The sequence below is a fragment of the Pinus tabuliformis genome, chromosome 4_1 (assembly GCF_031772625.1).
Source record: "Pinus tabuliformis cultivar Carrire ecotype Pingquan chromosome 4_1, CPIR1, whole genome shotgun sequence".
In the NCBI taxonomy this organism is placed as follows: domain Eukaryota; kingdom Viridiplantae; phylum Streptophyta; class Pinopsida; order Pinales; family Pinaceae; genus Pinus; species Pinus tabuliformis.
In genome coordinates, this window is record NC_142303.1 from 842,784,865 (window position 1) to 842,856,953 (window position 72,089).

The following is a 72,089-nucleotide window of genomic DNA, read 5'->3' on the forward strand; positions in this document are numbered from 1 at the left end:
TTGATCATAAAATTGGGTGTTAACCCATAGGACAGAGATGAAATTAAAGCCTTAAAACAAGGAACAAAGGTTTAAGTTCAGTTGTTAACACATAAGCTAAAGATGACTACAACAGAGCCCATGCACACTACTGAAGTAACTTATGTGGAGAAAGAAAAGGAAAAAATAACCCTCTAGCTGATTGATAGGAACAAAGAGGTAGCATTCTTGAAGGAGAAGGTTCACGACCTAGAACGCACTATTAGATATCATGTTTGCACAATTGTAGTTCCTACTGAATCAGGTGATCCTTCAAAAAAGGTAAAAAATGTGATGACCAAGCTTAACATTTCTAAGGAATAAATGAAAACACTTCAAGATTAAAGTACCTTGCTTCAATCCACTTCAAGCAGAGCTAGCTACTAAGGCAAAGAAATTAAAATCATCCAAATTGCAAGCAAAACAAACTTTTTAAAACTACAAGAAAACTTAGGAGGAGGTAAAGGAGTTAAAAAATAGGTTGAAAGGGAATATGTCCTTAATTGATGCTAGAAAGGTCATTTGGGAAAATGTCATCCAAAATGTATGGGCTACATGGAAATTTTTCCAAGTTGTTGCAATAGAAAGGGAAGAAGTTGATACTGTTATTGAAGTTTTGGCTGCATATAAGAAAGAAACTCAAAAAGAAGCACAAAGAGGCAGAAAAATTATCAAATTCTTAAATGAAAAATCTCCAACATACTTGAAGGAAATGCACATTGTTTACAAGGTTGTGGTAATTATAGAGATAAATAAGGCTATTGAGAAAAATTAGTTCCATGTTCAGGTTGAGAATGAACTAGAGGTACTGAATAATTTTGTAACCACTTTTGTCTCGAAGTTTGATCAGAAGAAAAGAGTTGGATTACCAACCTGTTGGGGTATAGATGGAAGTTTATTTTACTGGGAAGATTATGAGCAGGATTTAATAGAAGCAAACTATAGATTGGACACCTGTTTGTAGGAGAAGATTGTGGTATTGAAAGGCAAGGCAATAGTTAACTTCTTGCAGAGGGATTTCCAATTATTTTTGTTAATATAAACTTTGTTTGAATCCACTCCAAACTACACCATGCTATCAGAGTTATAGGTGACTTTTCACAGAATGTCTCAATGTCCAACTCTGGATAAAAATTTGTGGGACAGATGTGAAACTCTCCTTTAGCAATCTACATTTGAGCCTGAAGACCCAAGTTTTGCGCCCTGAGGGCCAAGGTCCTCTTCCCATGCGAATGTTTAAGCATGTGGCCTTTAATTTTTTTATGATGTATTTGTCTTAATTAAGAGATAGTTAGAACGGTTGGATAATAGGACAATTGGATAAACAAACAGTTGTATCTTCTAATGTGTGTTTGTAAATCTTCTTGAACATGATTATTTTCTTTAAAAATGTTATAGGAGAACTCATTGGGGGTTCAAATTTTTGGCTCCAAAGACGAGTTCTAACTAATTTTTCTTTGTAATGTGTTCAAACTCTTTTTGGAAGTTAATGGAGAAGTTTCAAATGATTCATGGTATCTGATGCTTACAATATGTGTTCTTTTCTTTGTAACTTTACATTTGTGTTATTCTTCTTCTAAAACTTGTGTAATGAAGTTGTTGGTTTCTTTCATTAACGAATTTATCAATGTTGTGCTAATAGCTGAGATACCTGTAATTTTTATCTAAGAAACCTTAATGAAGTGCTCCATGGTTTTTGCATCTCATTTTCTTTCATTTCATGTTCTCTGTTGAAGATCTAATGCATAGGATTTTGTTTAGCCCTGTGTTTTAAATCTCAAATTCCTTAATGTTCTTCTACCTATACTACCATGTCAATTTTAAGGCTGTAATCACAAATAAGTAGGCCAATTGAACTTATTTGTTAATTTCCCAAGAACTAGCTCACATTACATGTAGAGGTTCTTATATGGGAAAATATATCATCCAAATGTATAAATATCGGTTTAATTTTGATTAGAGTGTTGGCATTATGAGATAAGTGTTGTCCTTGATGGCAAACCTCACTGATGACAAATCATAGTACAGAAGGTCAGCAGCAAGGAATTGATGATCAGACTATAAGAAGAAGAGAAAGTTCATACACGCAGGTTCGTTAAGCCCAAGTCGCGTGTACACGCAGGTTGGCTTCAGCAAAAGCGCCTGTATGTGGAAAAGTACCTTTGGTCCATGGCGGTTAGTCCTTGGAAGTTGTGCCTATGGTTTCGGACCATTGTGTCTCGACGGGCGTGTCGATCCCTAGTTTTGAAGTTGATGGTATTGTGTTACTATGGTTTTGGCTCTTGGTATTGAGCAAGGCCTAAGGCTATATAAGGAGAAGGAAATCATTAGGCAAGTGCATCTGAAATGTCTTGAATATCTGATGAAGCATTAGATCCAGTATGCAGGTTATGGGTTGATGATGCATTGCTTGATCTGAGCTAAGGAGAGATCTCATCGGTTGATGGAGAACAAGATCTAAGGAGAGATCGGGATCAAATGGTTTGAAATGAACTATCTTTATGATGCTTATTCTAGATCTACATACTGACGCATGTATTGTTCTATAAGTATTATGAGTATGATTGATGTCTGGTACAGCTGCAAGTTATGAGAAATTATTTTTAGATCTGTACGCGGGTTGTCTTTGGAAAAAACGCGTATACACGCGGGTTTGATTCATCGAAGTAGCGTATACATTGTAAAGCTTGATATTTGAAGTTGCAGATGGGTCAGATGGTTATTACAGAGTTCTGTGTCTGCTCTGTGTTCTGGTGACAGTGTTGTTAACAGGGTTTCAGTGATTCAGAGTTTGATGATTGTTTTTATCTTCAATGATAGTTATGGGTCCAGTATGAAAATTGGATGAAATGTGGCCTTACAGATTATGTGTTGTGCTTCAGTGTATCCAGTCTGAAAATTGATGAAACGTGGTACCTGGAGGTGAGAAGATTGTAGGCAAGCACCTACGTACTAGTATCTAAGCTAGTACAAAAGCTAAAGGAGATCTTTGGAGCATTGTAGCAGGTAGCAGCCTGCGTACTAGTAAATGGATCGGCTAGTACAAGAGCAAAGGGGGTTGTAGCTCCCGTACTGGTATAAGACTGCACCAGTACAAATATTGTAAAAGGATTTTCTTATTAAGAAGAAGATTGAGATGACTTGCAGCAGGTGGTTTTCACCCACATTGGGTTTCCACCTTATATCTTTGTGTTCATGTGTGTGGCTCTTGTGTGATGTTCTGTTCTGTTATTCTGCACCTGTTTACTGTTAATATGCTTAATAATGATCTGATGCATTTACTGAAGATTAAGCTAACTGAATTATAAGATCTCTGGATATACGCGAGTTTCATTAGACACAGTAGCGTGTACACGCGGGTTCACTTAATTGAAGTAGCGTATATGTTTCTGAGTATGAAATTGAAAAGTTTGATTGATCTGATAATACTGATTCACCCCCCCCTCTCAGTATTATTTCCAACAATTGGTATCGGAGCAGGTCCTTTGGTAGAAGCTTGATCGCTTGAAGGAGATCCGTGGAACAATGGGAAAGAAGCTTAAGAAGAAAGCTCATAAGAAGAAGAAGACATCTCAGAAGGACTATGACAGTGGGAGAGCCGATTGGGGATTAGGTATAAGAAGTTCTTCAGATTCAGAATCAGATTCAGAATCATTATCAAGTATGAATGTGTTATCCTCTGATGTTCCTGCTATATTTCCTTGTGAAAGTGATGGAAGTGATAGTGAAACTACTGAACATGCTTTTATGGGTGAGCAAGAAAAGTGTCAAATAGAGGCAGTATTTAGAAGGCTTGCAGACAAAGTTAAAGATCAACAAGATCTATTGAACAAAAGGGAATGTGCTTTCAAAGAAGAAGTTACCAAACTAAAGGCCCAACTAGAAGAAGGAAACAAGGTAAGAAAGCTTCTCAAGGACAAGGAAGACCAATGTCAAAAATTGCAGCATGAAGTGACATCATTAGGAAAAGAAGTCAACGAAAGAAGCACAATCATCAAGAAACTCAAAGATAGATCCAGCTACTATGAAAATCTTGAAGCTACAATCCTCGCACTAAAAGGAGATCTTGAAGAATCCAAGAAGCAGAATGAAGATCTACACCAAGCAATTGAAAAACAAGACAACGAAGTCATCAGCTTAAAATCACAGTTGGAATGTGCCTTCAGAGTTCGTCAAATGCAGCAGGATCTGAATGAAAAGCAAGAAAAGGAGATACTCAATCTAAGGAAACAAATGGAAGAAGGAAGAAAAGTTGAAGAAGACATGAAGAAGCAATGTCTAGAAAAGGAAGAACAACTTCAGGTTGAGGTAAATATCTTGAAAGGTAAATTAGAAGAAAAGGATAAACTGTTGAGATTTCAAGATAGTACTAAAGCCTTGGATGATATTCTTAGTAGCCAAAGGTCTCCTGCTATCAAGACTGGTCTTGGTTTTCATGAATCTGTTGAAGGTGAATCTAGTTCACAAGGTGAGGCAAGGAACTCTAAAGAGAAATCTAAAATGATCAACAAGGAGATGAAAGGTCAACCCCATCAACAATCAAGGAAAGAGACTCCTCAAAGAAAATCTTTTACTCCTCCTATGAATAATGTTGAATGTTATGGACATGTTGCAGCTAGATGTAGAAGAAGAAGGGTTCAAGACCATCATGCAGAAAGATCATCACACTCAAGGTACTTTAATGGATATTGCTTTGCTTGCAATATGTTTGGTCACAAAGCTGCTGATTGCTACAGGAGGAATATGAAACATGTAAGATGTTATGCATGTAACAAGTTTGGACATATAGCAAAGGAATGCAGGAACAAAGGATGGACATCACACCAAAAGGAGAAAACCTCATCACACTTGAAGATATGGAGGAAGAAGGAAGTACAGTCAGCACAATGTACTGAGACACAGCACAGCACAGACATATCAGACTCAGGGGGAGCTGAAAGTGTAAAACTCCAGCGTTTTGAATCTCATACGCAAGTTCCTTAAAGGGAAGCCGCGTATATACGCGCGTTAGACACTGCAAAGTCGCGTATATGTCAGTCTGAGGAAAAGCAGTGGGGACAGGATCAGAAAAAGGATCTGATATGATTCAGTCTATTATTTGCTCTATTGGCTACAGTCTGCTGAGGATGTGTGGAAATGTTTTGTTACTTGTATGATGTCTAGAAGTGTTTTGATCCTAACTTGAGGATGATGATGTTTTGATGCTTATTGTTGATATATGCATGATCAGATCTAACAGATGGCACTGGTTGAGGGGGAGCATATGCCTTTAGTAATTCATTGTTGGCATTATGGTTAATAATCCTTGGTGATGATTCTTATATGGCTAAATGATATATCTTACTGTGATATGGTTGTGAGTTGTCTATGATAAACTCTCATATGATTCTTGAAGTTACATAGAAGATGTTCAGGTCAGATTTATGGTTGATTCTTTGATGATGCATATATAGTGCTTACATGGTGATCTTCATAAGGACAAGGAGAAGTACAAAGCTTGAATACAGATCTTCCTCACTTGATGATGAGTCACTTTTATACTGTTGTTGTCATATGCATAAAGATCATTCAGTTATGATGCAGGCACTCATGTGGATAACGATTGTTGCTGATGATGATATCAAGAAGCTTTGTCAAAAGAGTTGAGCTCAAGAAACATAGTGTTGATACATGGATGACTCCTCAAAGTCACTGTGTTGGAGACATGATGATGAGTTCATATCTATATGATGATAGGTTGATACTTACATATGTTGGTTGATGCAGATGTTCCCAAGTAATGATACTTGGATCATGTAGAGCTTGATGAAATGGCTATGGTGGTTTCACACATGATACAATGTGAATGACTCTGAATTCTGTTCAAAGGGATGAATTGATGCAGACATACCTTGTTATAGGTTGATGACCTATTCTCTTCAGGATATTTACAGGTTGCTGATATGGAAATTTGTGTACGCGTGTTGTTTAAAGGATATCCGCGTGCATACGCCGTTTTACAAGGGGATAGTCGCGTATATGGTGTACGCGTGTTGCGTAAGGGATATCTGCGTATATACGCTTGTTTATGTGGATGAATACGCGTATATGGAGTTTTGAAGGAAATCAGCAGGGACAGATGTTGGTTGCAGAAAGTCTGATATGGGTCTGACAGAGATCATCTGGCACAGGTTCAGGGGGAGCAGATAATCTTCCAATGATGCATTGTTGGCATTATCTTAAAGCCTTTGGTTCTAGTTCACATTTGTTGTTGATTCAGGTGGAACAAAGGCGAAAGGAGAACAGAAGGATCTCTTGGTTGCTGATCTGAATGGTGATTATCAGATGCTATTGGTGACATTCATAAGTCTTACTTTAGATATTTCGTCTCTATGTCATATATCTCTTTTATGGTATCTCTTTCATGGTGTCAAGGTCATGTAACGGCCTATTTTGGTTTCCCCACTATGCCTGGGATGATTGATGCAATATGATTGGTTGTCATATGTAAACTTTTGATGTATCCCCACTTGGTTGGGTGGATGAGTCAATTTTTGTATATCCTCACTTAGTTGAGAGATGGATGTATGTATGAGTCTTTGGTGATAGGAAGGTCTTTTATGATGTATAGAGTCATGTTCTTCTTGAAGAACATCTTTTGCAGATCTTGCCTACAGTCAGGAAGAGCATGTACAACACACTTCAGCGGTACAGAGATTCAGCATGTACTCAGGGGGAGCATGGACAGATTGGTACACCTTGGCATATACAAAGGGGGAGACTATTCAGAGATTTCAGCAGGTACTCAAGGGGAGTATGGACAGTGGAATGATTCAGCAAAGGAAGAGAATATCTTGGTCCACCCTTTTCCCTTGATGTCAAAGGGGGAGAGTGATTTGGTGTTGTTGCCATCAAGTCCAAAGGGGGAGATTGTTGGCATTATGATGCATGTGTTGTACTTGATGGCAACCCTCTCATAGAAGAATATCTCACTTATGTATAACTGGGTGAATCTTCAGAAGAGATATCAGATGTGACCGATGGAGGACGGCTCAAAGGAATCAGATGATGAATCTTCAGAAGAGACATCAGATGTGACTGATGGAGGACAGCTCAAAGGAATCAGATGATAGTTCTAAGTGTGACAAGTTAGCTTTGCCATCAAGTCCAAAGGGGGAGATTGTTGGCATTATGAGATAAGTGTTGTCCTTGATGGCAAACCTCACTGATGACAAATCATAGTACAGAAGGTCAGCAGCAAGGAATTGATGATCAGACTATAAGAAGAAGAGAAAGTTCTTACACGCAGGTTCGTTAAGCCCAAGTCGCGTGTACACGCAGGTTGGCTTCAGCAAAAGCGCATGTATGTGGAAAAGTACCTTTGGTCCATGGCGGTTAGTCCTTGGAAGTTGTGCCTATGGTTTCGGACCATTGTGTCTCGACGGGCGTGTCGATCCCTAGTTTTGAAGTTGATGGTATTGTGTTACTATGGTTTTGGCTCTTGGTATTGAGCAAGGCCTAAGGCTATATAAGGAGAAGGAAATCATTAGGCAAGTGCATCTGAAATGTCTTGAATATCTGATGAAGCATTAGATCCAGTATGCAGGTTATGGGTTGATGATGCATTGCTTGATCTGAGCTAAGGAGAGATCTCATCGGTTGATGGAGAACAAGATCTAAGGAGAGATCGGGATCAAATGGTTTGAAATGAACTATCTTTATGATGCTTATTCTAGATCTACATACTGACGCATGTATTGTTCTATAAGTATTATGAGTATGATTGATGTCTGGTACAGCTGCAAGTTATGAGAAATTATTTTTAGATCTGTACGCGGGTTGTCTTTGGAAAAAGCGCGTATACACGCGGGTTTGATTCATCGAAGTAGCGTATACATTGTAAAGCTTGATATTTGAAGTTGCAGATGGGTCAGATGGTTATTACAGAGTTCTGTGTCTGCTCTGTGTTCTGGTGACAATGTTGTTAACAGGGTTTCAGTGATTCAGAGTTTGATGATTGTTTTTATCTTCAATGATAGTTATGGGTCCAGTATGAAAATTGGATGAAATGTGGCCTTACAGATTATGTGTTGTGCTTCAGTGTATCCAGTCTGAAAATTGATGAAACGTGGTACCTGGAGGTGAGAAGATTGTAGGCAAGCACCTACGTACTAGTATCTAAGCTAGTACAAAAGCTAAAGGAGATCTTTGGAGCATTGTAGCAGGTAGCAGCCTGCGTACTAGTAAATGGATCGGCTAGTACAAGAGCAAAGGGGGTTGTAGCTCCCGTACTGGTATAAGACTGCACCAGTACAAATATTGTAAAAGGATTTTCTTATTAAGAAGAAGATTGAGATGACTTGCAGCAGGTGGTTTTCACCCACATTGGGTTTCCACCTTATATCTTTGTGTTCATGTGTGTGGCTCTTGTGTGATGTTCTGTTCTGTTATTCTGCACCTGTTTACTGTTAATATGCTTAATAATGATTTGATGCATTTACTGAAGATTAAGCTAACTGAATTATAAGATCTCTGGATATACGCGAGTTTCATTAGACACAGTAGCGTGTACACGCGGGTTCACTTAATTGAAGTAGCGTATATGTTTCTGAGTATGAAATTGAAAAGTTTGATTGATCTGATAATACTGATTCACCCCCCCCTCTCAGTATTATTTCCAACATAGAGTGTTCAAATATTTCAAGAAATTATATGGATGTCCTAGGCACTGACCTTTTTCAGCCAAAAAGTTGTCTCTAGGAGCTACAACATATTACATGGTCTTGCACCTCTCCTTTGGCATACGGTTTTTGGCAAAGGACTTGATCATAGTGAAAGGTTGGTGATTTATAAGGGTGTTATGACTGATGGGAGCACAAAAGAACTCAAGCTACACATAAATAAACAACTAAACACAAGAAATGAAAAATTACATATTAACATAACAATATCCAACTAAGTTATGGAAATTCAACTAATGATACCTTATTCTCCATTCAAATAACAAAGTTGGACAACTTTTTGTCTTGTATCATATCGAAATCCAATTGTGATGGATAATGGCCATATTGTTGCTCCTATCAAAACATGGAAGATGGACAAGTTAAAGTAATTAATATCCAATCATTTACCTTTTTGTACAAATATATATATATATATATATCTATATATATATATATATATATATATATATATATATATATATATATATATATATATATATATATATATATATATATAATTTCAAATATTAAATATACTTACAAATTTTCATGCTAAGGCTTCTAAACCTGTTTGGCCATTGTGATGTGTAGCACGATATTTTGCAAGCCTAGCCTTCAAGGCCCTGTCCTAAAACATACACTAATTCAATTTAATTATGCACCAGTAAAATATAAAAATCGTTTAATTAATATGAAATAATCTTATGACCAAATTTAAATACATGTGTGCTCTCCTCATCGGACTTCCTCCGTGCATCTTCTCTATCATATGCTTTCACGATCTCTTTCCATAATTTCACGCTTACATCAATTGGCCTTATTTTGACCCTTAGCTCAGGAGGAATTTTTTTTATATTTTTATTTTGGTTGCAACGGAATCTCTTACATTTTTTATTCATTTGTTTTTTTACTTGCTTTACTGACCAACATGCCCCAAGTTCATTTTGCATGTCATGGATGACTACCTTTTGAAGATGCATGGGTATCTTTGATAATGGAAGATGTAGATGATCTTTGAGGCATGATTCCTGCAACCTATGATTGAACATTTTTCTTGCATCTATCATTATGATATCCCTAGAGATAGCATCATATTCTACCTTGCTTTCATATGTACCAATGCAAGATGCACAATATGTACTGGTGGTGGATGAAATTTGTGTCCTAGAAGTGATTGGGACATTGGATGTCTTTGTTCCCTATTCCACATTCTTAGAGGTTATTATTATTGATTTTTTCCTATATCTTTTGCTTGATCCAGGAGTTGATGGGGAATCAAACGATTCCCTATGACAGGGTTGATTTGGTTGGTTTGATTTAGTGCCTTTAGTACATTCTTCCACGTATTTGGAAAGAATGGGCAAGTCCATACCTTCTATTTTTTTCACTTCTTCTACCCTCAATATAGAATCCATTGCGTCTTTCAGTTTCTCACTGCCATGTCCCTATCTATGTACAATAAAAAATTTATTTGAAATTTAGAAATAAAAAATAAACCCTAATTTCTTCTTTTATAATTTTGAAACTAAAAAGTTAAAAAATTAATTCAAACAAGCAATGGAAACATGTACAAATCTATAAATTGAGTATGAATACCTCATTTCGCAAGAATTAGATCTCTTTACTCATTTCCCTCTATTGTTTCTTGACATTTTTTGGCATCCTATGACGAATTGTTTTCCTCTAGACTGTGGAAAATCCCTTCTCTTTGCTCCCTACATTTTCCTCCCTTCCCTCGAAGTATTTTAAACAGCACAGTGTAAAATGGATGGACAAGGCTTTGGTTTTTGTCTCTGGTAGGGAGTGAATGAGATGCACAAATTGATTTCATGACTACTAGAGGTTGAATCACACCACAAAACCTTTTTTTTTACTGTATTCCACAAAAGGGGAGGAGAGGTCTATCAATATCTTTTCCCACCATCAACATAGATCCAATCGATTAGTTATTTTCTTTCATAGCCTCAACTCATTACTCCAACCATGGTCCACTACAACTCTGCACATAAATTCAAAGCTCCCTCGATTAATTAGTGAGTATGAGAATGGAAATATGGTGAATGTATTACATTGTTTTGGTTTAATAGTCACGATACACAACAGGTTTATCCATGCGTGCGCAGATTATAGATGGGTAGGATTTTTCTGTTTCGATTTGGTTGAATAGTTAATGGTAATTTGTGCACCATTAGCATCGAATTTAATGTTGACTATTGGTTAAAAAAGGTAGTCGGTTTGGGGTGCTAATTGCACCTAATTTAATGCCTATAATATTGCATTTTTTCCTTCCTTCTAATTTGTATTCACTGTCATCTTTGAACTTTGTAATGTCGATGTGGGAGGCTTCCATGTTATGAAGGGTTTGAATTAAGTTAAATGAAAATATGAAAAAAAAAAAAAAAAAAAAAACTAGACCATTATTTTTCATAATCCTCATCTAAGATTTATGTGTTGTGTCATCTCACCATATTGGGAGTATAAATTAACAAAAAGGGTATGTATTGAAAATAGGGGCATTTTAGTTAGAAAGGTGCATTGAAAGCTAGTTGAGCTTAAATCGATTATGTGTTTAGCCAATTGGATGAAGAAACAATGAAGTGAATATATGTTAAGTGACTAATGTCATTGTAGTGTATTAGAAGATCTAGAGGAGGCCATGGATAGAGGATGTGAACGATGTAGACCTACTAAATCAACAAGAGGAAAGTGTGTGTCCATAGAATTGGATACAGAATCTGCAAATACAATAAAGGTAAGAAGACAAAGAAACCTCAACCAAAGGAGGATGGTGTTTATCAATTCACAAACTCTACAACATAAATGAGATAAAGTTATATAAACTATGTTGTTGTTTTTTTCAAATCCAAAACATGATATCAATATGTCAAATATATGAGTAAAGTGAGCTTTTGTGTTAGATAGCATATTGGTTGAAATGATATAATTGGTGTACTAAATGCCATTAACTATGTTATGTTTTATAGGGGCAAGATGTGGCCATGGAAACAGATTGTGTCATATTAAATAAGGATATAATGGATGTCACAGGACATCCAGTAATCAAATTTTGGCTTAATTTAGGAAGAATTATGTGATACGTCCATCCTATTTCACAGTATTATTAGAATCTATAGTGTATTATCCAATATTGAAATAGATTAATGCATGGTGTTGATATTTCAAATGGAGATTGGAACAAGTACACAACCTAAGCATTCAACTAGCAAAAGAAAAAAAAACATATGTACATGGGTGTGGACCTAAAACTGTTAAATCACAAAGAACACAGTGGGTGGAAGAGAATATGACAATGGATCCTCTAGACACAACAAATAATTTCATTGAAGAAGAGGTTGGTCAAGACTATAATACATGGGATGGGATTTGTTAAGCGATATTTGATTATATTTATTTGAAATTGATACATTTATGATTTATCCAATTCTTGCCAAACATTAAATAATGGTTGCATTTGTCGATAGGTAGAAGATGATGATGAAAGAATGGCTACTAATACCCAAGCTGATCCAACTAGGCTATTAATATTTGGATGGGATGATCCAAACCATACCAGGGAAAAAAGAGCATATTTAAAGAGAACTCTACCACCTGATAAATTTGAACAGCTAATGAGATTAGTAGACACTGATGGCATGCTACCTAGCCTTAATGATGATGATAATGATAGTGAAGATGTAGTGCATTAAGAAGGATTAAATGAAATATTTACAAGTTTATTTGGGGATGGAAACGATGATGACAATAATGATCATATGGTTCACAATAACAATGATAGCAGGGGTAATTACCACCAACATAATGTTGATGATAACAACATGATTAAAGACTCTATCAAACAAGTAGCAAAGACAACCATGTTTGAATCAAGTGCAAGTAGAACCTCAAAATCGACATGCACATTAATATTATTAGAAATCAAGTCACTATTTGGTTGGTCAGACAAAGGATTCACCACCTTACTGAAGTGAGTTGAAATCTATTTCTTACAATGCAATGTCAATTGGTGTACGTAATTCATAAACATTCATCAACTTCATTTATATTTATTTAATGGGATTTTAAAACCATATATTGTATATGAATATTCATAATATAGATTGACATATCAAACATGTTCATCGTAAGTAAAACATTCAATTGATCTAATCTCTGATAATATTACACGACACTAATACCTAAAATATTTCCCGAATAGAATGTGTTGCCATCAACTTGAAGAGACATGCGTCAGTTGTTGGTTGAGTTGGGGACTGAATATAAGCAAATTAATTCATGCAAAAATGATTGAATTTTATACAAATGTGAATATCAACACAAGGTAGAATTCTCTGTATGCAAAGAGAAGAGATATCATACAGTTGTACAAGGTCCTACAACTCTAAAGAAAGTTTTACGTCACATTCCAATAATACCTAGACTTCAATGAATGTTTTGTTGCAATTCACTAGCACAATTGATGGAATAACATGCAAGGAATAGGAGTAAATATGGATTCATGTGAATTTTGACTGATTCCAAAGCATTGAAACACATAGAGGAAAAATGGCTAAGAAAATTCAAAGATGAACCTCGTAGTATCAGGTTTGGTCTTGCAATTGATGGAGTGTGCCCATTCTCTTTCATGAGCTCAAATCATAGTGTTTGTCCAGTTGGATTGATAGTATACAATATTACCCCATGGATGAGTGATAGAAAGGAGAAACGTATGCTAACTCTCGTTGTTCCAGGAAAACATCAAGTTAAAAACATGGATGTTTATCTTGCATTTTTTATTGATGAGATGTAAATGCTATGGAAAGGAATAAGAATGTATGACAAATCACATCCTCCATAAAATAGGTCCTTCATGTTGTATGGTGTGCTATGTTGGACTATTCATGATTTCCCATGACTTGGTGTTTGTTCTAGCAAGCTAAAAAACTTTACGTATTTACTCTCATAATTTATTGTCATCCCAACTTTCATGCTTAGTTTTATACTATTATTTTGATGTTATTAACCTTACTTATTGAATTGAAAGGCTTCAAACAAAGGGGATATTTGCATGTCCAAGATGTGAAGAACATTTTCAAGGGTGGTATTTTAAGGATCTACTTAAATTTATTTTCACAAATAATAGGGATTTTCTACCACCAAATCATAGGTTTATAAATCGCCATAAGAATCAATTTAATGAAAAAGTTGAAAATAGAGTCCCTCCCATGATTATGGGTCCAGTTGATTGGCTTAAGAAGTATGAAGATGCTAAATTGAAAGCTTGGCATGATTTTTTTGATGGGGGTGATTCTATTGAAGAACCAAAACAAGTTGTAATTAAGATGCCAGAAGGGATGAAAAGGAAATCCATATTTTATGAGCTCCCATACTAGAAGGATATATTAATATCTCACCTATTAGATCCTATGCACATATTAAAAAATGTCCCAGATTCAATATTTCGACATATAGTAGGCAAAGAGAAGGACACCTTGTTTTCGAGGAGAGATATTGCTCTTTCGTGTACCAAATTGGATAGAAAAAATTTGTGGCCAAACAAGGAAAATGAAAAATATGCAGAATCTCCATGGATTTTGAAAAAGAAAGAGCTAAACCAACTAAAAAATGCCATACATTCAATAAGGACACCTACTGGCTATGGGTCATCATTAGATAAAGCTTTTACAGTTGATGGACATATCACAGGATTTAAAACACATGATTTTCATATTTTTATGAAGGTAACATGACATAGCATCATTTAACATTTATTGGTAAAATTGATTAGGTATTAAATATATTATGGTATTCTATTGTGTTACAAAAATAACTAATGACCTTTGATAAATGTGTTTGAAAACATATCATGCCATTGGCAATTAGGGGGGATTCATGTCTTACCATTGACTTGAGGAATGCCATAAGTCGATTGTTAGCATTTGCAAGGTATGTGGTATGGAATGTTCATGTGTGAGAGACATAGAGATATTGTATTGCATTTTAATTTTTTCCTAAAGGTTCATACTAATTTACTATTCTTATATTAGGTGGGTGACATCCAAGGAGATCCATGAATGTGAAGTGCCAAAATGGAAGAAGGAAATTGCAGAAATTGTATGTGTATTTGAGAAGGAGCTCCATACAAGTTTCATGGACCTACAAGTCAATTTACTTATACACCTAGTCGATGACATTGAATTTGTGGGTGTCATATTGACGAGGTGGATGTTTTTCTTTGAGTGATATATGTAAACTATAAAAATATATGTCCGAAAAAAGGAACATCCAAAGGGTTGCATGGTTGAAAGGTATGTATTGAATGAAGTATTTTCTTATTATGTGAATTCCTTGGTAAGGATTTCGAAGATGGGTCGCGCTTTTGGGATGAAGAATGGGCATCATCTATTATTGATGGAGAAAAACCACAATCTAATGGTGTTGAAGTAGAAATTAATAAGTAAATTCATGATCAATGTGGTAGTTGTTTTCCTTACAATCATTAATTTGCTTTGTAATTTATTTGTGAAATTAACAATATGGCCTTTGGAGTTTGAAATAAACATGTTGACATGTAATAATTGTAGACGAAAGTGATATAATCGACAAGTTCATTTTGTACAACATGGACTTTATGAACAAATGGATTCATTTATATGATAAAAAGAGATAAGAAGTGTTAGAAGCAAGGAGACATTTTAAGAGATTGAACCCAAGGAATACCCCATTTTATATTGATTTGAAAGGGGAAGAGGCCAAAGATTGCACACTAGAATGGGTTACTAAACAAATGAAAAATCAAATAGAAGATGTATGTATAGATTCAAACATAACAGAAGATGAAATCAACATGTCTAGAAGATGTGAAAGAAAGGTACAGTTGGAATTTTACAGAATGTTGTTTCCTTATAGCTTTGACAGTATTAACTATTTTAATATTCGTCATTATATTTGTTTAAACGAAAATAAATGGTCTTTCACGGGTAAGGAAATATCCAACAATGTGGGCATATGGTTGACATTATCGTGTAGAACGTGTAGATGTAAAGAGACAATCATTTGATTGTGGCATCATGGTTGAATTCAAGCAATCTAGTTGATCAAGCTCAAAAGATAAGAATATTATTGAAGGTAATCTACAATATGTTGGGAAACTACAAGAAATTTTGAGTTAGATTAATGCTCTTTTAAATGTTGTATTTTTAAATGTAGATGGTATGAAGCTTTTGAGAGGACACAAAGATATGATACCCATAGTGGATTTTTTTCTATAGATTCCTCAAATTTCCTACCGAAGGACAAGGAGCCTTATGTTCTACCAATTCATTATGAGCAGGGATATCTTTGACTCAAAGAACAAGCAGTAGTGATCAATAATCTATTAATACATTGTTTATTGTGAATATATACATGTGTTTATTAATCATTAAAATTGTTATAATATACGTCTAATATATGTATATACTCGTTCATGTGCAGGTATTTTTTTATGAAGATATTCTGGAACCGAAATGGATATTTGTCAGACATTATGATCCAAGATTAAGGAAAGTATTTGATGATGCATTAGTGGATACTGGACAAAACAATGATGGCCAAAAGATGAGAGAGAGGGATTAGAGAACATCAAATAAATTGACATCCATGATGATGTTGAAGATGGTTATGTTTAGGCACAAGAAGAGAACAATACATAGTTAGACATATCATGGAAGACAACAATATGGATGGTATAGAAAATGATTAGCCAAACACATCCGTTAACAATATGGATGCTCTACAGTCAGATTTCAATGATGATGAAGATGATGCAAGTTAAGTTGAGGATTATGATAATATTAAAACCTTGAAAGATCATATGAGCATTGATAATGATACACTGGATGACATTGTTGTAGACAATGATGTTAATGACCAAGACTTCTAAATTTTCAGAATTATTTGTAATCCATGTTTAAAAAATGATTATTCTTATGGCCCAAACTTCGAAATGCTTTAGTATTATTTGTGTCAATACAAATTAGCTATTGCAATATCATTAAAATATTCAAGATATGGTATGAATTGTTGGAAAAAAAATTAGGATTACTTGAATTCTTCTTCCATTCATTTTGTATCAACATAGATTGTGATGGAAACAAAGCATCAAAGATGAATTCTGAATCCTTTGACTACATTCAAAGATAACTCATCAAATTAAATACTGAAAGGAAACATTCACTAAGCAACACAGACTGGAAAATACCAACACGTGAATATTTGGTTTCAATTACTCACGTGCTTCTGATCTTGATAAACTTTAATTAATTTTAGTAAAGATAGCCCCCAATATTAGAAACAAAATAAGATAAATCTACAATATGTTGCAGAAATCTTGGGATTGTCTATGAATCATGATCAGTTGAAGTAGAAGATTCCTCCAATGCAATCCATTTCTCACTTAATGAAGTTATCCTCTGTCATATGGTTGTTTATGGCAATGATTTTGCCATCATCTCTCTATACATAATATCCAATTCTGTGTGAAAAGCATAAGAGATTGGTGGTAATCATTTATGAATCTTCTTGTTCGATTAAGAAGATTAAAATCTTTCTCTAAAAGGTCAATTTTTTTTTACCAATTAGATTAGAAGTAGTATGATTGAATTTTGATGTGTCATTCCTCTTTTCTTGAAACTTGACCTGATACTCTTCATTTGGGTAAGCACTCCTTGATCATTCCATAAGCTTGGTAGACCCTGCACAAAAAGATCTTGGAAGATATCTTTAAAATATGATACTCTTCCTAACATATAATTTTCTTTTCCTATCATGTCCTTTATTAAGTCATATTTCACAATATACTTTCTAGCTTGAAAGACAAGGTTGGTCATGTCCTGTATTCCTGAAAAAACCAATTGAGATTTGTTCCTTGTGTTAAGAAATCTTACAGCATTTATGGCTTTCATAGGTTTTTCTCCTAGATACTTCTAGAAAATGGAAGCCTGAGTCAAACAAGAATTTGCCAATTCTTTTTCATCTTCAACCTGTGAAAAATAATCCTTCAACCTTTTAAGTTCCAGAGAAAGATGGTTCCAAATAACATATTTAGTATCAATGAAACTGAGCTTCATTGAATTTAATCATGCCTTTAATTCTTTTTGTTTATCTAGAGCTTCCTTAAGGGCCTTTGTTTTTTGTTCATTATATTGCTCTAATTTAGTAATCTCCTCTTTTAATTTTCTACACTCCAAATCTTTAATTATCAAGTTTTCAAATTCTTTAGATAATGCAATATCAAGATTAGCCCCTGAGAGATGTTCAGACTCTGATTTTGAAAGTGTTTTAACTTATTGATTTAACTCTTCAATTTGATTTCTTAATACTCCAATGGTTCCTTTATCATCTTGTAATTCTCTTTCCAGGTTTTCCTTTTCCTGAAGTACTATAAGAAGATTTAGAGTTTGAGAACAAGCATCATGTGGCATTTTGAGATTTTTCTTTGGGGCTTGGATTGTTGTATCTTTTTCTTCTGGTAAATTTGAAACTTCAATCTTACTTGCAGCATCATCATCAAGTTCCATAGTCATTCTTTCTAATTCATCTTTTCATAGTCGTAAAGATTTGTTTTGAGTTTTCTGTGACTTCATTTGATTCTCCAATTTCTTCACAATTGATTGTAATTTTTATTTTGTAGTGGACTCATTAACCAAATATGTACAAATGAGTTGACCTGGTTGTTTGAAAAAATTCAATTTTATCAACAATGTTAAACTGATTCATATTCAATTTGAATTGGGTGGTCTTAAATCTTTCATGAGATTTACTTCCTTTAGGAATGGGCTCTATCACTGCAATATTTAAAAACATGTCTTTGTTATCTACCATAGTAAGTAGATGAGGAGAATATTTTATTTTAAGTTGTTCAACTTTATTCTATCTATCCTAGTAACCTCTCCATGTGATAAGATTTTCAACTGATACAGGTCCACTATCTATTGACCGAACAACCTTAAATTTTGTTGAATAATCCTCATGAATCTGAATAATAGGTTCTCTTACAAAAGATTTTTCCTTTGACTTATCAGTTACAAGCATCAAATCTTTTTCCTGGGAACGTTTTGACATCTTTCTCCTTTCTTCCTCAGTGACATATTCTTCATCTATCTGCATCATATCCTCGGTAAATGGATTTTTAGCTCCACTGTTGAGATTGGTTGGGGTAACTATTTTTTCTCTGCTTATCCTTTCTTTGAAACTCCTTCTGATTGCTTGGAGAAATTTTCTTCATTTCCCAATTTATTTTGATCAACATTTTCAACAGTTGACCATTCCAACTTGTTTTCTAGCCTTTCCATTTCTGAACTACCCTGATGTTTATATTCAACCCTTTTTAGCTTCTTTCTTTTGGTTGAAATGATATGATGAGGATCATAGTGACATGCTTCATCATATTAAAAATTGAAACAAGTTAGAAATCGATCAATTATCTGTGAAGTTTCTCTATTCTTAACAATAAAAGGTCCCACTGTTATTGGAAATTTGAAAGACATTGCTAAATTCTTGCTTGAAAAATGTATAAAATATGAATCTAATATTTGCCTTAAGATATCCAAATCATAAACCTTAGGAGTTAAAAATGAAGGTAGTTTATAGGGTTGAACCTCTGCTCCATAAATCCTTATCATTGTATATTCCTTATATAAGAACCAATCTCATATGCTAGATCTTAAACTTAGTTGGAGATATTTCTTCAGCTCTAGGCATATTCTTGTAAATTCTTATTCATGAATCAATACACACACCTTACATATGAAATTATTAACAAAATTGAAGAAAACCTTTGATTTGTTTCTAAGACACAATGTTATGTGAATCATCGAACTAACTTCAAAAGAAGTAATTCCTTCTGGTTCCAAAACATGTTGAAACTGATCAGTGAATTTATCCAAAATTAAGTTGAAGAGATGGTCTTGATATCTGAAGCTATGAAGGGTGTTGAAATTGCTCAACTATGCATGCATTGCTTCTGCTATAAATTTAGGATAATAAAACTTTACCAACAATGACAAAGACCATAGAAAACCTAGGAAACATTCACTCCCGGCCTGATCATGACTGAAACCCAAGATTTGACTAATCATGGAGAAAATGAGTTGAATTGGTTTAACAAACCACTTATATTTCAGAGGGTAGATTAAATATTGTAGAGAAGTCTCATAATTTAGAACACTTTGGAAAAATGTAAGTTGTACTTGTGGGGCTAATGATCTGAAGGTTTGAATGAGAGTTTCTTCATTTAATTCTACGGTGTTTTCATTCATAATATTGGAATACTATAACCCTAGCATCTTGAGAACTAATTCGATAGTTAAGGAAATGAGGATATTTGAAGTTTTATTTGTCACTATTGATCTAACAGAAGCAGAATAATTCTTAGAGCACCATATGACCAATTCAGGGAAATGAAAGACCTGAGGAACTATACACAATGGCAGATGTGACTCCCAAACTTTATACCTCTTACTAATTTCATCATCCTGCTGAAAGAACAATTGAGGGATCTACTCTTGATTAGTACATGACAAAATTGGGTCATAAACATCCCAGTCTTGATCCACTAGGTTATTTTGGTTTAGGTCAAAGATTTTGTGGATGGAGACAATTTTATTAAAGGATTCCATTCTTTCGACTACTAAAACACTAAGACGAAATAGGAAACCAACCTTGAAAGTTGAATTCTTACTGACTTAGACATTTTAACAATCTTCATTGTTGCCCGTAATAAAGCCCTTTTCACTCGTAAGCAATTGCAGAACACTTTATTTTTACCGAGTGAAAAGAAATATTTATAAATAAAGTTCTTAATAAAAAGTTAGAAGATAACACATTATTGTATCCATTGATTTGATCTAATTTCTAGATCAATGGTGGGAATTGAGTGCAGAGATGAGAAATGAATGATCTTTAACACCATAAGAGAATCATGCACCGAATTTGTTAAGGGACACGTGTTGCTTCTCAGTGAGTGCAGGATTTGAATGGTGTTTTATACTTCAAGCTGGTTCAAAATCCGCAACACATATTCATTGTTGATCTCCAACTTCCCACGATCTGGACCTTTGAACCATGTAATACAATATGGTACTTTGGCCTTTGGTGCTTTGAACTATCCCACATGCAATAGAGTAAAATACTTGTTGTTATTTAAATATCCCAGCTCTTGGATGTTATCTTGGTGCATAGTGCACACACACACACACACACACACACTCCAATGTTGGGCGCCTTGTGTTGGTTTCTATTCACATCCAATATGTGATGCTTCATATGTGTTGGAGTAAAATTGTTTTGACTTGGAGATTGAGTCTAGGAACCCAATATTTTTTATAAAAATAAACTACAACGATGTATATGAACCCAATGTATAAAAATAACCTTCAAGGTTTCTAACCCCAATATAATTTTTGTGCAAAAAATTACAAAAAAATTAATATGTGATAACATACCCTTAAACCCTTAATCCCTAATCCCTAAACCCTTAAGCCATAAAACCTTAATCAGTAACCCATTAATACCAAAGCATTAAATACCCTACATCACGTGGGAATTCCCTATAACTATTATCACTCTTAATTCATAATCTTAAATCCATAACCATTATAATTACTAACCCCATGATGTCCAATAACACATAACAACTATAATCCTAAGCCCCTATAACCCTTAATACCTACCAATTTTGACCCCTAATCTCTATTATCTAATATAGCTTGTAACCATAACCAATATATCCCAAAAAGTGTAACCCTATCACCCTTAACTCTTGAAATGTAACCATTATCACTAATAAACTCTCAATCATAACAACTATACATGTTAACTAGTAACATATATGATCCATAACCTAATCCCATATACAAACATATTCTCTAACTCATGTATGCCCTAGATGGGAATGAGGAATGATGACAATGAGACTGCATGATGAATGTTGATGTAAATGTTGACGATCTCAAATATTATGCGGGATGTTAGGTATACTTGAGTCTTGAAACCCTCGCATACCGTCAAGGCATGTTCCTAGTCTAACCATGTCAAATTTTGACGCATACATGAATAGTTTGAAGAAATTTTGGCATTGGTCCCATTCACTGCTCATTGTGTAGTGTCGGTGGATGAAATTGGTGATGTGTGCATTGGAATACATTCCTTGAAATTTCAAGAGAGTTTCGACAAAGATTCCTTAGATGGGAGTGAGAAATGGCAACAATGTGACTACATGATGAACATTTATGCAAACATGGAAAATCTCAAAGATTATGTGAGGACATTACACATCATTGAGTCTTGAAACCCTCGCATATCGTCAATGCATGTGTCTACCCTAACCATGTCAAATTTCGACACATACAAGAACAATTTGAATAAATTTCAACATTGGCCACATTCACTACTCACCGTGCAGCATCGATGGATGACATTGGTGATGGGCGTGTTGGAAGATGTTCCATGACATTTCAAGAGAGCTTTGACACAGATTCCATAGATGGGAATGGTGAATGATGAAAATGAGACTTCATAATGAACGTGATGCAAATGTGGATGATCTCAAAGATTATGCGGGGACATCAAGCATCCTTATGTCTTGAAACCCTCACATATTATTGCCAAAGCATGTGCCTAGTCTCTAACCATGTCAAATTTCGACACATATAAGAATAGTTTGAATAATTTTCAACGTTGGCCTCATTCATTACTCACCATGTGGCATTGGTGGATGATTTTGGTGATGGGTGTGTTGGAATATGTTCCATGACATTTCAAGAGAGTTCTAATAAATCCCCTGACCCCTAAACCTGCATTTACCTTTAAATCCTTAATACCTAATCCCTAAATTAAGTACCCTTAATCCCTCAACCCTAGTTAATCACTAATCCCTGAATCCCATAACCCATAAGCCATAGACCCTTAAACACTTAAGCATTAATCCATAATCCCTTAATCCATAACCCCCTATCCATAATCCATAATCCATAATCCCTTAATCCATAATCCCTAAGCCATTAACCATTAAAATACCTAACCCATAAGCGCCAAATCCCTTAGTTCTTGACCCTTGATCCCTTAAACCCTAACTCTTATTCCCTTAAACCCTAATCCTAATCCCTTAACCCTTAATCCTTGTATCCCAAATCCCTAAATCCTCAAATCCCCTATCCACTTAACCCAAAACACCTCAATTAATAAACTATTTATACAGATATGACACTAAATCCGATGTTAAAAAGGGAGCAACCAACGTGGGAATTTAGGCTCTACTTAGGGAGATAAATCCGACGCAATTTATAGCATAATTTTCTAGCTCAATTCCTGATGCAATTTTTGGTGTAATTCTAGTGTAATTTATGGCATAAATTTATGGTGCAATTCCTCGCGTAATTTCTGGCACGATTAATGAAACTATTAATGCCTAATTTAGCACCTAAATGTTTTCTTCGGTGCAAAAAATGCCAATACTTGTGCCATCTCGATAAAAGCATCGAGTTTTTCAAAAGATTGGCAAAAAATACACTAAAATAGTCCTTGGAAGCAAAAAAGGGAGTTAATCACAGGGATTTGTTGTAGTGTATTAATACTATATGGGCATTAGATGACCCTAAGGGTGAAAGGGCTGCAAATTTTAGGGATCTTTCTAGGATGGGTATAAATCATTTCCAGTCCCTTTTAAACATGTCGTAAGATGCCTCGCTCATAGAAGTGATTAATCTTTCCTATTTTTTCCCTAGATATGTTGACAAAGAAGCTAATTGGCCCCTCATGGAGCTCATCTCATAAGAGGCACTAGTGAAAGTTTTGTAGGTGTCCCAAAGGGATAAAAGCTCGAGCCCTGATGAGTGGTTAGTTGAATTATTTTCTGAATTTTATGATCTGGTGGGAGGCAACCTCTTGAAAGTGGTTGAGGAATGTAGGAGGTATAGTAGAATGTATGACACTTTTAATTCCACCTTCATCACTCTAATTCCAAAGGCTGACTCTCCCAAATATTTTGACGAGTTCAGTCCTATCTCTTTATGCAATAGTATTTACAAAATAATAGTGAAGATTATTGCAAATCGACTGAATCATGTATTATCACAGAACATATCTAAGGATCATTTTTCCTTCTTGGAGGGAAGACAAATTTATAAGGCCATTGGGGTGGCACGAGAGGGCCTTCATAGTCTAAAGACCAAAAAAATTGAAGGTATGGTGCTCAAAATTGATTTATCTAAGGCTTGTGACAAAATAAATTGGACATATATTAGAATGATGTTAATGCATCTTGGATTTGATGTTAATTTCATTAACTGGATTATGTGTTGTATCACCTATGTATCTTTTGTTGTTTCATAATGGATCCACATCTGAGTTTTTCCATGTTGAAAGAGGCTTCTGCTAGGATGCCCTTTATCTCCTTTGTTGATTCTTCTTGTTGCTAAAGGTTTGAGGAGGTTGATTAGGGAGACTAAAATAATAGGTGACCTCAAAGATGCTACGGTGGCAGGTGATTTGAACATCACATACCTCCATTTTGTGGACAATGTGCTTTTGTTCGGTGATGGATCTAGAAGGGATTCAAACACAATAACAAAAGCTCTCTCTATTTTTTAAAAAGCTACTAGGATGGTGATAAACATTCAAAAATATTCCTTTTATGAAGTAGGATGTTCTAGAGATGAAATTACTCATGCCCAAACTCATTTTCCTTCTCGATTTTTGGCTTTCATTGAGGGGTTGAAGTACCTGGGCTTTCACTTGAAGCCAAACATTTACAAAAAATTAGATTGACTTTGGTCCCTCTCAAAGATCGAGAAGAGATCAAGGCTGGATCTATAGATGGCTTTCTTAGGCAAGTAGGCTTGTGCTTGCAAATAAGTTCTTAAAGCAATCTCGGTCTTCTAGATGTCCCAGTCTTGGATCCCAAAAGGGACCCTAAATTCATAATGTTAAAGTTGTTGCAAATTTATTTGTATGGGATCCAAGGAAGGCGTAATTTTCCCCTAGGTAAAATGGGAAAGGAGTTTGCTTCCAAAGAAATGGGGTGGATGGGGAATAAAGAATTTGGAAAGTTTCTTGAAGGCCTTAGCAGCCAAGGTGGGATGGTGGCTAATTTCCACATAAATTTTGTAGATAGAGGAGGACTGGATCAAGAATCCCATCAAGGTCAAATAAAATATATCAGTGGTATGGAAGGTTGTTTTTTATTCCTTTAACATCATAGAAAGATGATTGGCTTGGAAAGTGGGCTCAGGGGAAAGAGTGAGAATTAGTGAGGATCCATGGATAGGTTGTGGGGACAACTATCAACTACTAAAAGAGTTAGTTGAGTTCCTTGCAACAAGGGGTAGAAGAACCTTAAATCAGGTGGCTCATCTTGAGAACATGACCATATGGGCTCAAGGTTGGTCGATTCCCCAATATTTAAATTTACCTGAAGCTTGGCGTCAAAAATGGCACAATTATCCAATGGATCTAAATATATATCATGTCATACTCAAGATAGGGAGGATGAGTTACAATGGATCCATTCCCCTTTTGGGGAATATATGGGAAAGATGGGTTATATATTTATCATTACTGGTAAAGGACCTACGAAATATGCCTGGTGGTGGAAGCTTAAATGTCTAGCGAAATCTCAACTTTTCCAATGGTGCCCTCTATGTAAAGCCGTAGACGAAACTATGGATCCTTTATTCATGTCATATTCCTTTACATGCCAAATATGGAACTCAGTTCGCAATGTCCTATCGATGGACTTTCAATGGCAAGGCTCATCTTACAAAGATGCATGGAAGACTTGGTGGAATTTTATATCCCCCAAAAAATTAAGAAATCTTCCCCCATATCATAAGCTAGGGAATTTGGCTTGTCAAAAATGATGTGATCTTCCAAGATAAAGGAATGTGCCCTTATCAGATTGTTGCTCAACTGGTGGCTATATATGAACTTTTCATGTTGATGAAACTAATTTCAGGGAGCATATTATAGTCGAAGAACTAATTGACAGATCATGCCCATCAACCTATTTTGTTGGATCCTCCCAAGATGGAGAGATCTATGGGGGCGATGTTATCTTAGACTTAAATGAAAATCACTCCTTCAAACTCAAAAGTGGAATGGGTCAGGGATCCAATAACTATGTTGAGCTTTTAAGTTTAAAATTAATGCTTCTCCTTGCTTCTCAAAAAGGGTGTCGATAATTGCAGGTATTTGGTGATTCTCCTATGGTTGTGAATTGGTTTAATGAAAACTGTAGATGCCACATGCACACACTCAAGCCCATTCTATACGAATTTTTGTTGTTAAAAAGGAATTTTGATCATATTACATGACATCATATTTACAGGGAGAGAAATGTTATCCCTCACAAACTATCCAAGGTGAGCGTGTAGCAAGCTTGGGGCACTTGGCAAATTACAGAGCAGGTTGACAATGAACACTAAGTATTATAACAAACCATTCATATATGGTATATAAGTCGAAGAAGCGTGAGATTGAAGACATACCCCTGCTTTTGATATGTTATGCATGATGGTTTGATCTACTGCAAAAAAAAAAAGTCCTTAATTTTATAATTTATGTTTCCATTATGCATCTACGGGATGATTTTCATATATTGTTATTAAGTTATTTTGTAAAAATGGCTTCTTATAAAGCCTTAATCTCAATTTTTTGTAAAGATGTATACTAAACGCTATAGCCTATTTTGAGTCTGGTCATCTATTTCAAGTTTTTGGCTTGACAGTATGACTATTATATAAGCAATCCTTTTGATGTGCCAATGGCATCTTCATAATAGAAATTACAATTTTTCCTTAGGGAAAAAAACTAAATTGTTGAAAAAAAATAAAAATATATAAATAGATTTCCATTAAAATGAAATAACTATAATTTCATATTAAGATTACCCACGACAAACGTGTTTGATTAAAAAAAACTAATTTCTTTATATTTCGAGGATAAAAAAATTTGGTTAAAAAAAGAATTCTTTAAACAAAATAAAATATAAAATATCATTAAAATAAAATATATATAATTTCATATTTATAGTTTTATATAAATATAAAAGATAATAAAAAGCTTATAATATTCTCCATAAAAATGAATTTAACCTAATAATTTTATTATATTTTAATACAAATGATTTTGATCAAATAATTATATTCTATTTATATTGGATATAGATTAATAAAGCCAGTTTTTTAATTCTTTCTTACAACATTATTTTCAAAAAAAACTACAATGTTCTTCATTTAAATTTCAATTTTTAAACACAAATAAATTCAACCTCATGGAAAACCACTAGAACTCTCAAACCATGTAAAATCTATAACTTAAAAGTAACATAATCCCCACAAATAAATTCAACCTCATGGAAAACCACTAGAACTCTCAAACCATGTAAAATCTATAACTTAAAAGTATCATAATCACCAAAGTTGTGGCTGTCAAATACCCATAGGCGCCTCCACTATCCCCTTGAGGCGACTGTATTGATCTTAATTGACAGATGGAGATTGTGGGTCTACAATGGCACCAAGGGAATAGAATAGTACTACTAACACAAATATTTCCTATAGTTGAAGTGTTAACCCTCGCACGAATTTAGAGTTGAATGGTGAAGATTAAAGGGAACAAAAATTTTAAAGGCAATATGACTACTGAACTTATTCCCGTAATTCAATTCGGAATATCCTTTCCAATTTTAAAATATAATCCTTTATAATCGTAATTAAAAAAAAAAAAATTCCGAAAAGAATTTCAAATAAAATAAACCAGAAAAATTTACTCACACACATACTAAAAATTACACATTTATGATAGTCTATAAAAAAAAATTGTTAAAATATAATTAGTACTATAAAAAAATTGTTAAAATATAATTAGTATTGATTCATTTAAATATTGATTTAATATAAGTCGAGAGGGATCAAATTTATTCATGTGTAATTTTTTTATAAATGGACATTATTTAAATGTTTTGTATAATTGTTTAATTTTAAAAAAAATTAAAAAATTTTACTTTAACTGACATAGCAAAATTTCAACTTTGATCACAGATGGACGATGTTACACATCATACTTAGCTGTCATACAAAGTTGTAGAATGAGTCTCTAGGCTCAATCCATAATTATAATTTTTATATTTATAGTTTGATAATATTAATAACTAACTCAAATAAAATAAAACGATATCATTTCATCTTAAAATATCATTTTATTAAAAAGTAATTTAACAACAATATTATACTATATTTAATCTGATTTATAATAAATTATAAATAAAATTGAAAAGTTATTAAAATAAAATAATTCTAATTTTAGTTCAGAGGGTTTAGAATAGATGGTTATAAGGTGTTCTGTTAAAGCATCCTCAGTTTGAAATTTTATGAGCAAAAATCTAACCATGCTAAGGGTGGTGTAACCCAAAACAAGTGTGATCTCCAAATGATTTTAATAGCTTAAATACCCCTGGGTCGCAGCTACTCAAACTAGAGATTAAACATGTGAGTTATCTCAAAACTCATATTACCTCATTAAAAAAACAAATATTAATTTTAAATTTAGAATTTTCAAAATAACATTAAAACATTTACAATATTATATTATATTTAATCTAAACTTTAATAAATTAAATTAAATAATATTAAAGTAATTGTTATTAACGAATAATTTTAAGAATTCAATATCTTAATATTTAACCTATGCGAAATGCAAGGGAAATTTAAATGATGAATGCAATTTTAAAACAAATTATTGTAGTTAATATTTGGTGTAAGATCATATAACAAATTTCAATTACTATTGAGATTTATTAGAAATATTGATAAAGCAATTATAATAACATTATTAACAAATAATTTTAAGAGCTCAATATTTTATCACATTTGATTTAACTTATGCCAAATGAAAGAAAATTTTAAATGAAAAGTAATCAATGATATATCTTGATTTCAGATGATGAATGTAATTTTGAAACAAATTATTGCACTTAATATTTTGCTGTCAAATTATGTAACAAATTTTAATTACTATTGAGACCCATATTAGAAATATTGTGAGTGTATTTTATTTTAATAGAAGTATTAGTTATTAGTTTTTGCCTCTATTAGGGACTATAGAAATCATCTCGCAGTTAAAGTCCCTTGACTCTCGATTAGTTTGTTGAGTTTTTGTGGCTTCTTAGTAACTTTAACCAAAGTTTTAGGAAAATGTTGAATATTTGCATTTCTCTGTAAATTCAAAAATAATTTCCTAATTTTTAAAAATATTATTTATAATTTTTTATTGGCTAAGCGATCCTTGATGTGACATGATTCCCTTAGTGGAGGGAAATTTAATTATGATACTTGTCAGTGCCTCACAAATCACTTTAAAATAAAAATAAGACAAATTTTGTCGATGGTCATTTCGTCGATGAGTGCTCTAACACTTACATAGTGCTCTAAGCAAGTCCTTTATGTAAGTAGGGGGGAGGAGCGAGGGGTGGGGTGGTGTTCCGTTGGTGAGTGCTCTGACACTGACACTAACACGGGGACTCGTAGTGTGTTTACCTCTTATTTCATTTTAAACTTTTATAGATTTAGTTGTGCAGGAGAACACGTGTATGGAATCGTGAATGTGTGTGGAATGAAGGATGTTCAGAAGAGGGGGTATGCGCAGGAGAATGGGGGTGCAAAGGGAACTTTCTTCCGCATACATGAAATTATTTTAACTTTCAATAGAAACTTAATTTCCAATATTAAATGAAGCGTTTTTTAAATGTGTATGAGAAGGAAATGTTATGTTGGAGAATGGGTGTGGAGAGCAATGAACTGAAACTTTCATTCACAATGCTCTGCATCTCCGCATACATTTCCCCTTCACACACTTCCTCCAAATACCTCTCAACATTACATATTAATCAATTAATTAGCAGTATTGGCTTATTAAATTTTGGGGCTGAAAAGTTTGGTTTACATGCATATCAGGTGTGAAATAAGGGTGGGTGATTAACTATCCCCACTATAATGTCGATGTGTGCTTGTTTTATTTGATATTGAGATGCAAAGGAGTTATGGCAAAATTGCTTTGTGGATGATCTGATGCACTATTTTCAAAACTATGTTTGATGGCTCTGATCATTCCACCATAATTGGTAGCTAATATCGAGTGTGGAGTCCCTCTTCTAACCTCAATCAACTTCCCACAACAAGGACTAGCGTATATTAAAATGCAATTCTCTTCGGCATTTATACGGTGAATCAATGCACACATCACGGGCTCCATACACATGTTGTTCCGCATAGCTAATGTTTCGTTACTAGCTATTGTTTTACTTTGACTAGATTTGTGTTCAATATTGACATGTTTTTTTTGCACAAATCCTCCTATTCATTTAAACACTTATCAAAGTTGAAAAAATGAATCTTGGAATTCACATTTCCCAAATATTAAGTGCATTTGTGATCTCACATTTGTGAATTAAAAACATATTGTCCAATAATAGATGTATTGTATTTTTAATGCATGTGGGGAAGAAGTGTTGTGTGGGAGAACGAGAGTGCAAAGCAAGGAACAAAAACTTTCTTCTGCAATGTTCCATACTTTCGCATATATTCCCGAACAACTCCCTCCTACACAACACTACAAATTAATCTATTAATTAGCAGTTTTGGCTTATTAAATTTTAGCGCATGAAAAGTTTAGTTTACATGTATATCAGGTGCGAAATAAGAGTGGGTGATTAATTGTCCCCACTACTATGTCAACGTGGACTAGTTTTATTTGAGCTTCTTGATTACTAAGTGCATTTGTAGATTCCTTAGCTAAAGAAGACACCTCATTATCCCATGGGACAATAAGGATTAATGGAAATCAAATGTTTAGGCCCTTATCATTGTCTAATGGTGGAAAAAATAAAAAATTATTGGGAGAACCATATGGCACCCAAGTGGAATTCGTATCATGTGATAGCTCTAATGAAACAATATGGAATGAGAAGAGTTGACAGGCCCATGTCTCAGTTGTCATTGTGATGCGAGTGTGAAGCGTACAATCCTGAGATAGGTATGAAATTTTCCCAACTTCAATAGAGTGGGAGCATGATAAAACCTAACAAAAATGAGGTATCAAAGGTACATTGGTACTTTTGCAGTAGAAAATTGGTTATGGGTGTTGAAAATACTAAGAGGGGGTTGAATCATTATTTCACTTCAAATATTTAACTTTTAATCTTCATAACATTAATTAACATTAGCATCAAATCAAAACATACATCAACATCACAACATTATTCAACAATGCACAATATCAAGGAAAGTACACAAAATATTTTTAGGTGGAAACCCTTCCGAGAGAAAAACCATCAAATGCTCTTCAAAAATTTACATCAACATGAAGCTCCAAATTCCAAGATTCTACAACTACAACTACAAGGAGGATCCAACCTCCTGATTTATTAGCTTCAACTGAAAGAATGCTCCAATGTCCTGGTTTACCATCTCCAACTAAAAGAATGCTCCAACACTCTGATTTACCAACTCCAACTAAAAGGACAACCCAATGCCCTGTTTTTATCAGCTTCAACTGAAAGGATGCTCCAACACCCTATACAGGCTCTAACTTGCTTTAACACCACCCTACCACCCTGAAGTGTTCTCAAGCTCTAACCTAAAGGAGAATTCAATTTCCACCTTGAACCACCCTACCACCCTACTCATTAAGCTACCACATGCATTAAAGACTCCAACCTTTAGTTTACCACAACATATCACATTTCACAATTTTCAAACTAGAACCATATGTGATCAAAATCAAAATAAATAATATCAAAACAATCAGTTGACTTTGTCAATCTACAATACTGTGTTATGAAACCAGCTCAAGAAAAGATAGAAAAGATAGATCAACGCCTTAGAATTCAGCCTCTTCGAGGGGGCAACCTCCTTTACATTACATAAATGAACAATTCTTGGATGATACAAATGACAAAACCTCCTTTCTATATATAGGAGTCTAAGGAGTCACAATATAATCCAGCCGACCTAACAATAATAATATAAAGCCACAAAAATAACAATAGAGGGATTCTATGGGGCACAGAAATAACAATATGGGGGTAATAGGGGCACAACAATATAAATAAGGGGTATAACTACAATAGTAATGGGGTAATCACTAGTATTATAGGGACCCAACATGCCCCTCTCCTTCAAAAAAGTGTTGTCCTCAACGCTTGAGCAGTTCTGGATACTTCTGCATAAAATTCTCATCCTCCCATGTGGAATCTTCAGCGGATAAGTTCTTCCACTTGATAAGATACTCTGAAATTGATCGATTTCGTAGCTGTCGAGTTCTTGTTTCTGTGACTGCTTCCGGTTCCAATATAATTTTTCCTTCCTCGTCAAGTTCTGGCAATATTGTTTGAACTGGGAGCTTGTCGCCTATAACCTTCTTTAAACATGAAACATGGAAAACTGGGTGCAATCGAGAAGCTGCAGGAAGCTCCAATTTGTATGCCATAGTACCAATCTTTTCCAACACCTTGTACGGACCATAATACTTTGGTGATAATTTATTATCCTTCTTAGCTTGCTTTAGGGACATTTGCTTATATGGTTGTAGCCGTAGGAATACCCAATCACCTACATCAAAACTTCTTTCACTGCGATGTTGATCTGCCTGTTGTTTCATTCTATTTTGTGCCAACACGAGGTTATCCTTTAAGAGTTGGAGGACTTGTTGTTGATGTTCGATGTGATGTTCCACTGCCTGAACCTTAGAATTTTCTCTTAAATATGATGTGATGGATGGTGGTTGATACCCATAAAGTGCCATAAATGGGGTCATTTTTGTTGCTGTATGGAAGGAAGTGTTATACCACCATTCAGCCAGAGGCAACCATTTGACCCATTGTGTCTGTTTATCAGATACAAAGCAACGAAGATATCCTTCCAAACATTTGTTTACTATCTCAGTTTGCCCATCAGATTGAGGATGATAAGATGAGCTATGAGCTAACTGAGTACCAAGACAAGAAAATAATTCTGTCCAAAAATTTCCAGTGAAAATGGGATCTCTGTCACTTACAATAATCTTTGGGTTTCCATGTAGCTTTTGAACTGTTTCCATAAATGCAGTAGAAACTGTACTGGCTTTAAATGGATGTGATAATGCACAAAAGTGTGCATACTTGGTAAGTCTGTCAACTACCACCATGATGACACTCTTTCCCTCAGACTTGGGTAAACCTGTGATAAAATCCATTGAAACCTCCTCCCAACGTTGGCTTGGAATGGATAAAGGTTGTAATAGACCCGGTGTCTTAATTGTTTCAACTTTATTTTGTTGGCAAACCAAACATTCCGCCACAAACTTTTGAATATCTGATTTAAGGCCATCCCAAAAAAATTCCTTCTTAACCCTGTGGTAAGTTTTTAAAAATCCTGAGTGCCCTCCTAAGGGAGAAGTGTGCAATTCCATAAGAATCTTTTGTTTTAGCTGGGAATTCTTACAGAGGTATAAGCGATCTTTGTACCATAACGAATCATTTTGCCAGCTAAATGTATCAGAAGTACTGGAATCTTGTTGTAGCTTTCGAATAAGTGCCCACACTTCTTCGTCATTCTTCCATTCCTCCTTTGCTTCGTTTATCCAATCTGGTTGGATAATAGAAATGGCACACAACAATGCTTCCACATCCTCATCCTTTCTTGAGAGTGCATCTGCCACCACATTTTGCTTCCCTTTTTTGTAGATGATTTCAAAGTCATAACCCAACATCTTTGTGACCCACTTTTGTTGCTCTTCAGAGGATAATCTTTGTTCTAAAAAGTATTTAAGGCTATCATGATCCGTTTTTACCTTGAAGTGTCTTCCCATTAGGTAGGGTCGCCATTTCTTAAGTGCATGGAGTATTGCCAACATTTCCTTCTCATAAATAGCTTTGCTTAAAAACTTTCCCTTGATTGGACGACTTTCAAAAGCAATGGGTCTTTCATCTTGCATTAGAACAGCACCAATTCCATTTCCTGAAGCATCACATTCCACAATAAAGGTTTTTGTGAAGTCCGGTGTAGCTAAGACCGGTGCTTGGCACATTGCCTCTTTAAGATGTTCAAAGGCCTTTGTTGCTTCCGGAGTCCATGAAAATGAATCTTTCTTCAATAATGTTGTTAGAGGTGCTGCTATTCTCCCATAATTCTTAACAAACTTGCGATAATACCCTGTCAACCCAAGAAATCCTCGCAGATGCTTTATGGATGTGGGGATTTTCCATTCCTTAATGGCTTTAATTTTGCTAGGGTCTACCTTAACTCCTTCATGAGATACAATATGACCCAAATATTCCACCTCCTGGACTCCAAAGAAACATTTGGATCTTTTTGCATATAATTGTTTCTCCTCCAATAGTTGTAGCACCTTGTCAACATGTTCAACATGATCCTTCCAAGACTTGTTGTAGATTAGTATATCATCAAAAAATACTAACACAAATTTTCTAAGGAATGGTTTGAAAATTGAATTCATCAAACCTTGAAATGTTGAAGGTGCATTGGTAAGGCCAAAAGGCATGACCAAAAATTCATAATGACCCTCATGAGTTCTAAATGCCGTTTTCGGAATGTCTTCAATCTTCATTCTGATTTGATGATATCCTGAACGAAGATCCAACTTGGTGAAGTAAATTGATCCATGCAATTCATCCAGTAATTCATCAATGACAGGAATGGGGAACTTATCTTTAATAGTGAGCTTGTTGAGCTCCCTATAATCTGGACACATGCGCCATGATCCATCCTTCTTGTGCACCAATACTACTGGAGCTGAGAAAGAACTTTGACTCGGTTGAATTATACCAGCCTCTAGCATTTCTGCAACCATACGTTCAATTTCACTTTTTTGGACATATGGATATCTGTACGGCCTGATGTTTGGAGGAACACTTCCTGGAATCAGATGAATAGCATGATCATGATCACGCATAGGTGGGAGACCTTTGGGAGTCTCAAATACCTTGGAATGATTGTCCAGGACTTTTTGGAGATCTGGAGAAATAGATGATTCCAATGTGGAAACATCTAGCGAACATAATTGTGCAATTACACCTCTTTGCTCCTTTTTTAGAAGCTTTGTCATGCCATTAGAGCTGATTATCTTTCCTGGTTTCCCTGCAATACCCCTTAATTCAACTTCCTTTCCTTCCACAGAAAATTTCATGAAAAGTTCTTGAAAATTAAAAGCTATTGTACCCAAGGATTGTAGCCATTGGACTCCTAGTACAACATCAGCACCTCCCATTGGAATGGAAAGCATTGGGCTAGTCAATACATATTCTCCCATGGATAGCTTGATATTATGGCACTTTCCAGAACAATTTATTGTTCCTCCATTTGCAATCATCACTTGACACTCTGGTGCTGGATATAGGAAGCAATTCAATTCTTTTGCTACCCTACAATGAATAAAATTGTGGGTGCTTCCTGAATCAATCAACACTATTACCTTTTTCTTCTTGATTTGTCCTTCTATCTTGATGGTTTGAGGAGTGGTAATTCCCGCCAATGCATTACAAGATATGGTCGGATTTATTTGTTCTTCATCTAGGCTTTGTTCCTGGAATATATCCTCTTCTTTTGACCTTTCTTGCTCCTTTTCTTCTTCCTCTTCACAATCTATGTAGAATAATTTCTTCTCAGCACACTTATGACCTTTTGTGTATTTGCTATCACAATTGTAACAAAGCCCTTTTGCTCTTTTTTCTTCCAATTGTTGTGGTGTCAACCTTATAGGTTGTGGAAGACTATGGGCAACAACACTTCCGTCTTTATAGTTGTGAATGGTATGCTTCCTAGTTGCCATAATTTTGCTTTCCATTTTTCTTGCTAACCTGAATGCCTTCTCTAATGAATCAGGTTCCCAAAGGCGCACATCATGTTGGATATTATCCTTTAAAGACCCTATGAACACATCAATCCTATGCTCCTCTGGAATATCTTTTACCCTTATGTTCAATTTTTGGAACTCCTCAATGTGCTCCATTATTGAACCCTTTTGTTTGAGACTTATCAATTGGCTAAAAAAAGTGTTGCTTTTTGTATCCTCATAATGTGCTATCAATTCTTCCGTAAAAATTGCCCAAGTGATAAATTGTTTACGAGAACAAAGCCATTGATACCATACAAACTGATTTGGTTCCAAATATAAAGTTGCCATACGTACCTTTTGTGTGTTTTGCACATTATTGAGATCGAAGAATTGCTCCATCTGTAATATCCATGTGGCGGGATCCTTGCCATCAAACTTCCTCATATCGATTTTTGGAACATGGTGAGTCTTCGATCCAACATTAGAGTCTATGGAATCATGATTAACATTTCTTTTGTTCTCATCATGAGTTTCCTTTAGTACTCTTTCACCCTTAGGGACTATTTCTTGTAGCAACTTATTCATATTTATCTTCAATTCGTCCATGTCTGTCTTCAAATCTATCTTCAAATCATCCATCTTAGCTTCCACGTCAATCATCTTAGCTTCTACGCCTTTCTTTAAACAATCCATCTTAGCTTCTACACCTTTCTTTAAACCATCCATCTTAGCTTCTACATCTTTCTTTAAACCATCCATCTTAGATTCTGTTCCTTTTTGTGCAAGGGACAGTTGTTGCACTTGGTCTTGTAATTTTGATATATCATGTTGCATTTCTTCCTCTTCTTCATGAGTCATGCTAGAGCTTTCAGGTTCCTTACTAGGTGTTTGCATTTTCTTTCCTCGGGGCATCAGTTACCGATAATAATGCTCTACTATGCCCTTTGAATTCCTTCAAAATAAATTTTCAAACCAAGCTTAAGCAAAAATTTAAGAAAATATACACACCTTTTTTCACTTTGTAGGAGCTCGATATTGCCTCTGATGTATCTCTGTACTTTCCAATCATCTAGTTTTGAATTTGTGACCTGTAGTAGCCCTCTGTGTCCTCTTTCCAATGCCACAAGTCTGACCCAAATTGGATTCTCCAAGGAAGAGTTATGTGAAATCTCCCACAGTGACTTGCTTATAGACTAGTTCAGTAGAGCGAACTTGTATGACGTGCCACGAGTCACTGTTTCGACCTTTGGATCTGAAACATGCATACAAGAAACTAACGTCCGTCCTCTTTCTGTACCTTTTTACGAAATTTCAATCCGATCCTCAGAGAGAAAGTTATGACGATTTTCCCCAGGTCACCTGTTTTGAATGTAATTCAGGAGTCTGCAAAAAGACCAACTTCCTCAGATCATATCTCTGAAAATATCGCGCGAAAAGCTCTGAAATTTGGACCCAAGGTTCAGCGTCAATTCTTCTCAAATGGGTTTTTTTTGCGACTTCTGAAACGTCACAGAAAAAAAGTTATAGCGAAAATTCCACGATGACCTGTTTGGAGCAGCGAAACCCTAGAATCCAAAGCTCTGATACCAAATGTTATGAAACCAGCTCAAGAAAAGATAGAAAAGATAGATCAACGCCTTAGAATTCAGCCTCTTCGAGGGGGCAACCTCCTTTACATTACATAAATGAACAATTCTTGGATGATACAAATGACAAAACCTCCTTTCTATATATAGGAGTCTAAGGAGTCACAATATAATCCAGCCGACCTAACAATAATAATATAAAGCCACAAAAATAACAATAGAGGGATTCTATGGGGCACAAAAATAACAATATGGGGGTAATAGGGGCACAACAATATAAATAAGGGGTATAACTACAATATTAATGGGGTAATCACTAGTATTATAGGGACCCAACATACTGGCACAAGATCATCAACAACAATAACAACTTCCTCTACTAAAATTATCAATTTTGCTCAATTAAGTTACATAAATTTGTCATCAAACATGCAGCCATATAAATGTTGACATAACCCTAGTTCAACAAGAAAATTAGAAGCATTGAAAACCATGCAGTCATCAGTTGCCCACGCAGGCCAATAACATTGCTCAACAATTTCTATCAAACCCTAACTCAACAATAACTCTTCTCACAATACAAATATGCTAAACACATCTTTCCATGCATGCATCATTATCAAACTGAAGACTCTTTGCAATATATAATACTAGCAATGGCAACATATATTACATTCTCTATCATTTTCCTTCAACAATCAATATTCTCAAACCTTCGTACTATGTCCCACATATCATCAAGTTGCAACTTAAATAACTCTATCGATAGCTAAGTCATATACACTGTCAAACCCTAGTTGTTATACGTAGTCACATTATTAGCAACAGACTTTGACTTTCGCATCATCAACCATGATCTCAAAATAATTATATTATTATGTTTGGCTCTAGTTTCATTGCATCCAAAATCTTTGATTCATTACTTAGATTGAACCTCCACTATACATTAATTTTCACCATGCAAACTCCATGCAAAACAAACCCACGCACAGTAACTTCAACAACTCCATACTCTAGTTCCATAGTAGTTGCAATGATATAGAACACTTTGCACTCAAAGATACATTAGATGCTGAAGATTAGAATCTACGTTATAGGATAGCGCTACATGCAATGATATATATTCACACTACAACAATCCATGCTACATGTATGCTCTCAAATTTGCCTAATAGTGGGACCGAAAGAAGATTCCAAATGTGCCTCTGGTCAGAATTTGCAACTTGCAAATGTCTTGTGACCAATTAAACTCTGGATAATTGTGTTGATCAGATAGGTCTCAGTCCAATCTTCATATATGTCCAAAAAACACTTTAGATATATGCCACCAACAAATGTTATAATATGTGTAATGTCCCCATTTTCAGTTTCCTTTATAGTACAACCAAGATGGATTTCCAAGATATGTGATGGCTAGGTCACAGGAGTAGGATTACGTCATCAGAGGTTTCATAGAGGTTTTGAGGAGTTTTATGGGGTCTGGCAACGTTTGTTTGACATATTCCATCGTCAAGGTCAGTTCCACACAACTTGCTTTTGGTTCGGTTGCATTCCAATAATTCCCATAAATCGGGGTTATAATTGAGCCTAACTTAATTAATTACACTTAAAGTGGCATTTCAAGACGAATATTTGATGGAACACCTTAATGTGATAGGTTGTTGGAATTGAAATGAGAAGATCTATAGGATGGGATGATGAGAAATGAATTCTAGCAGTCAAAGAAAGTATGGTGGGATATTTACCATTTTCTCGAATTAAAAGTGACTTTAATTAGTCACTTAATTAAATAAAAGAATGGGAAAATGATTAATTGAAGGAAAAAGGCCAAAAGTGACTCAAGTAAAATAAAATAAAAATTGAAATTCACTTAGATGAATTCAAGGGGGGGCTTCTAGAAGAATACTAAAATAATCAAAATGAAATACTTCTAAAAGATTGGAAATCTCTCTATCAAGCGAGGATGAGATCATTTGGGACATATTGGATTTGTGTATTGTCTTTGTGGTGAGTTTGGAGAACCAAGTTCTCAGCTTCTGTAGCCCCAGGATGAAAACCCTTGGGTGATTTCGTGAGATCGAACGAAAACCTGTCTCATTCTTTGGTGAATTCATCCAAAATTCACAGGTGTGTTTATTGATTCCAATTTTATTTTGGAGGTTGTTCTAGCATGGTAGCAGATCTTCTAGCGGCCATTACTGTAGTTATTTCTTATGGAGAGTTTGGATGCAATCTTCCCCATTAAATAAATAAAGCTGCATTATTTATATTTCTCATGTTATTTCTAGGTTTTACTGCAAATTTTACTTGTTGTGTTGCTCAATTTTATGGTGTAAATGTGAAATTTTAATTGGGTTTAAGAAGAAAGTTTATGTTGTAATTTTTTTGCAAAATCCCCAGAATTTTATAAACGGGATATTACAATGGTATCATAACTAGTTTTCCTTCAAGCCTGAGGGTTATTGCAGATCGATTTCGAGACAAGATCGATGGTTTTAGGAAACACTAGTTTCGGCGATATCGCATAATCATCCTAGCTAGAATCTCATCAATTTGGGTGGTTCTCTATAGCCACCCTCTTTGGCTTATTGTTTTCATTTATAGGTTAAGATCAGATTTCTTTAAGGATCAAAATCCATTATCAACTAGGGTATCGAATTAGTTGAAGACCACACTCATTTTGTAGTTGAGATGTTCATGGCTACTCTTCCAATATTCATGATTTAGTCTATCATTATCAGTAGAACCGAGGTCCTTTTATTTGACAGATCATGTCATGCCCCTACCCTAGCAGTACTCTTCCAACCGCACGAAGGGGGGTGCGGCACCACCACCCGTTTTCTTTTTAACAATACTCACAAGTGTGGACTACGCCTACTTTCTATACTTAGTTTATTTTTCAATTTTCCAAGTATTATCTTTCTTTAACACAGCGGAAACATTCATACAACATTCATCATCATTATCATTTTAACATAAGTGCACAACGGATATAAACAGGAGGGGAAACTCCCTACAATATGAGTCTGCCCAATAATAATGATAATATCAAGTTTTTACATAAACTTACAATCTAGAGAGGAACCCCAGGTTCCAGCTCACTAAACCTGCAAATTTACAAACTCGGGCTGCACACCATGCAACCTCGCCCTTTCACCACGCAGAGGTGCCCCACGAGCTACCTTACCGTCTTTCGTTTCACCATCATGCGCCCGTCGTCCAGCTACCCGTGCAGCACTGCCAGGTCATGTCGCTCGCCCAGCGCACACCCGTAGCTCGCCCCACAGTGCCACCAACTTACCGCGCTCATTGTTCAACTCGTCGCACTGGCATTTCCACCCACTCATCGTGCCCACGTTCCACCAACTCGTTGTGCCTTCACTGTGTGTCCCAACTCGCGGGTCGCCCAGCTCGTCACTCGAGCGCGCCCAGCCACTTGCCATTCATTGTGCCAACTCCCCGACGTGTGGTCACCTCAAATCGTCGCGCCAACCACCCCGGCGCGCTCCACCCAACTCGCTTGTTCAACCGACCCGGGCACTCTCCACCTGAGCTCGTCCAACCGCCGAGTCACTGTGTCACCCACCCGTGGTTAACCCATCGTGTTTGCCTTTGCCTGCCCACCAGCTGCGGCAACTCATCGTACCTCGTGTGTGCTCGCCCCGGCCTGCGATAAAACCTGTGACCTGACCTGTGTGTTCACCCATTCTGTGGCTCCGTGCTTCAGCCCAAGACTCCACCTGCACTTCGCCTAAGTTTCATACCTCTTCAAACTTGGCTTGAACCTCTTGCTCGCTCGAATGCTTGAAGACTTCAATTTTTTATTGCTCCAACATTCCTCCGTTTACTTATATGGTTGTTCAACCTTTCATTTGGGGCTTCGACTCACCAAGTCGACCCACTGTTTGGTTGAACTGCCCCTCCTTCACGTCGGCCCATGGTGTGGGCGCCCATACATGGGACCGCCCTCCATATAAACTTGCCAACACTTCCACACTTAGCCATTTTTGCGATGACTCTTCGTGCGATCGTTTCCCTTGGTTCGTTCAGTCAACTCGTCACACCGTGCAGGTGTGCCCCAACTCACCAGTTACACTGTCCAGCTCATTGCTTGCCCGTCGTGCGCCCTCACCGAATCTCTACATCACAATAATGACTCATGGGCCTTACATCCTCCCCCACCTCAAGTCATTGTCGTCCTCGACAATTCTCCATCCCAACAACCATCTGTCACCAAGACCATCAAACCACACAAACTGTGTATATGGGTAATCCAGATGTGCCCACCCCTCAACTTGCTTCATGCCATAGATATGCCATTGTTCTGCAAGGAATCATGTGCTAGTACCCCTCATGTCGGTGATTAGTTGGGTAGCTAATCCAACCATGCATCGCCTCCACAAGAACTCATGCCCCCAAATCGTCATGACTATCCACTACATGCTACCTGCCAATTTGTGTCATCTCACCCCTAGATGTCTGCTCAAAGTGTTTTAGAGACTCACTGCCATGAGCAGCTAACAATGAGCCTCATCTCCCATGATAGTCTAAGAATATGAGGAGGGAGTAGAGCCTGAAGGCTCTCCCTCACTAATCAGCTCAATCCACCTATCCGGATCCTCCACTTCTAATCTCTACAAGTATGCTTCCCAATCCTCCATCTGATCATTCAGCCTCACATACTCATCGTCATCATCATGCTCCACTACCTCCAGCCTCCTAGATAGATCCAAGATGTTATCTGACAATACCTTGATAACCCGTGACTACTCCATAAGCTTTGCCTCTACAATAGACAACCGCTTACAGATCTCTTCATCTCGCTTCTCATTCTCCATATTCATCATTGTCAACTTACATTCGGGCTTAATTACTCCCACGGTTGGAACACCGATAGGTACATCCTCTCGTCCATCGTAAATGTACAGTTTCTTCATATGGGGAACAACCATAGCTTCAAATTGCTTCATAAACTCCATGCCTAGTACAGCTTCATAGTCATCTATCTACACCATAGTGAAATTGACTTTCCCTGTCCACTCACCAAGTGTCACATCCACTCTTTCAGCTACACCAATCACAGAATCCGGAGGAGAATTCACTACCTCATTTGTGCCTGCACTGGTACAAATTTCAGTCCAATCCTTCTCGTAGTATCCTCACTCATAAAGTTGTGAGTTGCACCACTATCCACCATAGTAAGCACATTCCCACTCCCAACTTTCATCTTAACATACTCTAACTTGTTTCTTTCCGGGTCTCTTCATGAGACTACTTCTGTAGCCACTGCAGCTCATAGAATCTGCATAACCCCTATAGAAGTCTCTTCTTTCTTCTTCGCATTGGACTGTGCCAAGGCAGCCACCTTTGGTCTTGAAGGACAATTCTTCACCATGTGTGGTTCCTCACATATCCAACACTTCAACGATTTTTTCATCTTCACCTTGTCATGCGATCTCGAAGGCTTCTCTTTCGTAGACTTTTCTTTCGGCTTGTCATTCTTTCTTTTCTTTTCCTCAGAAACCTCATCATAGTGTTCTACCAAACAATCCACAGCAACAAATGCCTCCTCAAGTATCTTTATCTTTTGCCTCTTCACTTCATTCCGTGCCCAAAGTTTCAGCCCTATAATAAAGTTGAACACCTTGTCCCTTTCTACCATGTCTGGAAGTTCCAAAACTGCACTTGAGAACTCTCGCTGATATGCCTGCAGACTTCCCGTTTGCTTTATGTATTTTATCTTCATCCTTGCATCCCATGTTTCATCTTGTGGACTAAAATGAGTTTGCAAAGCCTTCTTCATTTCATCCCACAAAGTAATGTTTGCAGCATTGCCATTGGCAATCTGGTCCATTCTTCTTCGCCACCACATCTTAGCATCTTTCGTCAGAAATTGAGCAGCTACCTTCACTTTGGTTTCCTCATCAAACACCCCCAAATGCTCCAAGTACTGTTCCATATCCCATAGAAAGTTACCAAGAGTTTTCAAACTCCTCGTTTCGTCATAAGAATTTGGCTCTTTGATTTTCACATGAGCCACACCTCCACCTGAGTTGTGTCCAACAGCCCTCTTCAAAACCGCGATCTCATTCCGAGCATCATCAAGACTCTTCTGCAATTTCAAGATTTCTGCCAAACCTTGATCTCTTGCTTCACCAATCTTCTTGACTTCTTCTTCTATTTGTGCATACTACTATTCAGTATACTCGTATCGAACCTTGATGCCTTCAATCTCCTCTTTCAACTTCGCATAGCCATCCTGAACTTGCATGTTCTCGGCCTTCATCGAAGCCATATCAGAAGCCATCTCCTCCATACGATCCAATACCTTGTCAAAGAAAGCATCTCTAGCATCTTGACCTGATTCACCTGTCACAACCTGAGGTTCATCTGCCATCTCGGCCATCTGCCTTCTTTGTGATCTAGCATAGACCATAAACCGATATCACCTGCAAACCTGAACCACTTGTCACAAATGCCAAGTATTCAAACTTCTTTCAACTCTGAAACAAAGCCCATGGATTACGGACCTCTAATACCACTTGTCATGCAGTGCAAGTGTGTATCACCTTTCTTCACGTATTCAGCAAAAAAGCTTTGTTACCACTTGTCACGCCCCTAACTTGGAAGTACTCTTCTAACCGCACGAAGGGGGTTGTGGCACCACCACCCGTTTTCTTTTTAACAATACTCACAAGTGCGGACTACGCCTACTTTTTATACGTAGTTTATTTTTCAATTTTCCAAGTATAATTTTTCTTTAACACAGCGGAAACATTCATACAACATTCATCATCATTATCATTTTAACATAAGTGCACAGTGGATATAAACAGGAGGGGCAACTACCTGCAATATGAGTCTGCCCAATAATAATGATAATATCAAGTTTTTACATAAACTTACAATATGGAGAGGAACCCCAGGATCCAGCTCACTAAACCTGCAAATTTACAAACTCGGGTTGCACACCGTGCAACCTCGCCCTTTCACCAGGCAGAGGTGCCCCACAGGCTACCTCACCATCTTTCATTTCACCGTCGTGCACCCATTGTTCGGCTACCCATGCAGTGTTGCTGGGTCATGTCGCCTACCCGACGCACCCCCGCAGCTTACCCCATTGTGCCACCAACTTACCGCGCCCAACGTTCAACTCATCGCACCATCGCACCGGCGTTTCCACCAACTTGTCATGCCCGCATTCCACCAACTCCTTGTGCCACCACCGTGTGTCCCGACTTGCGGATTGCCTAACTTACAGGTCGTCCAACTCATCACTCAGGCATGCCCACCCACTTGCCGTTCACCGTGCCAACTCCCCAACGTGCAGTCGCCTCAACTCGCCGCGCCAACCACCCCACTGCGCTCCACCCAACTCGCTCATTCAACCGACCCGAGCGCTCTCCAGTCGAGCTCGACCAATCACCGAGTCACCGTGTCGCCCGCCCACGGTTAACCCGTCGCATTTGCCTTTGTCTTCCCGCTTGTTGTGGAATCTCGTCGCACCTCGTGTGCGCTCGCCCTAGCCTGCGATAAAACTTGCGACCTGACCTGCGGCCTAAACTCGTTGACCCACCCTGCAGCCCTCGCTGCCTGCGGCTCACTCGAATGCGTTCACCTGTTCTGTGGTTCCGTGCTTCGGCCCAAGACTCCGCCTGCACTTCACCTAAGTTTCATACCTCTTCAAACTTGGCTCGCACCTCTTGCTCGCTCGAATGCTTGAAGACTTCAATTGTGTTTTTCTCCACCATTCCTCTGTTTACTTATATGGTCGTTCAACCTTTCGGTTGGGGCTTCGACTCACCAAGCCGACCCACCGTTTGGTTGAACCAACCCTCCTTCACGTCGGCCCATGGTATGGATGCCCATACATGGGACCGCCCTCCATATAAACTCGCCAACACTTCCACACTTAACCATTTTCGTGATTACTCTTCATGCAGTTGTTTCCCTTGGTTCATTTAGTCAGCTCGTCGCACCATGCGAGCATGCCCCAGCTCTCCAGTTACATCGTCCAACTCGTCACTCGCCCGTCGTGCACCCTCGCCAACTCTCCACATCGCAACAACAACTCGTGGGCCTTACAGATCAAGTGTTGTACAATTGTGGTAGAGGTCAGGACCACTCTAAATTATTTTTTTAGAACAAGTGTGTGATCTGAAAACTAAACTACGAAGTAATTATCCTAGAGGGTCGAGTTGCCCTTATTAAAGGTCGAAATTGTTTAGTACATGTGAGGTGGATTTGCACATGAATTACCCTTTTTTCAAGAGTCCAATAATGTTATTTTGAGGGCCAAAAATTGCTTAGCCTCATATCCATAATTTTGAAGTCTACATCACTCAAATAGAGAGAGGGTTTGTTTTGCAAAGTTTGAATCCATTTTACAGAGATCCAAATAATCATGTCAAGTTTATTAATTTGGTTAGTTAAGTTGGACTCAAGGGACCCTTCCATCAAGATCATGTGAGTCAAAATTGAAATAGCGAGCCGTTATGCTTTGGAGGGGCTGAGGTGAACAATAATGTGCAGCCCGTGCTGTGCATGGTGCATCGATCTAGTCAATTATTGATCATTAGCTTTTCCCCACACTCCTGTTGAATTAAAACCCGATTGAGCATGTATTGGAGCCTGATCGAATGCGCCAGTGGGTGCAACTCATGTTACGTAAATGCCTTAATCAATTGATGATGTAAATCAAGTGTACAGAGAGCCTGCGTACAATTCTTGCAGCGTAATTTCAGTGTGAGTGGTACATGTTGAGATAATACCCTTTGTTTTCAATGCGTACAATGCGATGTGGAGGCTAAGATATATTTCAATGGGCCAATTTTTTTCGCAATTCCCAAAGCGGTCGTCAAATCCGTTGTTTGAAGAACCATGTTGTTGATCAAAGGTAAGGGATCCAAGTTTGTTAAGGGTGTGAGCTGCTCTTTCCAAAACTATGTTTTGTTGTCTGAGAGGGGTCATGAATCAAGATTCAAAACATCAACTAAGGTGTGGTCGACCAGCCGTGAATCGAGTCAACTTCCGAGCAATGGAATTCGGTTGCGATGTCTTAATTGTTGAATGATCTGGTTGATTGCATCACACATAAGAAGTATGATCATTAGAGGATTGGGTTCAATCGAGTCTTGGAATGAAATCTTAGAGTGATATGCCCATACTGAATGAACAATCACTAACAATCATTAATCTTAGAATGATATATTCCAAGCTGCCTGGGTAATCGTCACCAGTAGTAGAATGTAATAAGTGTTAATGGTGTGTCAAAGCATCGATGGTGACAGCCCATTGGTGCATGGTCGCTTGTGGGTCAAAGATAGCATAAGACAATTGCGTGGATTGGTCAAGCTGAGGATTTGAGCAGTGTTGATGCAATGAGAACACTATGGAATGCACACTGGAAACAATATATATGTTGGAGTTAAAATAGGGACATGCACCTGTGTGTTGTGGGGAAAAATGCCTATGCAGGACGATCCTATCCACCTAAGGTGTGACAGTGCCTTAGCAACAAATAGAAACATCTATTCTAGTATTCTTCCTTTATGAATTAAGAATGAAGAGAGATGGATGGACTAACCGGTGTCTTCCGTTTGTCCCTCGATCTAGTTTCTCTTCTCTTTGAGAGTTCCCAGCTACTTGCCTTCTCGCTCGCCCAGCTTCAACAGGTTCCTGCAAGATCACAAGAAGGGAACACTACACAAAGACATAGATTCATATTCATAACTAGTTCAGGATTAGAAATAAACCAAATACACTAATGCAATCATACATCAAAGACACATCAGCATATAGGAGAAACCAAGATAGCTTTATTGATGAATAACAAGGTTCAGGAGGAGATACAACCAAAAGAGTTCCAATCCAGCATCTCCTTCCCAGCAAATGAAATTCCTATCTTCACCTTCCTTCAAAGCATTAAGCACCCAATGATTCCAATCTCAAACCAACAGCAATTCTTTGCAATAACAAAATTCCAGCCTCCTGGATCTCATGGAGGAGAGATCCATATATAGATGTTTGGAGAGAGGATGAGTCAGCTTGAGATCTGACTAGTGTCCTCTCCCTCTGTCAGTTCTTGCTTCCACTTGGAGACTAAGAGCCTCTTACTCATCACTAGTCGAATTCATTGAGGCAAGTGTCATTGGAGAAGATTCTGGAAGCTTCCAGGGTCTTTCCACCTCATTGAATGAACTTGCCATTTGTCATTTCCCGCTCAGCGCACCCTGGTAGTGCTTCTACCTGCGTTGCAGTGCACCTAGCCAGTGTAATCTCTGCATTTCAGCGCAGACAGCTAGTGGAGCCTCTGAATTGATCCTGAATTGACTTGTTTTTGAGCAGTTTCTGGTGGAGAACTTCTATGAATTGTTGTGGTTTGTTAGCCTTGTTCTTCTAGGGGTAGGAACAACATGTTTAGGGACTTTGGATCCCTTAGATTATGGACATTTCATGCTTATAGCTGTAAGGCACAAAAATGTCTATAACAGTTGCCCCCTAAAGTATGAGGCCGTTTATCGGGTGAAATGCTTTATTAGGAGGATCCAAAGTTCTTTCAATGCTGGGAGGAGACCTGTAATACAATACAATACAATACATTATTTTCATACTTTTTTCATGATCTAGCTGAGGCGGGCATTCCCATGCTCAGCTTTATAAATTCATTTTCATGTACATATAACAGACAATCGTCTGATGATAGACTGATGATTCTGATAGAGCCATCATCCTTTTGGTAGGATGATTATCTGTGCTGTAAAGCTGTACATTTCTATGTCTTTATTTTCTGAATATATATCGCAGCCCGGATGGATGAAACTAGATCCAGGGTCTTCAATCTCGTCTGATCTTCACTCTAAGTACAAGTCGATCCATGTGAGAAATGTTCTGAAGTCGAACATGGAAAGACATCGCTTGATTACCGGTCAATGAGGTAAACCGTTAACAAGCGCGAGAGGAATCACCGATAATGATAATGACCCTCAAGGTACTGCAGTACAATTCACGTGGTGTGAATAGAGGACTTGGCGTCGAACACCACGCAAAATCTTTCGGTCGAAGGTCATTGATGTATACCTGTCGCCGGAAGTGAGAAACTTGCCATTGAGGCATGCAAGCTTCAAAGTACTGAAGGGGTTGTTCCTAGATCAACTTCTTGGATAATGAGCTGATGTCGACAAGAAGTGATCCGTCAAAGGAGGGCCTTAATGAATCCCACATCAATGACACGGAACGGAGCTAATGATTTTGATGGAGGTGAAAATGATCTGATGATATATGATTCAGGGTGGCGGTCATGAAAAGAATGAAGGATAATGTATGGTAGTGGATGGGACACGGGTGACTTCTCTGAACGACTTCTCTTGAACATATGGCAACACTTATGCGATGGATCGGTAGCATTACCCCAAATATGGATGGTATGGCGAGACCATGGTGATGTGACCGGTGAATGAAACAACCCAACCCGACTGTGGTACGGAGGAAAAGTGTCATGTTCAAGAGCGACTTGCTACCATCAAAGTTTTCTTGAGTTTCTCCCAATTTTTCCCCAGTCATTGCTGACCAGTACCTCTTTATTTTTGTCAAGCTTGAGGAGGATAACATATGCTTGTTCTATAACTTGCCCTTCGGGCAAACCCATCGCTATGTTTTAACGAGCCTAGCGATAGTGAAACTCGTTCTCGTCTAAAGACAAGTTTGTCGCTATTTAATGCTTTTAACGAGTCTAACGACAAAGATAACTCGGTCCTTTTCATTTTTAGAGAGTCTGAAAAGGTACGTAAAGTCAACTCCGAAAGTCCTTTTTCGTCATCTAATCCCTTAAGTCCGAAAAAGTATAAAACAATACAGAAGGGATGAGTTTTCGATAGTTTTAACGAGCCGAACAAAACAAGCGCTCGATCTTTTTGTGCAATAATCCCTCAGGTCCAAAAAGATTAAAATCTAGAGGAGGGATAGCTCTTCCGGTCACTTTAACGAGCTGGAAGGCCGAAACTCGGCAATCTTTTCATATTTTACGAGTCAGATGAAAAGAGCTTAAAGAAGACTCGTCTTTTGAGGAACGAGTGATAAAACAGGTTAGCAGCTGATTCCAGGTACGGGTTGGAATTTTCCAATCACGGCAGTGTCACAAGGATGGCTAGTGAAATCACTCTTCGCAGCTGTTCCTCAAAATGGGTAAACAATCATATGGAGGTGAATGATCGGCCAAAGGAAAAGTGGAGGTGGTGGGCAAACACGACCAAGGCTTTAATGGCTGATGTCGCTACATTCACGGTGGTTATTTACCGGAATAGTTCATTTTTTAACGAGCTTAAACGCGGGTGGAAACATTTGCTCAGCCTTATGTTTATTTTTTAACGAGCATGAACTATGTGCTAAAACTGCTCGGATCTTGCGTTTATTTTTTAACGAGCATGAACTGTGTGCTAAAACTGCTCGATTATCCAGTCATATGATAAGAATGTCTCATTAAGATTCTATTTTTTATGGAGCTTCATCTTACAAAGCTTTGCTCCGGATCCTTTCTTTATGCAAGTTCGGAAACGACTAATCCTACGAGTTTAAAGGGTTAGACCTACAGGTTTAAAGGGAGGACCTAAAAATTTAAAAAAATAAATAGTCACCCGTTGCTTGCACTCCAAAAGGTTTGCATGCCCCCAGGTATAAAATATGATTTCAAGGTTACCTCTACTTTACTTCCGCCAAAACATATTTTTTACCGAGAGAGGCCTACCTCTTTCAGGTTACCCAAAGATTGTCATGTTAATCTTTCAAACAAAACACTTCTTCGGCGATGTCCACCGAGATGAACAAAGGTGAGTGACTCTGTTCTGTCAAACACATAACTTTGACAAAAGAATCTTATTCTAGAACAACCCCTGTCTCAATCACGGACGGGGTACGAACTAGTCATATTCTCCCGCGGAAACCTACTCTATACCCAAAGTTTTCCTGCCGAAGCAGACTAGGACGCATGCCCCCTGGGTTCCAGTCATATCCCTCCGAATTACTCGCGCTCATCGGGAGGACGGACCGTGGGTTGAGACATTTCTTGCGTGAAGAGACCATTTAGGGAAGGTATATGACTATTTGCGATGTGTGATCCGGGAAATGAAAGTTGGTCCACGAGCTTGATCACTCTTCCTTCGTGCGGAAAACACATTACTCTAAAGAGTGAGGAGACGATGGCTCCCATGCAATATATATAGTCTCGTCCAAGGAGTAGGTTATAATCCAAGGGTCCTTGAACGACCATCACGTTCATTTGAACGGTCTTCCCTTTCAATGTGATAGGCACATTGGGGAGGATCCCTAAAGGTCGACTGGTTCCTTTATCAAAGCCTGTCAGATTTCTCATTTCAGGCAAAAGCACTGGCGAACCAAGCGCTTTCCAAGCAATAGAGGAAAGGATACTCACAGATGCCCCCTCATCAATGATGGTGCCAGCCATGACCATTCTGTATATTTGGACGATAATTCTGAATGGTATGCTTGCTGGCAAACGGGGTCTGCCTAGTTGGTTCCAGTCGAAGGAGACAACTAGGTTGCTTGGCGGTGGGACCGAATATACAGCCGGGTATGACTCTGACGAAGTTCCTTCCTGCGATAAAGGAATGGGTAAATTGCCCCCTTGTTCGTCGGAGTCTGTGTTGATGAAGAGAATTTGGACGGTGTCGTCTTTATTCTCTTCCGTGATGGTATCATTCGAAGATAGAACCTCCGAAGGCAAGACCGGGTCAACTGCCGCCTCGACCTTTTGACTTTCGCCAGGTATGGATTCAGACGGTTCATCCTCAATGATAGGTGCTTCGGCTGACCACCTGAGCGGGCCAGCTGGGTTCTCAACTGGTGAAGGACTTGGCAGGAGTTTTTGATATCCAGGAGGAAGTTGCGCTGGTAAAACCGGGTGATCTTCCAAAACTCTTTTAGCCTCGTCTAAGAAGGGACAACGGTGGATGGCATGGTCGCCTTCACACGGTTTGCAAGGAAATCTAGCTTTCCCTCTCTGTCCTGTGGCTTCACTTTCACTAGTTGACGGTGTGCTGTCAACATGGCTATCAGAGGTTGACGCCACCGAATTGTGCAAACGGGGAGACCAGTCCCTTTGTATCCGAGGGATGCAGGGATAATCTCTGTGGAAGTGGTCTCCCTTGCATATGATACATGGCGATTTAGGCCTAGTCAGTGCTGTGTGTGGATTTTTTTCAGACGACACTTGTTTGCCCCCAGTCGCTTTTGGCTCCTTCTTCTTCTTCTCTTTCTTCTTCTTTTCCTTCTTCTCCTTAGAAACTTGGTTTTTTGTTTTACCAGTTCCGTCAAGCGAAGAGGAAGGAGGAGAGGAAGAATTAGATGAAGTAGAAGGCTGGTGGGTAACTCTGGTCTGGTCTAACTGTTGATTCGACTGTTCAGGAATAGTGGTGTTCTGAACGAAATTGGTTGAGAAGAGCCAGACCGGCAAGCCAATTGTCAGTCCTGGAAGCGACAATGTGGCCATATGGGGCACACCAACATCTCCCCAAGAGGAGAAGGGACTAGGATTTCCACCAAGGGGAATTCCTTGGTTGGTGTGCTCCATTTTCTCAACCTAAAGATCAACGCAGGAAAAAGGGGTGATTGTTCCATTTAAAATAAATTTTAACGACGCTTTAGACACAACTCGCTTTTTCAATTTTAAAGAGTCGAGAAAAAGCTAAAGATGACTCTAGTCTCCTTCGATGTTTTAACGAGCCCAAAGTGACAAATGCTCGGATGGACTTTTTCTGTTATAGAGTCTGAAAAAGGCCAAAAGGAACTACTCTGGAGTTCTAGGTAGAGGGTGTGCCAAACTTTTCGCAAAACCGCAGAATACTTTTTAAGGTACGGGCGGTCAATCTTCCTAAATGCTGTGTTCAGTGCATTGCGATCAGTAGGGCGGCCGACACGGCTTCCTAAAGATAAAGGTTTTATGCCTATAGGGGTCTCCCAATATATACTCGACGGTACGTGGGAGCACAATCCGTACTGGCGCTATCGTCCCTTAGGAGGAATCACCCACCATCAGCGAGATCGACAGTCACCAGGCTTTACGACGCCGGAACACGTCTCTAGTCTAGACCTCTATGTTGTGCGTTAAGTTACAAAGCGTTGTTAAGTTCATTCAATTTATTTTAGGTTGATCTTTCTTAGAAGTTTGCCTTTTTGGATCACCACGAGATGTATAGACAACTTCCTAAATGCAATCTAAAAGATGATAAGCAAATTTTATCTCTTTTTCAACAATGAAAATCCTAGCTACAAAGGGAAAAGAAAGACACCATCTTTTCTCAAAGAGCAATCAGCACACTCTAAATGCACTTTTCCTAAATCAAACATGCAAACTATCAAGATGCAAATGCACAATGCAGGTGTTTGTTTTCCGCTCTCTTAATATTGATGCCTAAAAAGAAAGCTTTTTGTACAACTTTGAATTTGCTTTTAAATGACAAATACAAACAAGTTTACTTTTTCGAAATCAGAAAGGGTAGAAGAGAATACAACACTTTACGACTTTCGAAATGAACACTTGTTTCGACACTTAAAAGAGACAAACTCAAACCAAAAGCAAAAGTAAATGTATAATCAACTGCAAACAGCCAATGAACTCTCTCCTAAGATCACAATCAACAGATCTGAATCAAGGGCTACAGGATGACTATTTCACTCTTGCAAAGGAGAACTGTAAATGACGCCACAAACACATAAAAACACTCACAGTATTTTTGTACAAAAGGAGGTGGAATTTAAGCAGAGAAAAGGAGTTATCAGACAGGTACCTATGCTGGTTACAGGCTGTAGAAATCAGAGATCAAAACAAGGCAAAACAGAGTAGAGAACCCCAGCTGCACAAGGCCTAAACTGGATCAGCGCACTCCCAACACAGAGGTTTTGACATTCAGCGCAGGTAGCCTTCACGGGACCTGCGTTGAAATGCAGAACCTCTTCACAGAGTCTACGCTGAAGCAGAAACGAGAGTTGTTTCTGGGTTCTGGGTTACGGTTTGCTGATTAATCTACGGTTTCAGGCCAAATAAAAGCAACAAGCAAGGTACAATCAAAGGGATGATTTGAAGGAGGACTAAGATCTATCACAAAGGATCATCAAATCATTTTTGAGTCCATTGTTCAGATCATAGACAAATCCAGTGATTGGATCAAAGCAGCAGCTGTCTACTTTGCATCTGAAAATAGCAGATGCAGTTCGATTGCTGCTCTTGAGTCTATGAAACAAACAATGATAGAAACACAAATAAAATGACTAAACATTTTTTCCCCAGCGGAGTCGCCAATTTGTTGTGGGGAAAAATGCCTATGCAGGACGATCCTATCCACCTAAGGTGTGACAGTGCCTTAGCAACAAACAGAAACAGCTATTCTAGTATTCTTCCTTTATGAATTAAGAATGAAGAGAGATGGATGGACTAACCGGTGTCTTCCGTTTGTCCCTCGATCCAGTTTCTCTTCTCTTTGAGAGTTCCCAGCTACTTGCCTTCTCGCTCGCCCAGCTTCAATAGGTTCCTACAAGATCACAAGAAGGGAACACTACACAAAGACATAGATTCATATTCATAACTAGTTCAGGATTAGAAATAAACCAAATACACTAATGCAATCATACATCAAAGACACATCAGCATATAGGAGAAACCAAGATAGCTTTATTGATGAATAACAAGGTTCAGGAGGAGATACAACCAAAAGAGTTCCAATCCAGCATCTCCTTCCCAGCAAATGAAATTCCTATCTTCACCTTCCTTCAAAGCATTAAGCACCCAATGATTCCAATCTCAAACCAACAACAATTCTTTGCAATAACAAAATTCCAGCCTCCTGGATCTCATGGAGGAGAGATCCATATATAGATGTTTGGAGAGAGGATGAGTCAGCTTGAGATCTGACTAGTGTCCTCTCCCTCTGTCAGTTCTTGCTTCCACTTGGAGACTAAGAGCCTCTTACTCATCACTAGTCGAATTCATTGAGGCAAGTGTCATTGGAGAAGATTCTGGAAGCTTCCAGGGTCTTTCCACCTCATTGAATGAACTTTCCATTTGTCATTTCCCGCTCAGCGCACCCTGGTAGTGCTTCTACCTGCGTTGCAGTGCACCTAGCCAGTGTAATCTCTGCATTTCAGCGCAGACAGCTAGTGGAGCCTCTGAATTGATCCTGAATTGACTTGTTTTTGAGCAGTTTCTGGTGGAGAACTTCTGTGAATTGCTGTGGTTTGTTAGCCTTGTTCTTCTAGGGGTAGGAACAACATGTTTAGGGACTTTGGATCCCTTAGATTATGGACATTTCATGCTTATGGCTGTAAGGCACAAAAATGTCTATAACACTGTGTGTCAATAAGATTTCCTATAACAGATCGATCAAGTATGAATAAGTAGCCAAAGTATGGAATGGCATGGCTACCAGCACGGAAGAGAAACAATCTATAAGGTAGACCTGTGGAGCAAGTGCAATCTAGAGTGACAGTGTGGAGTGCACACCTATAGGAGTCTTGTAGTAGTGGGGACAAGTCAGGAGTAAGTCTGGAACATGCTCTCCATTAAGCTCTTTAGATACGCAGGTATCTCACTTGAACTATCATACTTTATTGGTTCATTGTGGCAACTTCAACTCAATCAGTCATCACTTCAAAAAAGCTACCAGGCATGTTCTTTTCCTAACATATTCATTACGATTTGGTTTTTTCATCAATTGTGTTTACTACAATGGTATTACATGTTTGCAAACAAACCTACAAGTAAACTCTTCTCCAACCTAACCCTTAAAATAAGCCCACATACTTACCAGTCAATGTGAGGAAAACCATACAACCTCATGGATAAAAAGAAATATGAGCAGATTGAATGTATGCATGTACATTATGTTGTTGTATTTTTTTTGTGCATGAATGTAAACCTCAAAACAATACACATTCCAAAACCCAAATAGAATCAGACAATCAAGTAAACTCCATTTATTCCAGACAGCAGTGGCTGAGTTATTGTAGAAAGAACGGGGCATATTATCTTGTTGATTGGATGTGACCCGTAGTCAACAGAGTTGACTTTGGATAGTTGTGGGCCCATAACCACAAGTCCAAGGTTGCGAAAAATTTGACAAGAGGTTTCACGTTATAGAGAAACATATTATAGTGTTGGTATCTTAGCAGTAAGCAGAGCAATGAGTTTGGACAGAGTACGCATGTGAAATCCATATGTTTAATGGCATGTGAAATCATTATATTGGCAAGTCTAGTAAGCGAGATATTTGTTGTTGTTGCTAGTGTAATGTGAGATGTTTATGGGTCAGAGTCTTAACCCAGGTTTAGAGAATGAGCGTAAAGGGTCCTCTTGGCACTAATTATCTAAGTTAGGTCTCATGAGAAGACTTTTTGTTAAGTGTAAAGGAGGTTGTTAGCTGTTATATATAGCATTGTGTTAAAATTGGCAACTAGGGCCAAACTCCATGTGGGTCATCTTATTTATGGCAGCTGATATTTTTCTTAGATTCCTCTTGTCGAGAGGTGTAAGATTGATCTAAAAATCATCTGATTCCGACAAGTATTCATGGAGATATGAATTTATTTGTGTTATGTGACAATTCGTCAAAGTCGACCAGCAACCAAATTACCCCCATCTATATTCAACGTTTTATTATAAAAAGAGGTGGTTTGCAAGTCATTAGTCACTCATCTCATGTGATCTTTTCCTCTCCACTCGTTTGAGTTTTGGTGGAAGGAAAAGTCACTAAGAATATACACTGCCCTAATGGATGCCCTAGACCCTAACGCGGTCTATGGAGGAACCTTAACACAGTCTATGGAAGAAGCCTAAGTGCCCTATATTACAGTCTAGAAGAAGCCCTAGACGTGGAGGAGAAAGGGTCCTCTTGAAGATCCTACAACAGCCCTAATAGCAGTCATGATGGAGAACCTTTAACATTGTTCTAAAGACTTTAATGTAGCCATGGAAACACAACAAGGAGTGGGTAAAAATGCAAGTCTATAACAGACCCTAAGACGTTGTCCTTATATGCCCTAACGTTGTCCCTAACACAGTCATGGAAGGAGGTTTAATGCAGGCCCTAACTGCTAGCCTTATTCCACTCATACGCTAGAAAGAAAGAGGTCTCTTCTGCAAATAGGTAAGGGTTCAATGCAGCAAGAGGAGGATCCCTTCATGTTGTCCTAAAAGAGACCTCTGTACGCAGCAAGGAGAAGTCCTATAATACGATGTCATAATGGAGTTGGAAGAACAGTGAGGAGATTTGACCGCAGGCAAAGAAGGGAGATGTATTACAAAGCCCTCTAACAGAAACGTAGGGCTAAAGTCAAGGCACAGTCTGATCTAGGTGGATCTTCAGGAACACACACAGGACAAGGAGGACTCAGGGAAGCTCAAAAATCAAAGTCATCAGAATGACTTTGACCCAAGACCAGATCGTAGATCTCATCGTCCTAATCGCAGAGGTGCGAACAGTTCGTCAAACCGAGCTCGTATGCAAAAGATAGAGCTCTTCAAAGTTTGACATAACAGGGAAAAAGTAGGGCCCACAGTGTGTCACATGGCATCCCAGTAAGCAAGTGGGACCCACATTGCAGCCCATCAGCCATTGACACATGGCAGCCCGTCATTAGTCTCCTAAACCTACACAAAAGACAACAAAAATTATTTTTAATATAGTTATTAAAATAACCATATATAAAAAAATTATTGAACAAATTCATACAAAACTATAAATACAAAATATATAATAACAAAATCATTTATATATTAACAAAAGTTAAAAAAGGTTAATATATATTTGGGTTATATTATATATTAAAATTTCAACAAACAAAAACCATATAAAAGTTATGGTTATAATAATAACCAAACTCAAAATCGGCCTGGAGTATGCCGTAAAACTGCTTCTGCTTGGCTAAGAGCTCGTCTTCCTCGGACGTAAGGAAACAGGTTAACGGCCCAAGACCCAGAGGCATCTGGCAGGAGTGAGAGCCTGCTCCCGATTACGGACCACCAGCAGGGTTATACCAGGTGGCGTGGTTTTCCTATTTAACAGTGATGAGTCAAACCCAGCATTCGCGGATGGCAGCCAGAGATGGTTGTCCTCACTGTTGGTTTGACACCTGAGTTGATAGGTTTTACCACCTTCGGAAAAAAAAAAAAATAACCAAACTCAAAAAAAAAAAAACACCCAAAGAAAATCAGGGAAGATCAACGCATGTGGTTATCGTTATGAGAAGGTTATGGTTATAAGTTAATCCAACTCCTGAATATCACGGTGGTCAATGGGTTGGTGGTGGGCCGGCCTTGGGGCACGGACCCAACTAGCGCAACAACCAAACCATAAATACAGCGGGGTATTAATGCATGGTATATTTTGGCATACGGTTATATTTAAAATAATAAAAATGTTTAAACATGGGAGAGCAAGGTTTCACCCACTGACCTCTTCCACCTATTTTAATGCCTTTGCCAATTCACCCAAACAAATTCATTGGTAAATCCGTCCATGAATTTGTTTAAGAACTCAGTTTTTCCAGCGCTCGAGGAGAGAGGACTACACGAATTTCAAGACAGGAGCGAGTATGGATTTCGACGCAGTTTAATACAGGGACCATGAATTTCGTAGGTAGATAAAATTTTCAACTTTTGAGAAATTGACAAATTTTATATGGATTTTACACTTCTCGTCGCCACGAACATGATGGCACTATCCATTTTTCAATCTGAGTTCTGCATCTTCCAGTCATTTCCAGAATGCACGCGGAACCATGATTTTAGCGAAAACAGGGCGCAAAACCATGAGCCATGAAATTTTCCCAAGGAGGTAAAATTTCACTTTGTCAGAATATGGTCAAGTTTATACTTGTTTTTCATGGTTTTCCGCAGGGATCCTAATGGTGAAATCAGATTTGACATCTGAGCAGCGGATTTTCAGCTCATCCCTGAAATAGAATCTTTGAGGAATCCCGAGGGAATCTAAAAGATTCCTTGAGCTCTGAATTTTCAAATTCTCAGAATTCGGATTTTGGACAGTTGTTTCAACACTACTTGACACCACAAATCTGATGGTGTATTCAAATTTGTCTTTCTCTCATTTCTTCTTTTAGTCACTTTTCTAAGTGCCAGTGCAGATGTCCATCTTCATGTGCGAACAGTCTTCTTCTTGCGATCGATGCTGTGAGATCGATGTTTCAGCAAGCTTCAGCACTTTGACAGCATTTGCTTCAGATGACCCTTGGTTGTGAGGTATATGATGTGTTCATGTCCTTCTTCTTTCTGCATTATGTTGTACAGATCCATGATTGATGTTGATGCAGGGTCTTGTTTATTACATGTTGTCATGATTCCTTGTTTGATTTGATGCGGAATATTTCTATGTGATGTACTTTCTGTCATAACACTTTATGTTATGCTTTGAGATCCCTTGTTGTATGTTGTTGGGATACTCTTGTTGTCGTCATGCATGGATTTCGCTTTGACATCCCTTTTGTGCCATGTTAGCGGGATGCACACCATGCTTGTTTTTGTGTCATACTGATAGGAGGCTTTTGATTGAGAGTTATAGCTGTGGAACATCTCTTAGAGCCACTTTTGCGTGAGGGAATTCTTCCTTGTATAATTGAGACATCATCTTTATGTACATCATCTTTATTGACAACACATAATGCAGTGGCCTACACCATCTTGACACCGGGGCCCGGAGACGTAGTCCCTCCTGGACGAACTCCGTTATCAACAGCTTTTTTTCATGTGCTGATGAATTTTATGTTCCTCTTCTTTACAGTCTGCAGCTGTATTTGTTAATGTTCTTTTAAAAAGCAATTTTAACACATCACAAAAGTAAAAGGTCTTGGAAAGGTCCTTCTTCACACTCGGACCTGGATCACAGTCATAAGCCCTAAATGTTGTCATAGGAGATGACCTTCATGCAGTCATAAAAGAGGCTTTCACCGAGTTTGAACATTGTCCTAAACATTGTGTCATGAAGACCTGTTGAAAGAGTCTACATCTATAGCCTAGCTGCTCTACTAGGCTGCAAGCCATAGCAAGCAGCTAAGGCTGCAAGCCATAGCAAGCAGCTAAGGCTGGTATGCATTGATAATTGCAATAGCATGTTGCAGTGTGCATTGAGTGCATGATGGGTGCAGCATAGTGCAGTGAAGGGTACATCATAGTGTAGCAAGTAGGGCATAATGATGATGATGATGCAGCATGATGGATGCAGCAGGATAGGCATAGTAATGAAGTGTAGCACCGTGATTATGAATGGTGCAGGATGACGTTGGTGCAACATAGTGCTGAATGGTGCAGCATGATGAGATGCAGCATAGTGATGATGGGTGCAGCATGGTGTAGCATAGTTATGATTAGTGCAGCATGATGAGATGCACATAGTGATGAATGGTGCAACATAGTGCATCATGATGAGATGCAGCGCAGTGATGATGGGTGCAGCATGGTGCAACATAGTGATGATTAATGCAGCTTGATGAGATGCAGCATAGTGATGATGGGTGCAGCATGGTGCAACACTGTGATGATTAGTGCAGCATGATGAGATGTAGCATAGTGGATGAGTGCAACATGATGATGAGGTGCAACGCAGTGATGGATGCAGCTCAGTGATGGGTGCAACATGGTGATGGAATCACCTTGGAGGATCAGTTGAAGTAGTTTTCCTTCACCTGAGTTCTGATCAGCTACCTCATGTGTTATATTCTTAGTGAAGATATCTGCTCTTGTTTTGTCAAGTCAAAATGTTGACTTCTTATGTATATGTACTATCTCTCTCTCTACTGAACTATTGAAGAACATAAGAAGAATTGATCAAGGGTTTCCCCACATTGGGGTTTGTCCCTGGCTGGCCCCACATCTTGTGTCCTATTATCTTGGCTTGTCTTCTGCGATTTATGTTTATGTTCTATCTGCATTTTACTATCATGCTAAATGTGATTGCTAATCTGGAATTGATATTGAGCTAATATGGAAAATTGAAGTAAACGTGCTCTCAGCATAGAACACACCTAAAATTTAATATGGTATCGAAGCTGAGGTGAAGACAAAGCCCAAGAAAGAGTGAAAGAGAAATCACTGAAGACAATTGGACAAGGTCAAAGGCTCAATGGGTTTCTCATAGTGAAGGGTAAAATCCCTAAGCCTCCATAAAATGCACTAGCTACAAAGAACAAGTACACCAAGGGTGGAAGGAAAGGCAGATGCCTTGCGTGCAATAAATTTGGCCATTATGCGAGGAAGTGTCCAAAATAGAAGGGACACATCACTTGATGATGATAAAAATCATTCCAGGGGCATCTTCAATGATCGAAGGAATGACAAGTACAACAACAAAGGAATAAAAGGAATGCAAGTCATCAAGGAAATGGTCGACTCTTCAAGGAAAGCAAGGAATTCCAGGTATGAAGAATCAAATGTTGTTTCTGATAAGCTAAAGGAGTATTATTTTATATTGGCCCTCTCCACTACTTCTCCTCTAGACTATTTGGGAATCTGGCTTATTGATAGCAGTGCTTCAAGGCACTTCATCGGATAGAAGGAAGCTCTCTCTAATTTGATAGAGAAGGAAACAATCGTGGAGATTATTCTTGGAGACGACGCCACCTATCCCGGAAAGGGTGTAGGGAATGTTACCCCTCAATTGAATGAGGGTAACACGATTCGTTTACAAAAATTTCTTTATGTACCTTATCTCAAGAAGAACCTAGTGTCCATTTTGGCAATGGAAGACAAAGGTCACAAGGTGGCTTTCATTGATGTAAAGGTGCGTGTTTGGAAAAAGAATTTTAAAGATGTTTTTACTCTTGAAGTTTAGGGTTGGAAATTTGTATCAAATTGTAGGAAGTCCAATGGGGACCATGTCAGTGGACACATCTCTTCTATAGCACCAGAGGTTTGCTCATTATGGGGCCCTACCCGATGTGAGTCAGATGGTGACTGGGACCTGAATTCAAGAAAAGCATGGAGGTACATGTCCGAGATGTACCGAAGGAAAAATTACAAAGGGGACCATTCCCCTCATGTAGCAAGTCCACAAATTTGGAACAACCCGAGGGGTTTGAGATTCATGATCGGGAATCTCATGTATGCAGGTTGAAGAAAGCTCTCTATGATTTAGAGAAAACACCCATGGGCTTGATATGAGAGGATTGATAGCTAGCTGATGAAGCTGAGATTCACTAGGAGTGAAGTCGATCCAAACCTGTACTTGAAGGTTGTGGATGATAGACCTCTCATACTGGCATCTTATGAGGATTACCTCTTTCTGATAGGTGCAGACCCTCTCATTTGCAAAAGTAAGAGGGAGTTGGATTCCGGATTTGAAATGGTGAACTGCAAGGTCGTGACTACCTCGATGAAGCCTAACTTTAAGAAGTTATGTGGTAGTGATGTTAGACCTGATTTGGGAAATGCCTTTGAGTTTCATAAACTCATACTAGCATTGATGTTCTTGGTGAACTCCCGTCCGGATATAGATTTTGTAGTTATCATGTTGAGCTCATATATGGTTGAGCCTCACTGCATTGGTGCCAAGAATCTTTTAAGATGTTGTCAGAGCACAATCTCTCATGGATTGAGATACACAACCGAAAAAGTGAAGCTGGATGATTGTTCTGATGCTGACTAGGTAGGCAATGTGGAGGATCGCAAGAGCACTTCTGGGTGTTGGTTCTCATTGGATTTTGCTTCGATATCCTGGATGAGCAGGAAGCAGAAGTCGGTTTCTTTGAGCACCGCTAAGGCCAAATACATAGTTGTGAGTATGGCCTTGTGTGAAGCTATTTGGTTGTGGAAAATCTTCAGTGAGTTGTTTGGACATGTGTTGGATACCACTGTGATCTTCTGTGACAACCAGAGGGGGATTCGATTGTTGAGGAACCTCATGTTCTATGATCGCTCCAAGCATATAGACATCAGGTACCACGTTATCTGGGATATGGTACGTCAAGGAGAAAGAAGGCTCCATCATATTGGCACTGATGTACAGGTCGTTGATATTCTGTCGAAGCCCATAGGAAAGGTTAAATTCTTGACTTTTCGAGAATGACTAGGAGTCGTGGAGAGGCTCTCTCCTAAGGTTCTTGTATGATATGGACATTGAGCTCTGGGACCTCTGAGGGACTTGGGGTTACATCTTGGAGCGATGAGCAACCATAGGGTGAGTGGTTCAGCCTTCCCCTAGTGGTCTTATATGTACGCAGGATGAGTGGTTCATCCTTCTCCTGTTGAGACACAATCATAGGGTGAGTGGTTCAGCCTTCCCCTAGTGATTTGTTGTGTACAGGGTGAGTGGTTCAGCCTTCCCCTGGGATACCCCTAGTGACATGTAGGCAAGATGAGTGGTTCATCCTTCTCTTGCTGAGACATCCTACCCATGCAGTCTGGGACTCATGGGAAGTACCTCTCATCTGGCCAATGAGTAGGGAAATGAGGATAGGGACCATAGTAGTACCGATGGACGCATCGTGTTACTACCGTACTCCCTATGCGAGGATGATATTGATACGGGATCAATTGGAACTGACTTCGGGTCAGTAAGAGTGATATAACTCACTCTATTTTGGAACTGACTTCGGATCAGTAAGAGTGGTATGACACACTCTCTTTATTGGAATTGACTTTAGGTCAGTGAGAGCGGTATGAGACACTCTCTTTTGTATGGGACTGACTTCGGGTCAATAGAGGATGGTATGATAAATTCTCGATCACTTCTTCTTCTTCATAGTTCAACAGAGCAGAGCAGTGCAGGGCACTGATGGAAAAGATAGCACAGATTGGCAGATGGATTAGCAGATGGAGTTCTCCCTAGTCGAGAGGGAGTGTTAAAATTGGAAACTAGGGCCAAACTCCATGTGGATCATCTTATTTATGGCAACTGATATTTTTTTTTGGATTCCTCTCATCAAGAGGTGTAGGATTGATCTAAAGATCATCCAATTCTAACAAGTATTCATGGAGATATGAATTTATTTTTGTTATGTGACAATTCGTCAAGGTTGGCCAGCAACCAAATTACCCCCATCTATCCTCAATGTTTTACTATAAAAAGAGGTGGCTTGCAAGTCATTAGTCACTCATCTCATGTGATCTTTTCCTCTCCACTCGTTCGGGTTTTGGTGGAACGAAAAGTCACGAAGAGTATATGTTGTCCTAATGGATGCCCCAAACGCTAACGCAATCTATGGAGGAACCTTAACACAGTCTATGGAAGAATCTTAAGTGCCCTATATTACATTCTAGAAGAATCCCTAGACGTGGAGGAGAAAGGGTCCTCTTGAAGATCCTACAACAACCCTAATAGAAGACATGATGGAGAACCTTTAACGATGTTCTAAAGACTTTAATATAGCCATGGAAACACAACGAGTGGGTAAAAATGCAAGTCTATAACAGACCCTAAGACGATGTCCTTATATGCCATAACATTGTCCCTAACACAGTGATGGAAGGAGGTTTAACGCAGGCCCTAACTGATGTCCTTATTCCACTCATACGCTGGAAAGAAAGAGATCTCTTCCACAGACAAGTAAGGGTTCAATGCAGCAAGAGGAGGATCCCTTCACGTTGTCCTAAAAGAGACCTATATACGCAACAAGGAGAAGCCCTATAATACATTTTCATAATGGAGCTGGAAGAACAGTGAGGAGATCTGACCGCATGCAAAGAAGGGAGATTTATTACGAAGCCCTCTAACAAAAACGCAAGGCTAAAATCAAGGCATAGCCATAAGCCCTAAACGTTGTCATAGGAGATGACCTTAATGCAGTCATAAAAGAGGTTTTCATCGAGTTTGAACATTGTCCTAAACATTGTGTCATGAAGACCTGTTGAAAGAGTCTGCATCTATAGCCTAGCTATTCTGCAAGCCATAGCAAGCAGCGAAGGCTGGTATGCATTGATAATTTCAGCAGCATGTTGCAGTATGCATTGAGTGCATGATGGGTGCGGCATAGTGCAATGAAGGGTACAACATAGTGCAGCAAGTAGGGCATAATGATGATGATGTTGCAGCATGATGGATGCAGCAGGATAGGCATAGTAATTAAGTGCAACACTGTGATGATGAATGGTGCAGCATAGTGCAGCGTGACAGTGGTGCAGCATAGTGATGAATGGTGTAGCATAGTACAACATGATGAGATGCAACATAGTGCAACATGATGAGATGCAACATAGTGATGATGGGTGCAACATGGTGCAACACAGTGATGATTAGTGCAGCATGATGAGATGCAACATAGTGATGATGGGTGCAGCATGGTGCAGCACAGTGATGATTAGTGCATCATGATGAGATGCAACATAGTGGATGAGTGCAACATGATGATGAGGTGCAGCACAATGATGGATACAACTCAGTGATGGGTGCAGCATGGTGATGGAATCACCTTGGAGGATCAGTGGAAGAAGTTTTCCTTCACTTGAGTTCTGATCAGCTACCTCATGTGTTATCTTCTTAGTGAAGATCTCTGCTCTTATTTTGTCAAGTTAAAATGTTGACTTCTGATGTATATGTACTATCTCTCTCTCTCTGCTAAACTATTGAAGAACATAAGAAGAATGGATCAAGGGTTCCCCACATTGGGGTTTTTCCCTGGTTGGCGCCACATCTTGTGTCCTCTTGTCTTGGCTTGTCTTCTACGATTTATGTTTATGTTCTATCTTCATTTTACTATCATGCTAAACGTGATTGTTAATCTGGAATTGATATTGAGCTAATATGGAAAATTGAAGTAAATTTTCTCTCAGCATAGAACATACCTAAAACTTAACACATTGTTATTGTATATGTTGTTGTTAGTACAATGCATTGTTTATATGGATGAGTGGTGTATCTTGTAAAGTGTTTGTCAAAACCTCTGAAAGGTGGAATAAAAAAATGTTCATTGATGATCCTGTTATCACTCATATTTTCCTAGAAGTTGTTGGGAAGAGGAAAGGTGTCCGAGGCAACCAAAAACCAACTTTTAGATACATAATCTAGCCAATCTGTACCCAGAGAGGGCTCTCTCTTTATGATTTAGCTTGGTTTTGAAAGATATTAGGCTAGTTGTGAAGTTTAGGAGTTTTGTTTGAATTTGGGTGGTGAGATTCAATAGCAAAGGGGTAAGACTGAGTAGCTTAGTCCATTGGGCTGATGGAGTCAAAGAAGATGGCTTAACTGGACTTGGTTTCTTAACAAAAGATGGTTTCACAGGGCAAGATGGTCAAACAGGGAACAAATAGCAACTTGGAATAGATGGAATGGGCTTAAAATGGATGAAGGGCAGTTAAGAATCCTTCAGCATATTTAAAGAGGGAACTTGAATGATTACTACTAAAGAGCAGTTAAGTATTCTTTAATAAATAATCAAAATGAAAGAACTAGAAAACAGGAGCAATTAAGATTTCACTGTTTATACTAATTCAGAAGAAAACATTGAGAATAATAATGATTGAAAACAAAGTGCAATCAAGCATATTCTGAATTATTCTTTTTCGTTTACCATTCAGATGTGAAACATAGATGATATAATAAACAAGGAAAACTTTAAAACATAAGGTATAGAGGACTTATTGATCCGATGTTTGCTTCAAGAAATCTGTGAAAAGTCCTTTGCTTCAATTCTTCATCCAGCAAGCGATACAAAAGTTTGATCCAATCAGCACTTTATTCCAAAATAGTCAATATTACAGCAATGTCTAAGAATCCACCCCCAATACTCCATTTGAGGGGGTATTTATACAAAAAATCTTTACAAAAATATCTCATAACAGAGTGAGATATATTCTAGTGATGACTAATTATTTTTACAGAAAAATAGAGACAACTAGTCTCGAAGATAGGAGGAAAGTGAACTGTTGTTGTGCTGTTCCTATTCTTGCTGAATGTGCTGGAGGCAGGCCCTTTTATTTGGCTTGCTGTTGTCCTCTTTAGTAACTCTGTGTTGGCTGCCCTATTTTGACCAATGCTTTTCACCTGTTCTGATACACTTCGACCTGTTTGACCCCTTTTCATCTTTGTTCATCTTGCTATGGTAAAAGCCCAAAATTTACATTTTACCAAAAGTAAATTTACAAAATTTCCAACATATCTTCCCACCATTTTGGCTCTGGCAATCTGTGTTTTTGAAGTTTCCTCAAAGTTTCATCAGTCTCTGTATATCTGAAAAATTAGGCTGGATTTGGAACAAGTGTTTTACCTCATGCTCAATATAGAAAAAGTTCTCCAAGCTGTCATAGAGAACTCGGCCTGTGGGGAGTGCTTTTATTCCTGATGCACTTGTTGATGAACTTGCTTGACTGCCAGCATACTTATTCAATTTGTCTACATAATCTATGTGCTTCATTAACCTATCATTGATGACCAAAGGACTTGGTAGCCCTTTATTCTGCAAAATTGTGAACTTTTCCATAAAAGAATTAATTTCCACCTGCATATCTTGGCATCTTCTCTCTAGGTTCTGCATTAAAGTCCTCTTGGTTAGCACCCTTTTGATTTCCAGAATGGTGTCTGTTCTGTCTGGGATGCCAAGTTTTTCCAATTGTTCCTTAGTTCTATTATTCAAAAGATGTATAAGCCTGTTGGCTTGTTCAGGCATCTGTCCTAACAAAGCTCTTGTCCTTTGAATTTCTCCATGTGCTGCTTTCACTAAATCAATCTGTTCATAAATCACTTGGATAGATGGCCACACATCATTTATAGATTGAATGATGTTGGCCCAAAGGATTTTCTTGATCTCTGCCAGGGGCTTGTCAAAAGTGAGCTCTTGTTCTAATGTTTTAACTTTACTTTCTAAGGCTTTAATCTCCCTTGTCTTTTCCACAACACTTATTTTGGAAATATCATAATTTCTTTCTGCCTTAGCCAATTGCTCTTTTACTTGTTTTAATTCTGTAACTTGTAATCTCATTTCTTCCATGGCCTTTATCAATTCTTCAGTGCTCATATTAGTACTGCTGCCTGTTGTTGTTGTACCTGTGACCACCTCTGTTGTGGCTGTTGGGACGTTTGGAGCTAATGTTGTTCCAAGTGTAGAAGGGACTGTTGTTGAGACTATGGGGATTACATTAGGAGGCTGAGAGGTCGACTCTCCCTGCTTTTCCTTCAGTGCTTTTTCTAATGCCTGCTCTGTATCATTCAATCTTTCATTGAGTTTCAAGAGTAGGTCCATCATTTCTTCTTCAGATTTTTGTTTGATAACCTCAGCAGTCTGTGGATGCCTTGAAGGAGGCAGCTTTAGCTGCTTCCTCAAGGCAGCAATGTCTTCTTCTTTTTTCTTAATTAGTGCTTCTACACCTTTCACATCTTTGGGATCATGTCCCAATCCAATGATGATTTCTTCTAATGATTTTATTCTATTATCCTTGGCTAGGGAGGAGGCTTTTTCCAAGTGAAGTTGAGTAGCTGTATTATCCAAGGAATTTTGTAGCTTGTGGGCCATCATTGCTTTGTCAGCCAGTGTGGAATAGACCATTTCCCCAGTTTTCTTGTGAAGTTCAATCTGGTCCATAGGATGAATATCTTTGGCTAAGACCTCCAAATTTGTTCTGATGTAATCTACTGCTGACTGGGGTTGTTGCACCTTTGGCTTGAAGTAACTCATTATCATTTTGCCCTCTTTGATGTCATAGGCTGACATCAATCTCTGCTGGTTTGTGGGGGCCATTTTCAAGTATTGATTGTAAATTTGAAGTCTGACAGGATCATTTCTGGCCTTTATTTCTGTGAAGGTTTTCTTTATATCTGAGGCCTCTTTTCCTGGAGGTCTGCGAGATGAAACTTCTGAACTTTGTTGCCTTTCTAGCTCTTGCCTCTGTGAGCTAAGGGATGTTTCTCCCAATGGAGAAGTTTGCTGGCTCACTGCTCTTTCTTCTCTGTGGCTGTCTATAGTCTCTTCCATCATTTCCTCTTCTGACAGAGGGTTCAGTCTTTGTCTTTTAGTACCAGGCTGTTCCATGGGTCCACTGGCAGGGGTAGTGGTTTCCCTGTCCCTCTTTTTGCCTCTTTCCTCATTTAGAGGAGTTTGTAAGGCTGGGCTTTCTGCTACATGGGTTTGAGCTAGAGGAGTTGGCACTTGACCCTGTTCTTTGGACTTTCCAGGCTGATCTGTCATTGTGGGTTGTTCTGTAGTCTCTACTTCCTTCCCTTTAGGTGTGCCTGTGGCTGGTATGTTGACTTCTGGTGGAGGCTGTTGAGAAGTTCCAGCAATGGATGAACTACCTGCTGATTTTTGAGGCAGCTTGAATGGTACCTGTCCAAAAGAATCCAGGTCAAGAGTTTTCTCAAGATCTCTCATTGCATTTTCCATGTTTTCCTACTCACTAACCTCTTCTATAAGGGTCCCTTCTACCCATTCATCCAAGTTTGCAAACTGCTCAATTTCTGGGATCCTATGGTGGATATATGGGGATAACCTGTTTTTTGTCCTTCTGTCACATATAAAACTGTTGGGGTCATATGGCACCCACCAAAAACTCTTTCGTAATCTAAGGCGGTCTTCTAAAATCTTTTCAGCTTCTTGCCATGCATCCCTAGAATTGATGACAAAAGGGCCTAGCTGGTTCTTAATTCTTAGCTGAGCCTTCTTCTTGGCAGTACAAAAATGGACTAAATCTGCATTTATGATCTGTCTGAAATATTCTAGTGCAAATAATCTCATGGGAACATACTTGGGTAATTTAAAAGGGCAAAGTTCACACCCATACATCCTGATTTCTGTGTGATTTTTGTATAGGTACCAGTCACCTATCCTGTACTGCTTAGAAAGCTGAAGAATCTTTTTCATGTCACCAGAGATCCTAGGAGGGGAAACTCCTATTAACAGACTGGTTGCTGGATGCACAAATAAGTCAATGAACTCATTATAAGTGTAAGGAGACTCACAGGTATCATGAAAGATTGAACTCCAAAAGATTACAGACCTTGGATTTCCTTTGGTGTCCAGTTTCTTGATGGGGAAAGGAAAGTTATCTGACTGATGATATAACAAAAGATGGTATATGAAAGATGTGTATTTGAAAACTCCTTCCCTATCCAAATTCAGGAATTGATCATGGATTTTGTTGGCAATATAAGTAGCATAGTCATATCTGACAGCAGGAGGTTGTCCTGGAGTAAAGATTGATAATAAAACTAGGGTGATATCATCAACAAATTCACTTGAGTTAAATCCCATGATCAAGGATATCATATCAACAATAAGTTTTCTAGTCTTAGTGAAGAAATCTTTTAGATAGGGAGGTGGACCTTTAGGCTGGTGCTTTGGTGACATGAAGATCTGAACAATACAAGTCACTCCTGATTTGGAAAACTGAGATGCTTTTTCAAGTAAATATCCCATGGAAAGAGGAGCAAGGGGCTGAGTGGGGTGGAACTGTATCATTTCATTGATGGATTTAGCAGTTATGGGGAAAGGACAGTTTGAACTGGGGACATAACAGCTCTATGGATGGGATCATAATTAGCACAGCAATGATGAATTATCTCTGGGAAAACGTGAACTGAGGGGAGAAAATACATGGGAAGGTTAGACTCCCAGAGTCCAAAAATGTCAGATTTATTTAGATAACTGTCTCTGGCTTGGCAGAAGGCTTGAAGATGATTTATATCAGCAGATAAGTCTTTTATCTGAAAATCTTTATCGGCCAGAGGTAGATAATCTAAGTCTTTGTGGGGAGCGTTGAGGGGCGCGACATTTAGAGCTACAGGGGTTTCCATATTTGGTTCTTGTGGATTCAAAATGGAATTCGGGCTTTCTGGGGGAAAGTTGACCAAACAACAAGTTTGGGGACTGTTTATGGCAACACAGACTGCTCTAGACTTGAATTTTGGCCTTCTCAGGTAGAATTTTTAGTAGAAAACCGAAATTATAGGGTTTCAGTGAAAAATGGATAAATACCTGTGTCAAAGAACTGAATAATGCAATGGCAGGTTGGGCGACTGGTCCCGGGCTGAGTTACTGTGAATTTCTCGAGCTGGTAGCGGTTGGAGAGCTTAGCAGTTGACTTTGGACGATGTTTTGCATGGGAACACAGTTGCAGCGTATTATAATGAAAATGACGTTTTATTCTTTTATTTAACAAAACATGAGGTTGGCGGGGTTTTTTGGTTTTATTGGGCGGATGACGTAAGCGGTGATGTGACATTTTGTCGTTAGCGGAGGGTGGTAAGCGGTAAGCGCTCGCACCGCTTTTGGGGCTAGGCAGTTTTGGACGGAGGGCGAGCGAACATATGGAGCAGACGACGCGTGGCGGAGGTACGGGCGGAAAACCGCCTGGTGATCGCGAGTTAAAGCGCGGTCACCAAGGGGGGTGTGATATCGTCGTCGACCGTCGGATGAAAAGGCAGAGATTGGATGGCGGACGGGCGTTGGAGATGGCGGGGATTTAATGCAGCGGGGCCCGACACAATTAACAACTAATTAACTATATCGGGGTGAATGCGATTGGTCGGGGGTGGTTATTAATTAACCCAGATGGTTAATTAATCCCATTTTTCATGCGGCGGGGAAGGTTCTTAATGAATCACAGATTGATTCATTAATTCTCCTTTAATTGTATTTACGGTTATAATTAACCAGGGGCGGAATATATAGAATTTGGGGTTTTTTATGTATTTAAATAATACGGGGGGGTAAATGTTTAAGCGGGAATTATATAATATAAGTCAAAGGTTAATATGACAATGAAATGGAAAAAGCGCCAAGTATAAAAACCTTTAATGAGTGTATTTAACTTAGGCTTTAAGTGAGAAAAGGGTTTTCAAGTGATATTATGCATTATTTCTAAGTAAAATAGGATTTTACTTAGAAAAGCTTTATGAAATGAAATGAATGGTTTATGAATGATTTTGAGTACTGAGGCTTTTTAGATCATTGGGCCGAGGGTCCGGTCCCTCCAGAAGTCAGAGAAATGCTCTGAGCCCCTTTGATTTTAAAAGACCTTGATACTTAGGGGAAATTAGTGAATGATTAGGGAAAAATGTGAAGGGGAGTTAGTTATTTAACCTTGTTTTGCTTGAACTGCATCAAGTAAAATGTCTGCCTTGCACTTGTGATAAAAGTAAAAGTTAACACATTTAGAGACATTATTCATCACAAGTAATTCTGCAACACCATCTACCTACCCTATCTACTTTAGCCTGACATTTTTTCTTCTTTATTAGGGTGCACTTAGACTGGCAAACCCTTATCACACTTTTTCTTTTACATATGGAAGTCTATCTAAATCTAACCTTATTACATCCAAGGGCTCAGTTTAAACTATTGAGCTCCTTTTATTTACTCTACCTATCTACTTATCTGCCAAGATTACACTGTTTGGTCAGATTTTATTCTCTATCTCTGTAGCATGAAATTGAAAAATGAATGAGCCAAGTTTAAACAGTTTGACTCTTCATCAATTGTGGCATAAGATTAACAAGCTGCACACAATTGCTTATTACAGAAAATGAAATAGTAGTGGCATTTAGACTTGCACACTTTCCTGGTCTATTTTTGTTTGGGGTTCATTTTTTCTCATTTTTTGACCATTTTATTCTTTTCACCCTTTGATTTTTCTTTTAGGGTATACCCTCTTTACATTTTTTAAATTTTTTGATTTTTCGACAATATGGAAACCTTTGCAACAAGAAAAGGTATGAACATATTACAGAGCTCATCAAGTCAATCATGAAATATGACACCAATTGGTATAGGAGCATAACAGATCCATCAAGGATTTGGAATGAATTGACCAAGGGCCAATAGAGGTTGGATGATTCATTAAGACAGCTCGCTACAATCGACACCAATCCTCATCTCAAAAGAAGTCTTATGAGGAGAACTTTTGGAGGGTTCAAATTTGGAAAAGATGAAGTTCCAAAGCAAAAATGGTCTCTTGAACTTCCAAGAAAGAGTAGAAATC